Below are 72,089 nucleotides of genomic sequence, written 5' to 3'. Positions count from 1 at the left end.
TTCCTATGTTCTGCTTTATAAGTATTTAAGTGTCTGACAATTTGATTTTCCCCATACCACTCCATTGGTACTTATTGGTGGATACCAACCCACATAACTGTCAACTGAAAATCTTAACTGTACCTTTGTTCCTATGCTTCTAAGATTAATTGCTTTCATATTACCTTCAAGGTCCTTCAAACAACCGTGTTTGTTTAGGAACTTCTGTGTGCAGAGCACTAGATGCTACTAAAATCTACATTTACTGAAACTAATCTACAAGGTGATTCATTCTAGTTCACAAATATGACAAAATGCCACTCATCAATGGAGTTTCCTAGCTAATGTTAATAGGTTTTACAGCTAAATTAGACTTAGCAAAAATTATGTATCTTTTTCTTTCAATTTTCCTTTCACTTACTTTTCAAAAGTTCTTTAGGATGTGATTTTTTTTTTAAATGAGAGAGTTGACAGATACCATTATATTAGTTACAGGTGTAAAGCATGATTCAATAGTTACATATATTGCAAAATGATCACTACAAGTTTAATTAACATCCACCACCATACATATTTTTTTCTTTTTTCTTGTGATGAGAACTTCTAAGATATACTATCTTAGCAACTTTGAAAATATGGTATTGTTAACTATAGTCAACATTCTGTACATTAGATCCTCAGAACTTATTTTATGACTGGAAATTTTGTACCTTTTGACCTCCTTTACCCATTTTGCCTAGTCCCTCACCTCCGCTTCTGGCAATCACCAATATATTCAGTTTCTATGAGTGTTTTCGTTTTGTTTTGTTCTTTTAATATTCCACACATAAACGAGATCATATGACGTTTGCCTTTTCTGACTTATTCTACTTAGTATTAATGCCTTTTAAGTCCATCCATGTTGCCGTAAATGGAAAGATTTCCTTCCTTTTATGGGTGAATAATATTCCACTGTATGTATGTACCACATTTTCTTTATCCATCTCTCCACTGATAGACACTTAGGTTACTTCCATGTCTTGGTTATTGTAAATAATGGCACAATGAACACAGGTCGAGAGCAGATATCTTTAACATACAGGACACATTCTTAGGTCTGTCCTTAGCTTTACCTACCATCCTATTTCTTCTGCTTTTTATATGGTCTTTTATTTATAGAATAATTTTTAATAACTAAAAGTATTTTTAAAGAAATAAAAATATGTTTTTAGGTTCATAAAGAACATCTTACACATTATGCTTCCTTCAATAATCTTGCATGTTTACTAAAATGAAAAACCACTCGCCATAAAATGTTTTTCATTTTTCCTTAACAGTGTCAAAATAATGTTTATGAAAAATATTCTTTTATTTTTTCTCTATATTTTCCACCTGATTTCTCTGACTTTTTAGATTTTACAATTCTGTTTTGTTGTGGCTGAAAAAAATTAGAGGGCTCTAAAATTCTCTTAAATTGTAAAAAAAAAATTGATATTATGCATATGCATGTGATATTTTCATCTTAACATATGTATATGAAATTTATTTAAAAATAAGTTTAAATAAATAGATTATTCACATAAATGAATAACCTACCATATATTTTGATACTTAATATCCTTTATAATTTAATTTCATCTAAAAAGTTAGTCTAATATTTACATCTTTAAAATGAATTAAAGTTTTCAATGTTTAATTTGCTTCTTACTTACCTTGCTGCTCTGGCATCTGCTACATATCCCTAGACAATTACGGCATTCTATTGTTTAAATTATAAACATTTATTTACCTGTCATTCTGGACCTCTCCTCTCTGAGCCTTTCGAGAGCAGGAAATGAATGTTAGTAGTGTTTTCAGGATTCACACAACCTTGCATGTAATGTCTTCTGCTAAGTTTTGATTAATGAGTGAATGAACGCATGAGTAGGAATCAATTTCTGTCCTCTGCCTATGGGATTTGTGTAACATGTTTTATGCATTTTAAATTAAATTAGAATTTTCATAGGGGAATTAAGGAATTATTTCTTTGGAGTAGAGTCTATATGAACGTATACTAGTTATAATTTCATATCAAATTCTAGGAATGCTAAATTAATTTTGTATCTTTATTAGTGTATATTAGTTTCAATGACTCTACATGTGTATACCTTGCAATGTCTTTTTTCTTTTTAATACACAAAACGAATTCAGGCTTTTAGCACTTAAAACAGTGGTTTTGGGGAGTTGTAGTGGGAGACTAACAATGATGGGATGGGCTATAAAGGTATGTTCTGGATGCTACAAAGATTCTAGGTGCTGGTTATATGCATATGTTCATTTTTTAAAAAAAAAGTTATTCTGGGTATACTTATAATTCGGAAACTTTTCTTTAAATACATTTTAATACAATTTATAATGAAAAAGATTTCCTTTATGTCTTTAAAAACTACAACATACATTTAGATGTTGAGTTTTTTTTTTTTCTTTTGTCATAGTTCCACTGCTGCTTAGATACAGAAACAGAATTCAGGGGACAATTATTAGTAAATTAACTAATTAAAAGTAATTGTTATAATTCAAATTTCTAGCATAATAATTTGTTTCTTTAAACTGATGGCTACTGAGCTTATGGTCTATACCCTTTCAAAGGTAATGCAATTTCATTTAAGTTGCTCATTTATACTTTTGCTTTTCAATCTGTAATCAATAATTTCAAATAATTTATTTCATTGAAACAGTTTTTGTTTTTCAATTATATTTCATTTTATTAAGAATACTTACCTTTTACCAAAGATCTACTCTCCTAATAGATTTTTAAATATACAATACATTATTGTTGTACGTGGCTATAGTACAAATATGTATAGCAGATCTCTAGAGCTTATTCATCTTAAGCAAAATGTTGTAGCCATAATGGAAAACTGTATTGAGATTTCTCAAAAAATTAAAAATAGAACTACCATATGATTCAGCAGTCCCACTTTTAGTTATTTATCCAAAAGAAATGAAATCAAAATTCCAAAATGGCATAAGCACTGCCATGTTCACTGCAGCACAGTTCACAGTAGCCGAGATGTGAAAGAAGCCTAAATGTTTGTCAACAGATAAACAGAGAAAGGAAATATAGTACACCCATACAGTGGAATTCTTTTCAACCAAAAAAAGAAATTCTAAAATATGTCACTACGTGGAGGAACCTTGAGGACATTATGTTAAGTGAAATATGATGGTCACAGAAATATAAGTACTTCATGATTCCATTTGCATGAGGTATCTAAAATAATCATATTAATAGAACAAAGAATGGAATGGTAGTTTCCAGATTCTGGGAGAAGGCAGAAATGAAGAAGTTCTAAGAAATCTTAGTTTTCTAAAAATTCTAAATTTTTCTTTATTTATAATTAATACTAGAATGAATCAATTTGTTCCTAGTTACTCTTTTTTTTAGAAACAATCTAATATCAATTTTCACTGTCTGTTTAATTTTATCAGTAAATAAAAAAATATAAATAAAATTCTAGTTCCAGTCGTATTGTGTTATTTTAAGGATAAATGCATCAGTGTTCCTAATTTGAACATGTTCACTTTGGCACTAAAAAAAAGATAATACAAACCTAAGAACTATTACTTGTGAAATGAATGTTATTCAGAAAAGATTCTTTGCATAACCACTAACATATACTTGAGAGTATAATTTTACCTATAAAAACTCCTTTCTACAACCTGTCATAATTTTATACATATACAGGATAATTACATCATTTCTTTCCAGTGAAAAAGAAATTGTAAAAATGCAGAAATGAGTTCACTTTGTAAGTTATAATCAAATAAGATATAGCTCATTAGAAGAAAATCTGTTCAGTTTTATTTCCTTAAGTTTTAATGTAAGTACTATGAATCACTCTAACAGCAAAAAGCACAAGAAATAACTAAAATGCATTAAATATATGAAAATAGGACATATTGTAGCACTGTGTGCTATACATGTTAATGTTTTGTTTTGGATTTGTTTGTTTGCTTTTTATTTTATTACTATTTTAGTGCTGCTTCTTATATTTTAAAAACTATTTCCAATAGCAGGAAATTATAATAACAGAATATTTAGTTGAAATTTCCCCAGTATATAATGATATGAAAAGTACTCTCATTTTGTGATTTCTTGTTAGATTAAGTTTGTTCAAATCTTAAACCCACATCTGGCAAATGCTAAAAATAGTGAGCAAAAGATTTTTGAGTGACTGTTGTGACCTACACTATGGGTCCCTAACCCCTGAGCTACAGACTGGAATAGTTAGTGGCCTGTTAGGAGTTGGGTTGCATAGCAGGAGATGAGGGGTGGGGGAAGGAGTGAAGCTTCATTTGCATTTGTAGCAGTCCCCCAGCACTTGCATCACCGCCTCAGCTCCACCTCAGATCATCCATCAGGCACTAGATTCTCATAGGAGTACCAATCCCTGCTGAATAAATAAACAGAATGATAGTTATATAGTTCAAGTATATCTATGCTAATTGAAAAACATCTTATAACACAGACCAGCTATTACTGGGTTTCAACAGGTATTTTTCCTAAGAGATCATAGAAGAGAATTTATCTCAGAGCCTCGTCTTTCAATACTACACATTCAGTACATCTATTCCTTTATAGATATAGAAAATGTAAATAATGGAGTGCTGAATAACTAAGCACATTGTGTGAAAACATAAGTATATCAAAATGCATTGTTCTTCCAGCTTTAAAATTACTTCTGGTGTTAAATTATTGAGAAACAAGGCATATAATATAGATCCGTTTGTACAGTTCCTTGACATCATGGAAAACAAGTATTAAAATTAGATACAAGCTGAACAAGGACAGGTCACTGGAGTGGAGTGAGCATTTTGATGCAAATGGAAAGAGAAAGATTCTTGTAATAATGAAAGAAGCAATGAGCCTGAGCTAAGAATGACTGTGAGAATCCTGGGCCCACATATATAGAATATGGCTCCTATCTCCTCTTAGGCTCTGTCCAAATTCATTAGAAAAGTAATTGCAACTGTCTGTTCAAATACTGAAGAACAGCAATTGCTTTTTTCCCCCTTTCCTTCCTATTCCATTCACAGATAATCTCTCCACTGTCTGCTTATGATTAGGAAAGAACATGCAAACCTTGAATCCCTTGTAACCACTGGGCTATTCACTGTTTGAATGAAATGGAATCTATTGTATTTAGAATAGATTTAATTTTTTAAGGCACTCTAATTCTTGGTGGGTGTTAGGGTATATAATTGTTAAAACTCTGTTAGGAGAGGATTACTTTTCTATATGAGGAGTCAAATCAATGCAAGTCATTTTTAAATCATATTGGCAGTCACATACTTAATCTTTTAAAATGTTCTATTGCAAAAATTTATTTCTACCTTAGAAGTAAGAGTGTATTCCACACAGATATTATGACTGTATCTTAACTATCCATATTTTGAAAACTGTAGTTTTATTCTTAACTTTATGATATAATTATCATCATTTACTAGTTTTCAAAGAAGTAAAATAGGTGATCTACTAACATAAAGTTGTGTTCCTTAATACCAATTACAAATGATGTGATGGGATAAGCAGGGGCTTTGGAGTTAAAGAGTCTTAGCTCAACACTTTCTGTATAACAGTTCTTCACCTTTAAAATGGAAATAAAACACCAGCAGCACAGTATTCAAGTTAAATAAGTTAAATCCACATAGTGCTTTCCTATTAAATCATATGTATTTTGGAAGATGGCGGAGTAGGTAAAAGCAGGATTCGTCTCCTCCCAGGTCCACATTGAAATTACAACCAAATTATAAAATAATCAATATGGAGAATCACCTGAAGTCCAGTTGATGGTGACACCTATGGCTGATAATATAAAGGAGCCACACTGAAGCAAGTAGAAGGGGCAAAGTCATGAATAGGGCTAATCCTGTACCTGCAGGTAGTGGAGGAACACTAGGAGGGAGAGCGAGGCTACAGAGGCTCTCCTGAAGGAGAAGGAGGTCCTGGTCTCACCTGGGGGCTTCCAGCCCAGGGAAGAGGAGATTCCATTAATTCTGACTGTAAAACCAGAGGAGATTCTGGCTGTCTGGGTGAGACAGAATGAGACTGAAAACCTAGACACCGCTTTGAAGGACCCACACACAGGCTTTCTTACCTGTGGACACTGGCCCAGGACATTGGTGGTGGGTCAGAGGCTCACATGGGATTCATTCTGAGAAAGTCTGCATTACTTGGTGCCTGAATGAAGGCTAAAAGGGTAGCCACCATTGTGCCTTAGTCCAGCTCCCCTACCAGGCAATCTACAGACCATGCCAGCTTGACTGTGCAGACCTCTCCCACAGAGCCGTTAGGAACTACTGGCCTGAAGGGATCAGCATGCCCCACCCAACCCGTAGATTGCCCAGGGATTTTGTTGCTGAATGGCTGCCAAGCTCTTCTCTGATTCAAGGCCAAGCATTCTCAGTGGGCGGCCAGTACTGTGAGCCTCATTTCAAAGATAGGGTCAAGCAGATCATTGCTGCCAGCAGGAACCTGGGTGAATATTGAAGATCTGTGGGCCAGTCCCAGGCAGCAGCTGGTCTTGCTGTAATCTGGGACTTCTGTGAGAATGAGCGAATGGTTACCAAAGTTGAAGCAAAACAGGCTGTATTGGCCTGATGGCCTTTGTCTCCCTGAGATCCCACTTCACCCAAGCCGCAAAATGCCTACAGTTCATTGACGGTAGCCTCCCGTGCCCTGCTTGACTCTGGGGTTGTGCAGCCTGTGCAGGCAACAGACCTTGGCTAGCACAGTGAGTGCATTTCGGAGAAAACAGTTGTGGGCAGACCACTGCTGCCTGTATGAACTGCAATATCTCTTGAGGGGATTGCAGAGGTTTGTATTGACCTGACGGTCCTTGACTCCCTCAGCTCCTGCCCCATTCAATACACAAAATGCCCATTGAATGTTGATAGGCAGCTGCCCCTGCCCTGAGGTGGTGCATTCAGGCCCAAAGTGGGCAGCAGCTGACCTCGCTATGATTGGAAACTTGTACAAGGAGCCACAGAGACAGCACTGACATATAAACTGACACTGCAGTGGCAGGGGAAAATTTACTAATAGACCCAGGAGACTCCCAGGGTCCTGCGCCACCCAACATGCATGTCATCCAGAGGCAGTGTCAGGACTTGAGGACCACTGGTCCCTCTGCTAAACTGACATAGATCAGGATTTGGGGATCACTAACCGCTGCCTACAGTGTTGTCTCTTCCACTTACCTGTAGATCCAGCATAGACAACAACCACCAGTGGATCGCTTTGTAGTTCTCACTGGGTAGCACTGAGCAATCAAAAGCAGTGGCTGACCTTGGCATACTGGGGAGCCCCTCCCAAAGGGTCACAAAACCAGTGCATCTGGAGGCTGGCACCAGACTATAATGGAGCAACTCCTGACTAGTCCCATTAATGGTATACATGAAGGGTGGTTGCAACAAGTACACAAGCCTGCTAGGGTAAATCCCATTCATAGGGTCAGCCCCCACAAAGCAACTCTTATCCTGTGGGTGCAGCCATTTTCCACAATTAGTCAGCCTAAGTGTTAATCCTATCTACTGATGTACTAACAACAATAAAGGCTTGGTGACAACAGAAGATCACATGCAACCCACACAAAGATCACATCCAGAGCACTCGGCATAGGGGATCAGGGAGAGTGTGCCACTGGGCCACACGGGACACCTTCCACATTAGGCAATCTGGCCAAGACTGAGAGACAAAACAAATATTCCTGACACATGGAAATGAACACAGAGAGGTTAATAAAATGAGAGAACAAAAAAACATGCACAATTGAAACAACAGGAGAAATCTCCAGAAAATAAGCTAAATGAAATGGACGTAAGCAACCTACCAGAGACAGAGTTCAAAATAACAGTTATAAGGATGCTCAACGAACTTAGGAGGAGAATGTATGAACACAATGAGAACCTCAACAGAGAGATAGTAAGCATAAAAAAAGGATATAGAAATCATGACAAAAAAAGACAGAAATGAAGAATACAATAACTGAAATAAAGAATACACTAGAAAAATTCAACAGTAGATTGGATGAAGCAGAAGATCGAATCAGAGAATTGGAAAACAAGGTAGCAGAATACACCCAATCAGAACGACAAAAAGAAAAAAGAATTTTTTAAAAATGAGGATAGTTTAAGAGACCTCTGGGACAACATGAAGCATAACAATATCCGGATCATAGGACTACCTGACGGGGATGAGAGAGAGCAAGGGATTGAGAATCTATTTGAAAAAATAATGACAGAAAAACCTCCCTAATCTGGCAAAGAAATTAGATATACAAGTTCAGGAAGCACAAAGAGTCTCAAACAAGAGGAATTTAAACAGACCTACACCAAGACACACCATAATTAAAATGCCGAAGGTCAAAGACAAAGAATCTTAAAAGCAGCAAGAGAAAAGCAGCGGGTTACTTACAAGGGTACCCCCATAATAATGTCTGCTGATTTTTCAATGGAAACTTTGCAAGCCAGAAGGGACTGGCAAGAAATATTCAAAATTATGAAAAACAAGAATCTACAACCACGTATACTCTACCCAGCAAGACCTTCAATTAAAATGGAAGATGACATAAAGAGCTTCCCAGACAGGAAAAAGCTTAAGAAATTCATTGCCAAGAATCCAGCATTAAAGAAATGTTAAAGGGTCTTCTGTAAAAAGAGAAGAGGTCAAAAAATAAATAAAAATGACAAAAATGAATAAAATGGCAGTAACTATGTACCTATCGGTAATCACTTTAAATGTAAATAGGTTAAATGCTCCAGTCAAAAGATGTAGGGTAGCCTAATGGATGCAAGCAACCTACCACAAACACATAGAGGCTAGATAACATACTACTAAATAATGAATGGGTTATCAATGGGATCGAGGAAGAAATCAAAAGATACCTAGAGACAAATAAAAATGAAAATACAACAACTCAAAATCTATGGGACACAGCAAAAGCAGTTCTAATAGGGAAATTCATAGCAGGACTACCTCAAGAAACAAGAAAAAGCTCATATAAACAATCTAAACTTACGCTTAAAAGAACTAGAAAAAGAACAATAAACAAAGCCCTAAGTGAATAGAAGGAAGGAAATAATAAAGATTAGAGTGGAAATAAATGAAATAGAGTCTATAAAAACAATACAAAAGATTAATGAAACCAAGAGCTGGTTCTTTGAAAGGATAAACAAAATTAACAAATCCTTAAACAGACTCATCAAGGAAAAAAGTGAGAGGACTCGAATAAATAAAATCAAAAATGAAAAAGGAGAAATAACTAAGGACTCCACAGAAATACAAAGGATTATAAGAAAATACTACAAGCAATTACGTGCTAACAAATTGGACATTCTGGAAGAAATGTGTACATCCCTAGAAACATACAATCTCCCCAGACTGAGTCAAGAAGAAATAGAAAATCTGAACCAACAAATTACCACCAATGAAATAGAATCAGTAATCACAATCTCCCATAAAACAAAAGTCCTGGACCAGATGGCTTCATAGGTGAATTTTACCAAACATTCAAAAAAGAATTATCACCTATTCTTCTCAAACTATTCCAAAAAATTTAAGGAGAGGAAAGGCTCCCTAACTCCTTTTATGAGGCCACCTTGATTCCAAAAGCAGACAAAGACATTATAAAAAAAGAAAACTATAGGCTGAAATCTTTTCTGAACATTAATGCAAAAATCCTCAATAAAATATTAGCAAACCGAATTCAACAATACATTAAAAATATCATACAGCATGATCAAGTTGGATTTATTCCTGGGATGCAAGTTTGGTATGATATCCACAAATCAATTAATGTGATACACCACATTAACAAATAGAGAGATAAAAACCATGTGATCATATCAATAGATGCAGAAAAAGCATTCGACAAAATCTAGCATCCATTTATGATAAAAACTCTCAGCAGAGCGGGAATAGAGGAAACTTACCTCAAATAATAAAATCCATCTATGACAAATCTACAGCTAACATCATACTCAATGGAGAAAGGCTAAAAACATTTTCTTAAGATCAGGAACAAAACAATAAAGCCCACTTTCTCCACTTCTTGTCAACATTGTATTGGTAGTCCTGGCTACAGCAATGAGACAAGAAAGAAACAAAACAGATCTTAATGGAAAGAAAGAATTAAAACTATCATTATTTGCTGATGACATGATATTATATACAGAGAACTCTAAAGATTCCACACACACACACATACACAAACTAAAAAAAAACTTGTTAGAACTGATCAATGAGTACAGTGAAGTACCAGGATACAAAATTAACATTTGGAAATTGGTTGCATTTTTCTACATCAATGATGAACTTGCAGAAAGAGAAATTAAGAAACAATCTCACTTATAATTGCATCAAAACAATAAAATACCTGAGAATAAAATTAATCAAGGAAGTAAAAGACTTGTTCTCAGAAAATCATGTCATTAAAAAAAGAAATTGAAGAGAATTTGGAAGCATATGGAAGCATATATTGTGATCATAGGTAGGAAGAATCAACACCATTAAAATGGCCATACTCCCCAAAGCGATCTATAGATTTAATGCAATCCCTATCAAAATACCAAGGACATTTTTCAGAGAGCTAGACCAAATAATTGAAAAATTTATATGGAACCATAAAAGATCTTGATAGACACAATAGACAAGATATGAAAAATATCTAAGTGTTCATCTACAAATGAATGGGTAAAGAATATGTAATATAATACATACAATGGTATTTATTCAGCTATGAAAAAAGCAAATTCTGACATTTGCAACAAAAAGGATGGACCTTGAGTACATTATGCTAAGTGAAATAAGTCAGACAGAAAAACAAGTACTGTATGTTCTCTCTTACATGTAGAATTTGAAAAAGGCTGAACTCGTAGAATCAGAAAGTAGAGTAGTGGTTCTTAAGCATTGGTGGGTGGGGAAAAGGGAAGATGTTGGTCAAAGGGTACAAACATTGAGTTATAAGACAAATAAGTTCTGGGAATCTAATATACAGCATGATGATTATATTTTACAATACTGTATTATATACTTAAAAATTACTAAGAGAGGAATCTTAAAAGTTTTCACAAAAAAAGGTAATTAGAGATATGGAAATATTAACTAATGCTACTCTGGTAATCATTTCATAATATAAAATTAACATGCAGTACATTTTGACTTTACAGAGTTAGGAGGGGCAAAGACACAAATTGGGCTGGACCCCACCTGTGGGTGAATTATATCTCAAGAATCTGAAAAAAGAATAATGCTACATTGATATATGATACAATGATGTGAACAATAGCTTATGACTAAACAATTTTATTATAGAACCATTCCTCCAAACATGATACTGTGATATTATGGTATTCATAACATTTACACATTCACAAGGAATTTTGCACCAAAGTTGTCATGTGTACATCTAATTATCTCAAGTTGATATTCATAACAAATTCTAAAAAAAAGAACGACAAAGTATCAACATATCAGGACCAAAAAATGCCCTAGGCTGTGGTTCAAACAGAAAGATAAAAATAGTAATGGGTCTGATGCCTGCTGAAAGATTTGTTATTTCTTCTGCTGAAACATAAATAATCTGTCCATAAAATACTTACACAGGCAAGCTGGAAACAGTTCCTCCAGTCTTTTTTAAAAAGGGATTTGTAGAATTGTTTTATACCTACATTGTATCTATTACTATATCAAAACAGTTTACTGGGAATCTCTATTACTAACTTGTTATTTTAATATGAAACAATAATCTAAGTATTTCATATATGCATTATAAAAGTGCCTATTCAAGAATTAAAGCCTCTACTATTGTTTACTATTTTACTGTTGAGATTTTATTACTTAAAATAACATATGTCATTATTTTATTTGAAGATATTTATAACTGCTCTATTGGAAGATGAATCTATTTTGGTGTAGGGTTTATTTGCCTTGTGTTATTCAACTAAAACAATGCCTACTGAATCTGCTATAATATAGAGTTGCAAAGGTATTTTTAATAGCCTATTGTACACATCTGCTGTCCCTGATCTTTTGACATTTCTATGTAGTGCATTTATTCATTTTGCTTTGTCTCTCAAAACATTACTTTTATGCTTTGTAGTTCTGCATCGTGACTCCTTGGTGGTCTTGGACAAGCATGGATGAATCATTGTATTGGCACCATAATAAAGATAATTGTTTTCTATACTCAGGGTGGACAATTCTATCAAAACAATGACCTACTGGTGTTTTGAAATTGAGAAAGAGACATGATGATGAAATCTGAGAAGTAGCTGCCATGTTAATCCATGTCAGTTTCCTTATGGGAGAAATAGTGGTGATGAATTCATATAGTTTTTCCTTTGTCAAACTGTCTCTGCATTCACATTTCAGCTTTATTGTTTATCAGTTAATCAATATCCTAGAGTCTTTATAATTCCTTTCATCTCATCTTCCTGACAATAAATAAGTAAATAAATAAACAAACAAATAAATAAAAATTTTAAGCTAGGAAAATAAATTTTGGAAAAACCAAAATACCTGATTTCTCTGCTCTCTTATTAAGGTGGTTTTGTACTGATGAATAAAATCCCACAACAGAATAGATGAGTGAAATTAAATATTCATAATCAATAATCTAGCTGGCTATACATTTTACTATGCATTTAGAGTTCATGAATTACAAAATGTTACATTCTTATTCAGTCTCTTTAAATATCCATGCATCACCTCAATCCCCACCCCATATGTCTCTCCCACTGGCATTACATTATCCAACAATATATTTATACAGATATCTGGAGTTGTCAGATATAAACTCCCTCAACCACCAAACATAAGTACATCTTTACTCAATTTATCCTAGTTGTTTAAACAAAGAAAACTTTATTGGTTCTCCAGGTATATTCTCTCTGAGTAGTGGTACCTCTGTGAATAAGTGAGAAACCAAGGATGAGAGCAAAGCCTCATATCTGACATTTTCATATTATCTCCCTAGACATCCACCCATCAGTGTAATTTATCAATAATTTCTATATAATTTTGAATTGTTAAAAATTATAGTAAAGATTCAGAAAAGTACATATCAAAAGTGTATGGCTGGGCTGATTTTCTCAAATTGACAAAAGTGCTGTCGGATTTTTTTTCAACTGTTTCTGTCTATATCTATTTAGTCATAAATTGTCTTCATCTATTCATATAATGAAAAATAGCTGTTTGTTGAATGTTAAATGCATCTTCAATTCTCTGAGTAAATCCTACTGATTATAATATATGATCTTTTTTAGAAATGTCTAAATTTGATTTACTAACACTTTTTAAAAGATATTTACATTTATGTTCATGAGGGATACTGATCTTCAGTTTTTTGCTTGTAATATTTTGTCTAATTTTCATATCAATACGAAGCCAAAATAAAATGATTCAAGGACGTGTTCTTTCATTTTCTATTTTTCTGGAAGATTTTGTGTAGAATTGTATGTGTGTGTGTGTGTGTGTTTCTCAAATGTTTGATAGAATTCTACAATCCAGGGAGTTTTTTGTGTGTGTGGGAAGGTTTTTAATTGTTAATTTAATTTTTAAAATGTATATAGGGATATTCAAATTAACAATTTTTTTCTTAAGTGAGATCGATAATGTCTTTCTAGAAATTTAAGTTATCAAATTTATTGGCATAAAGTCATTCATAAATTGTTTTGTTATTTTTTATCTCTAGGATCAATAGTTGTAGGTCATCTTTCCTTCCTGATACTGGAAACTTTTTTTTTAATAACCTGACTCTTTTAATTAACAAATTATAATGTCCTCCAAAATTGTAAACATAATTTTCAGTCATTGTATATTTTCATCATTTGTTATTTAATTTTTGTTATTGTTCTGAAATTTAATTGATTTGAAATTTATGTCTGTGAATAGAATGAGGTGGAAATGTGAATTATTCCTTAACCTTCCCCAATAAAATAGCTAATTGCTATAATGTACTTTTTTATAATTTATCTTTTCTTCATTGATTTGAATTGCTACATTCATTATATACTAAATTTGTATATACCTGTATGTCTGTTTCAGAATATATGATGCTAGTTCATCGGTCTAATGATTCATTTTTATTTTATTAACATACGATTTTAATCACTATAACATACTTCTCTTGTGGATCATTCTTTCTTTCTTCTTCATCCAAATTGTCTTTGCATTTCTTTGTCTTTGCTATTGCCTCCTTAATTAACTTTAAAAATAGATTGTCAATTTCACTCATAGGAAAAATCCTAGTTATAAATCTAAATAGGTTTGAATTGAAATAAAGATTAATTGGGAATTATTGACATAATTTTAATGATTATTTTTTATTTAAAACTCAAATATTTTTAAGAAATAATTATATTTTCTATATTATGGACATTCTTTCTCTTTTACATAATATTAAACTTTATTTTTCTTTATATTGACTTGTCCTAATGCACTTACTAGGAATACATCAAGGCAACAGTTATATTGGCAGTAATTTTACCTAATAGTTGGAGTTTGGCTTTGGTCCTAGAAAGTTTGATTTCAGATTCTATGGTTTTAACAATATTAGCATTGTATACAAAGTTGGGAGGGCAAATTGAAAAAGTTGTTAAATAACCAAATGTTATAAGAAGCAAATTTTATTCTCCAGGTCTGGGTTGTCCAATACAGTAGCCATATATGTCTACTGAGCAAATTAAAGCATGACTACTGTGATGGAGAAACAGAATTGTTAATTTTAGTTTACCCAAATATATATTTAAAAATGAGGAATGTAATTTTGTATTAAATAAGCAAGTTTATTGTTTTGTTAGACATACATTCCCCTTTAACTATTGAATTATGTAAGATGTTTTTATTGTATTATTGCACTGTTTCTATTGTTACATATAAACATATCACGAAACTAGACAACGTGAATAAATTGATTCAGTTCAAGCGATGTTTCTCTATGCAATGATATACCATTGTAATATTTTATGCACACAGCACAAATTACAGTGATACCTATGTAAATTAAGATTGACAATTAAATTCAAATACTTATTGTTTTAGTTAAAGTATCTTTAAGTTATTTTCTAGTTTAACAAAATAGACCAATTTCAGGATGTAAGATCAAGTAGTTCTGCAGAAGTTACTCTAAAACCGTAAAATAAAGACAAAAGGAGAATAAAAGAAGGTAGGTACAAATTTTGGTAAGGATGGTAATTGCTGCAACAGAGCAAAAAAAAAGAGATTTATAAATATTGCATAAAATTTTTATATGTATAACAGAGTCAAAGTATTTAGACATTTTTAGCAAATGTATAGGAATTTGATAAAAGAGTCTTCTCAATAGACAGAAAATATAGACAAACTTGGTTGTCTAAAACCAAAATTAAATATCCAACAAAAAAATTTAAAATAATTGTAAACAGGATCCGAGCCTATAACTATGGACAGCTACGAAATGGTTTTAATTTTTGCATAAAAATGAAAACATCTATATGGTGTATCAATTGGGGTTCAACTGGAGAGATACAATAGGAAATATGTGTGGGTATACACACACGTACATATTGAGAGAGAAGCATGATTCTCAACATTTTCTATCTGACTTATGAATGAATATTCTTAAATAAAAATACTAGCAAATATGATCCAACTGAACATAGAAAAGTAAATCATATTATTGTAGAGCTTAGTCTGAGTATAATATTAGAAAATTAATAAAATCTAGTATAATAATAGAGTCAAAGGGAAAATGTTCTACCTCTGTAGACGTATAAAAGGTATTTGAAAACATCAACACCTATTCACTTTTAAAAACAACAAACTCATTAAAATAGGAGTATAATGAAAAGAGAGAGGAAGTTGGCTAAACAAGTCCAAATCCAAAGAGGAAACTAATAAAGGAAGATTATCAGCAGACTGAAAGTTACAGACAACTAACTACAAGTGAAGGTGGAAGCTGTTGTCCATAAGTCAACTTTCTGTCTGTCTCTTTATCTCATCCTACCTCTCTTGGGGAATCCTCAGCCATGTTTTAAGGACTTTTATCTGATTTATTCAGGCCCAGCAATATTTGCCAGTATAATTCCCCTTAAAGTCAACTGATTAGTTATTTAAATTACATTTGCAAATCTTTACAGCAACAATTCAATTCATATTTGACTGAATAACTGGGAACTTAGCTTATCCAAATGTTACCACTGGGTTGATGTGAAATCCGGCGTTGCCCTAGCAACATGTAGGTGGTGGTGTGGTGTGCCTCCGTTCTTTCCCTCTGATGTAGCAAAGAATTACAGCTTAGGGAGATGTTGAAGAAGTAAGATTTATTGAAAGTACATTTTAGAAGGAGATGGGCTGTGCTAAGGAAGGCTGCAGTCCTGGAGTTTGGGAGGTGAAAAGATAAGACAGAGTAGGCTCCAAGAGAGAAGCAGGTTTTCAGAGAAGAGTGCTGTAACAACACAGAAGTGGGAAGATCTGTTTATATTTGGTCTGTGATGGGATGTCCTTCCTAGATGATCCCTATGTGAGGTTACCTTGACTGACAGTTGGCTGCTATATAACACTTTGCCTACTGTGTGTGTACTTACCCAGAATTTGGTCTATTATAATTAGATTCATGAATTTCTAGGCATAGTCATGATCTTATAATGATGGTATAGTGAGGCCGAGTTTGTGGGTAGGTTACTGTAGTACTTTCTGCACATTTGTGGCTGGTTTAGCCAGCAGCTTTTATGATCTTCTCGCTCTAGGATTTAGGGTAATTTATAATCTTAAAAGTAAGGTGTTTCTGGGACGTCCTCAAAGAAGGTCTTTAAAGGAGCTTTCTATGATTACAGAGCTGGGCCTTCACTCTTGTCACTCATTCTTGACTAACTACCTAATCCAACCTGACATGCGGAAAAGACCATCACAGATGAAGAGATGGTAAAAAATATATATTATTTCAGTTATTTTCAACAAGCCACAAAACTATTTCTCAGAGAATATTAGAGTTTTCTAACAGTTTCAAAAATCTAACAAAAATTACAAGATTTTTTGCTTTAGAATTAAATGAGTTATGACAGATATCACCTTATTAATTCTTTGGCTACATTTGTCTTAAAGAACTTCCAAATTTATAAAAATGTTATAAATTTACAACCTAATAATTGAACTGGTGTTAGAAATATGTTTTTTTTTCTTTCTGTGAAAAATAATTCTAACCTTACGCAAAATAAATAAATAAATAAATAAATAAATAAATAAATAAACCCTATCACAATGGCCAATGTTCCAGCTATGTTAAGTAAAATCTGGATATATTGGAATTTGTAAACAAAAGACTAATGTTTCCCTTATTACTATGTTCTACTGTGTGATATATGTTGAAAACTAAAAATATTCATATTTTCTTTTTGAATCAGACTATAAAAATCGGCATAGCTACTGTTGTTTAAATTATTCATTATGTACATGCAAATGCAAGAAATAATTCCCAGTTAATCAAACTGCAGAAATAAGTTTTTAAAAATTTACATTGAGTTGTGGAAGAGTTTTGTAAGATTTACTGACTGTTAACTCCAACTTAAGATTGTTTTAAAATCAAAATAACGTTTGTGAAATATTTAATGATCGAAGAAAATAAGTTAATGTTAGTATGGTTTATATTTCTTACTGTTACACTGTTATGAATAAGCCAAATTTCTATCTTAAAGAAAGAAAACAGATTGTCTGTGACCAAGATAGAAAAGTAGAGAAATTTATGTTGACATTAAAACATTTTATAATATAAATCAACAATAAAGCTCTTATGCATTATCCAAAAGTTCAAACTGTAGAAAATGTCATTGTAATAAATAAATTATGTAAATTTCCTATAAGTCTAAATGAAAAAAAATGAAGAAATGCTTTGTAGATATTAATAAATTTAGATTTATTTTTTCAATTCATACACTATTCACTTTCATTCAATATTGAGTTGAAACAAAAATAAATGCATTAACTTATGCAATATAATATACATGATATATTATTGAACTGTACTCTTGAATACTATATAATTTTATTAACCAATGTCACCCCAAAACGTTTAATAAAAAAACTGACAAAATAAAATTTTTATTGTAAAAAATAAAAAATTTAAAAAGTAGATCCAAAAATAACCCAGATATAATTTTGAAACTGGTATGCTTTTGCTTTAAAATTCAATCTATCTTGTAAAAAAATCAACTACTTTCATGAAAGTGTATGTAAATATCAAAGAAAGAACGATTTTATGTATTTAATTCAGTTATTGGAAAATATGTGTCTGTTTGAAATAACTTGGGTATGTGAATGTATTTTCAAATGTAAATTTTATGAAATCTAAATACAGAAGCAATATTTCTGTTGAATGTTTATAGTATTCAAATTAAGATCTTTGAAACACACTAATTTCAGAGATTTAGTGTGAACTATAATGTAAAATGACTCATTAATAGCTTTTCTATTGATTATATGTTGAAATGATAATATTTCAATATATGATTGATCCTTGAACAACACAGGTTTGAACTGCATGGGTCCACTTATATGTGGATTTTTTTCAACAAATATAATTTATCCCAAAATCCCTGGGTTTTGAATCAACGGATTTAACCAACCAAAATGTTGTTTTTAATTCACAGTTGAGAATCTACAGCTGCAGAGAGCCAACTGTATGCATTGTTCTACGACATTTTATATAAAGGACTTAAGCATCCAATGATTTTGGTATCTGCAGCGGTCCAAGAACAAGTCCCCAGGGATACCAAGGAACACTTGAAGTTTGGAGGGAGTCAAAAGTTATATATGGATTTTCAACTGCGTGTGGGTCGGTGATCCTAACCCTTATGTCATTCAAGAGTGAAGTATATAGGGCTAAATAAAATCTATTATTAAAATTCATTGAACTTGTTTATTTTTAAAATTTTTAATATGACTAGGACTTTTAAAACTATGGAAGTAGCTTATATTTGTACTGGCCAGCACTGCTCTAGGCAATTGTAGTCTACAAAGAAATTTCACATCTCTGTGTTGGAATGATAAAGAATTACTGAGAGAGTAAGACTAAGAGAGCTTCATGAATATCTTCTGCATTTTTGTTCAGTTTTATTCCTAAAGATATGTAACTTCATTTTAAATGCAAATAGCACTTCTTAGGCCACTGAAATTATCAAGACATTGTGTTATAAATGTGATAAAAATACAAATTAAAAAAAATCCCCACATCGAAGAATTTTGTAATTCTATAAAAAGAGGCAAAGAATGAAACACACACACATGTGAGCACACACACACTTAAAGAGAACTAAATGTCCTGTCTCCTAACTTAATAAAATACTCTGAAAATTAATTACTTAAAAGAAGTCATGACATCTTACAGTTATGTCTTAGGTTTTGAAGAGGCTGGTCTATTCTCTTAAGAATACTTTGGGAGCATAGTTACAAAATAAACAGTCTGATTAAGTCCTCACTGTACATATGCTTTACTATTTCATAAAATCTGATGTCTTTCTGAGGAAACAAAACACAATTAAGGATAAACCTACTCAAAAGCATAAAACTATGCAGATAATATTGTATCTACAAAAACACTGTACTTGAGGACTTAACAGTGGGGATCAAGTAGGAGCACAGTATAAATTGTTACTCTTCTTTGCTTCCCAGAATGTCTTTTGCTGTGTCAAAATGTCATTAGCCATTAAGTTTCACAGGGTTGTTCTTGCAAATGACTGCGAAGTTTAAATATAACAACTCCTTTTAAAATGTTTTACATATTTTAAGAAAAAAAGAACTATATTATGTATACAAAAAAGCGCCAATGAACACTATATAGAAAAGTGAAAATTTAGTAATAAAACATTCTCTTTAATACTCTGTAGACACATTCCATACTCCCTACATGGGACTACTATTCCAGGCCATCTGATAACCTTCTCCTTAGTTTTCTTTTCACTTAATTTATGAATGTTTCTCTATATCATATAGTTTAATCTTGTTTTGAACATTTTATGAATCGAATCATGCTGTATGAATTCTTTTTTACTTTTGACTCATTGCTCAAACTTATATTTATGAGATTCATCCAATGTTATTGCGTGTAGCTGTTATTTTAGTCATTCTATTTAATTATAGTATTCCATTGTACAACTATACCACAATTTATTAACTTTTTCATTGTTGAACATTTAGGTTCGTTGATGAATTTCATTCACATTTCTTGCCACTGAAGTTTAAGATGGTGTTTTAAAGAGTTTATTCTAACTTACTTTTGTTTTCTCTATATTTCCAGCTATTATGAGTAATGCTATTTTCAGACTCATATTTTCTGTAAACTAATAAATAATTTTATCATGTGGTAGTTATAAAAACTAAGATTTTGGTTCAAAATAGAATATACCCTGTAGCTCACAAGCAGGAACTCATAATATCTCTCTAGAAAAAAGCTTACAATAATGCTAAATATCTAGATCAATGAATTAAGAAACTTAGGAGAAATAGAAATTATTTTAAAGAGAGATGGAGAAAATTCTACCAATGTTCAATTTTTAGAATCCTAGCTTTGAATGAAACTAGGGCACTCTAAAACAGAAAGAAAATTCGTGTTTCCTTAAGTATATTTCCTATTATTTAGAGAATGTGTGACTGTATTCAAGATATAATGGAGTTTATGTCATTAAGCATAAATTGTAATACGGTATTAATAAGCAAAGAAATAAGCAAATTGCTTATTTCAAAATTGCTTTTCTCCACAGATATTTATTACAAAGCTTTTTATGAAAGATTTCTTATCATTCTTGGGAGTATCACTGGCTCTTTTCTCACAGAATTCATGCTTTGTTAAGGAAATAAAAATCTTATAAGAAAATCAGCAATTGAAATATCAGGAGGTGGAGGATCGACTACCAGAATGAGGAGGTCCATAGACCCGAATCCCAGTGAATCAGATATAAATGGTGAAAACTATATTTAAAAAAACTAAAATCCCTAGAAATTGCCCTAAATACATATAGCAAATGAATAAACGTTTACTCAAGATAATCTAATAAATAAAGAACTGTGAGAGTCTGTGGCACTTAAGCTATGAGCTTCTCACACTGCCCCTCCCCCCTCCAGCCCTCACCAACAAGTGAAACAGATACTTCATTCCAAGCAAATGTTGTCAAGAATTTATAATCTTAGCTCCAATCCAGGAATACGGAATTTGCCTGGGAGAGACAAACTTCCACCATTTCTCATCACTTCTCACTCAGAAATTATCTCTTCTATCTATCACTCATTCATAGGGTGAAGATCTACTTCAGGAACAGCAAACCAAGAACCAGGGCTTTGTTTACCCTCAGCCTGGTTCACTTATAGAGCAGAAGTTCCACTCTTGGAGAAACAATTTAAGAAAACCAGAGGCTACTACCCTCATAGGCATCCTGCTTAACAAGTAGTGGTGTCAGTCTAAGAGTAGCGAAGTACTCTTGCCACAGGCAACTCTGCAGCAGGGAGTAACTCAGGGATTTAGCCCAGGAGGAGAGGAATGAAAACCAAAGCAAACCAAATAAAAATAGAGAGATCCAGTGCTGTCTACAAAGAAGCTGACTTTACATAGATCACAGTGGGAGGAAGGTGAAGCCTAAGGGTGTTTTCAAAAACAATGAAGATGTTGGGGGTAATTAAGAGGATATTTTCAGCTCAATGAGAGCAAGGAGCTAAATTAGGCCAGTTATAGTTTATCAGAGAGACTAACCAAAGAGACAGCCAAGAAGAGCCACCCAGATAATATTTTATATATATACATATACTGTGTATACATACATATATATATACACACACACAATAGAATATAATTCTGTTAGGTAGCTAGTCAGGAATGAGACACAAGAGCCAATGCCCAGCTCTGTAACCATAGAAATTTCCCTTGAAGACCTTCCTTAAGGACCTCCCAGAAACACCTCACTTTTAGGGTTATAAAGTAACCCAAATCCTAGAGTACAAAGATCATAAAAAGCTGCTGGCTAAACCAGCTATAAACGCATGTGCAAAAATATTGCTCCTAACTTCAGCCTTATTATACCATCATTTTAATATCATGACTATGCTTAGAAGTTCATGAGTCTAATTATAACATTGAATTCTGGGTAAGCACACACGCAGTAGGCAAAGTGTTATATAGCAAGCAGCCAACTGTCAGTCAAGGTGACTTCACATACATATCATCTAGGCCCTCCCATCAAGGCCCAAATATAAACAAACCTTCCCATTTCTGCATTGTTACAATTCTCTCAGCTGGAAACCTGCTCCTTCCTTTGGAGTGTACAATCCTATCTCTTTATCTCCTAAATTCCACAGGGCTGGAGCCTTCCTTAGCTTGGCCTTCTCCTTCTAAAATGTACTTTCATCAAATCTTACTTTTTCTCAATCTCGCAGACCTGTAATTCTTTACTGAATCAGTGGGGAAGAACTGAAGAACAACACACAAGGCCACCATCCACCATACTCCACTATCCACCTCCTCCTCCTCCTCAATGCTGCTGGGGTGATGTCGGATTTCACACCACTTCAGCAGTAACAATTCAGTCATAAAAAAGAAAGAAATCCTGCATTTTAGACAAAATGGATGGACCTTGAGAATATTATAAGAGAAATAAATCAGACAGAGAAAAACAAATACTGTACATTCTCATTTATATTGGAATCTGAAAAAGCTGAATTCATAGAAATCGAGTCCAGAATGGTGGTTACCAGAGGCTGGAAGGCAGGGGAAATGGGGAGATGTTTGTTAAAAGGTATGAACTTCAAGCTATAAAATAAATATTTTCTGAGTATCACAATGTATGGCATTGTGACTATATTTAATAGTACTGTATTACATATTTGAAAGTTGTTAAAAATATATCCGATAGGTTATCACCAGAAAAAAAAAATGGTATGTGAGGTGAAAGATATATTAACTAATCTAATTGCGGTAATCATTTCACAATATATGTGTATAAAATCATCATGTTGTACACCTTAAGCTTATATATGTTATATGTCTATAATCTCAATCAAGCTGGGGGAAAATAAAATCAATCAGTAAACAGTTTAATGGTTACCAGAGGAAAAGGGGGAAGAGAGATAAGGGTAAAGGGGGTCAAATACATAGCGATGGAAGATTTGACTTTGGGTGGTGAACACAGTGCAATATACAGATGATATATTACTGAATTGTACACTTGAAACTTACATAATTTTATTAACCAGTATCATCCCAATAAATTTAATAAAAATAAATAAATAAAACAAAAATAGTACAACCAGTTGAAAATTGATGGAGACAGATAGCTGAGTACAATGCCAACAAAAGTAAAGTGTTTAACAAAGAGATCAAGGAAAAAGACAGTTAAAGTGATCCCTGATAAAAACCACTGTAATCCCAGGGTGACTGTATGTAGGCCAAGGCTATATTCTCTAAAGACAGACATCAAAAGATTCAAAAGCAGGGAAAATAGACTTCACTTAAAAATATCCATCCAAGTCACCAGACAAATAAATAAGCAAACAACAAAACAACAACAACAACAACAATAACAACAACAACATTGGGGTATATATTATAATATTCAGAGTCGTTATCTTAAATGTTCAATTTTTTAGCAAAAAAAAAAAAAATATGAGGCATACAAAAGAACAGGAAAGTATTATCCATATACAGCAGAAAAAAATCCAAATGCAGGAACAGAGACTGACTGTGAAAAGTCCCTAATGCTATATTTAATAAATAAACACTTTAAATCAGCTATTATAAACATGTTCTAAGAACTATAGGAAACCATGCTTAAAGAAATAAAGAAAGGTATGATGACAATGTCTCATAAAATGGAGAATCTGAATATAGGGACAGACATTATTTTAGAAATGGAAATTAGAATTTGGAAAGTACATTAAATGAAATGGAAAAAATTCTGCTAGAGATCAATAGATTTAAATTGGCATAAGAAAGAATCAGTAAACTTGATGATGGGTCAATAGAGGTTATCCAATCAAAGGATAGAGAGGAAAAATGAACAATACCCCAGAAAAATCTGTGACACCATTAAACCAACCACCACATATGTGTATTCAAGATAACTTGAATCAACAGGAACAATGAAGAGATCTATTTATTTAGTAAGTAATGTAGTTGCTCGCCTTTGTTCTCTCGGCTTTTTTAAAAGATATAATATTATACAAAATAATATAAAATTGCATTTATAGCATATATAGGTATAATATGTATTACATTAACAGCACAAAAAGGGGGAAGGGGAAAAACAAAAGAGCTGTATAAGAATAACATTTCTACTTCTCACCAGAATTTAGTATAAATCTGAAGTGGATTATAAAATAAGATGTATATGGTAAACCACAGAGCAACCACAAAGGAAATAGCTTTAAAATATAATGAGACAATCCTTAACAAAGTTAAATGCTACACTAAAAAATATTCACTTAATGGAAAAGAAAGGAGTAAAGAAGAAGCAGAGATGGGAAAAACATAAAGTATGTGGAAAGCAAATCTAAAATGGCAGACATAATCCACCACCAATAGGATAATTAAATGTGAAAGGGTTAAACAATGCAATCAAAATGTAGTTTAGCAGAGAGGATTAAAAACATGACTAAGCTCTATGTTGTTTATAGTAGACACACTTTAAATGAAATGCTAAAAACATATTGAAAATAAAATGGGAAAAGATACACCGTGCAAAAAAGCAAAAATAAGAAAGCTCAAGTGCTCTACTGATATCAGACAAAACAGACTTTAAAACAAAATATGTATTAGAGATAAAGTCATTTTGAAATAATAAAATAATCAATCTATAAGAAAGATATAACATTATAAACATATATTTTCCCAATAACAGAGACTCAAAATGCACAATGCAAAAACTGATAGTACCGAAGGAAGAAATATGCAATTCAATTATAATATTTAGAGACTTCAATAGCCTTCTTTAAGTAATAAATAGAACAACCAGTCAGAAGATCGAAAAGGAAATTGAAGACTTAAAAACATCATCAAACAACTAGACCTAACAAAGCACTCCACCTGAAAACAGCAGAATACACATTCTTCTCAAGTATGTAAGAAAAATCCTATGGAATAGACCTTATTCTAGGCTACAAAATAATCTTCAATAATTTAAAATATTAAAATCATGCAAGTATGTTCTCTGACATTATTAAATGAATTAGAAATCAATACAAAAAATTGGGAGACACAATATTTGGAAATTAACATGCTTTTCTAAATAATCAATGGATTAAAAAAGAAATTATGAAGAAAAGTAAAAGTACTTTGAGATATATGAAAGCGAAAGCATGATATACCCAAACTCACTAGATATAAGACAATGCTTCACAGCTATAATTGCTTATATCAAGAAAGACGACTTATTTAATCAATAATCTAACTTTTTAAATTAAGTAACTGGAAAAAGAAGAACAAATTAAATCTAAAGCAAGAGGATGGTAATCATAAACATTAAATTGAAATTAAGAAAATTGAGAATAGGAAAACAATAGAAAAAGTCAAGAAAACCAAAAGTTGATTATTTGTAATTACAACAAAATGAGCAAAACTTTAAGTTGATTTATCAAAAAAGATTCCAATTACTAAAATCAAGAGTAAAAAAGCAGTCGTTATTTTGACCTTATAGAAATAAAAACTATTATGTGAGCCTTCTTTGAACAACTGTACGCAAATTAAATAACTTGGATAAAATAGGTAAGTTCCCAGAAAGACAGAAACTGCCAAAATTGATTCAAGAAGAAATAGAAAAATCTTGAATAAAACTATACAAAATATAGAGTTTAAATTAGTAATAAAAGTATTTTCTGCACAAAAAGCCAAGGACCTGATGGATTCAATACCATACACTACTAAACATAAGAATAATCAATAATTCTTCATACACATTTCCAAAACAATTAGAAGAGAAAATGACATTTCCCAGCTTATTCTGTCCAGTATTCTTGTGATACCAAAACCAGAAAAATATATCACAAGAAAAGAAAAGTAGATACTAAATTCTCCTATTATTATACACAAAAATCCTCAACAAAATTCCAGCAAACCAAATCCAGTGACATACAAAAAGCAATATACAACACCATCAAGTGGCATTTGCCGAAGAGACGAAAAACTTATTTAACATCCAAATATCAATTAATGTAACATACAACATGACTAGAATAAAGGATAAAAACCACATGAGCATTTCAATAAATTGTGGCTCTTATTTTCATGTTTTAAGATAGCTTCATCATACCAAGTTTCAGAGAGCAAGAGATAGAAATCATAGGCACGTGTCCATTCTTTTAAGGATACTTCTAGAAATCCACATGTTTCTCTTCTGCTTATTCAATTTGTCAAACTAATTGAAGGACATGAAAATATTGTAATAACTTTGAAGAATTGAGTCTTTTATCTAGGCAGCAAATTTGGGAGGCAATTAACAACAGTGTAAGCTTCAGAAAATAATAATTGAAGTTCTTTTAGAAAAGACTATGATTATTCACAAAGAGTGAATAGAATGACAAGAGAAAAGAGACTACAAGGAAGAGGAAAGCTAATATTAAAGATACAAGCAGATTTGCAAGAAAGAAAATCTCAGAGACATAATCAGGAAGCTGCAGTCAGACTAATTAAACTATTGAATACGAACACCAATAATCAATCAAAGTTCTAATATTAAAACAACATTAAAATTTAACTTAAAAATTTCAAATTAAGGCCAGATGAATTTCAATCACCTGACTCTGCATAATGGCTTCTTTGGTCCCAGAAAATTGATTTAAATATTAAGCAAATATGATTATAAATATGTAGGCATTTGCAGCCACATTATAAAGAACTTCTTAGAATTAAAAGACAAGAGGGAAAGAACGTGGCATTTCTCTGTCTCTCTCTTCTCCTCTCTCTCTCTCTCTCTCTCTTCCCCCCCCCCCTCTCTCTATATATATATATACACACACACACACACTCACGCATATATGTAAAATTATACATATATGTAATATTAATGACATTTAATGTAATATTAAAGAAGAAAGAAAAGAAAGAAAGAATCCAAACATTGATAATTTTAAGTTACTCTATCCTGTCTTCTCTATATTTAACATTCAGCAAGCAAAATAGTGCCTATTTTAACTTACACTACTAAGAGACTCTATAGACCATGGACACAGAGGAATGGAGCACTAAACATTTATTTAGTGAAATGATCAAATAGCTTTGCATGTATTAACTTATTGAAACTTCATTTATCAGATTTGAACAAATATTATCTCTATTATGTAGCTGAGGCAAGTGAAGAAGAAAGAAATTAAGTAAAGTCCCTAAAATCAAACAGCTGCATCTTGTAAATGACGGAGCCAGGACCTAACCTTGTTCATCTGGCCCCTGAGCCTTTTCTCTCAAATACTTTACTACACACTCCAGCCATGTAAGTTGAACATTGAGAAAAATTAGGACATCTTTTCTTGTTATGGAAGCTAAGAAGAAGAACCATTTGAAGAAAGGAGTGGTCAAGTGTTTCAAATAGTGTATTAAAGAAAGATAAAAAACAAGTATTTCTCTGTAAGTGGCAACAGGGGAGTAAGTGACATAATGAAGCTGGGTAATTTCAAATCACATTTAGATAGCAATTAATTATGTGAAGAAAGGCATTTTGATTTCAATGAATTCCCTTGAAAATGAGACACACAAATAGAGAAAGCTTAAGGGCATGAGTTGGGCACTGATATAGGATTAAGGAGACTTTTTTGAACATGTATTTTGAATGTATTTTAAAATGTTGATGTTATGAAGCTTTCAATGGATGAGAGAGGGTTGAAATTATTGGGAAAAATTTTGAGGTGGACAATATTACAATCCTAATTTCAATTTAATCTTTAGTATGATTATTGTACCTATTTAAATAGTTTACTGCCAAATGGTATAATACCCATACTATTATATTATATTATATTATATTAGTATGTGTGTATATATGTATATGTAATATATGTATAATATATATAAAAACATTTATCATTGGAGTCTGGAGATCAATAAATTTAGGACCATCTTCACCTTTCTCCTATGTTGAGTCCAGTTTATCACAGCCCTAATGACTGTATACTTTATTTCCTCCTTCACTTTGCTTAATCAAATTTTACATCATCTGCTAAGAAATATTACAGTGGAGGTACATTTTGGACTCATATGTCAGAAACAATTTCTATTTTATCTTGAAATTTGATAAAGTTTTGGGCTTGTAATAGGAATTCTAGAGTAAAAATCATTTCTCTTAGAATATAAAAGACATAATCCATAATCATCAGCCTTCAAGAATCGCTGTTTGGAGTGTTGATGTGACTGTAATTATGTTCCATTGAATGTGATTACTTTTAACTCTGAGAAATTTTAGAATCTTTTTTCTGTATTCCTAAAATTCATGATGAATCTCATGATTCTTTTTTCCTTTTAAAGAAATTCTTGCATTCTAGAAACTGTTTTATCTTAGTATTTATTTTTCTGTCTCCTATAATCTGCTTTATTTTTTCTTGTTGAAATTATCATTAACAAAATGTTAGAACACAGAATTTATTCTCAAATTATTTTATCTCTTTTTACCTAATTGTTGATCTTTTTTTCTTGTGTGCTGCTTTCAGGAAGATTTATTTATTTATTTATTTTCATTTTATTTTGCAGCACTGCAAGTACTACTATACTTAATTTAGCTGATATACATTTATTTTCCAAAAGATCTTTCTTACCTAAGTGTCCCTTTTTATTTTAATTGATGATGTTGCTTCCCTGAAATCTTTGAAGATATTGATTTTATTTGACTAGTTGTGTATTTATAAGTATTCATTTGCATACAGTTTAATAAAAAACCATAGTTCTGAGTGGTGTGTTATGTAACAACAGCAATGTCTAAACTGGATCATTCTACTGTCAACTAAACAAGAGCTATTTTTTTTTAATCAGATTGTTTTCTTATTGTTGAGTTTAAGAGTTCTTTGTATATTTTAGATAAAGTTCCTGTATTGGATGTGTCTTTTATAAATATTTTCTTCAGTCCATGGATTGTCTTTGAATTCTCCTGACATTTTCTTTTGAAGAGAAAAAGGTTTTAATTTTAATGAAGTCCAGCATATCCATTATTTCTTTCATAACCATGTCTTTGATGTTACATCTAAAAAGCCATTGTCATAGCCAAGGTTATCTAGATTTTCTTTTATAGTTTTATAGTTCTGTGTAAACTAGTTCTTGAAATAAAATTCTTCATTGAAATATGGTTTTGGTTGATGGCTGGAAGTTGGACAGAATGTATACAAGAGTTCTAGAGTTGGTAAAATTGCTGTGTTCCTCTATCTTTTCTTTTAAGGTGGCTAGGTATGATAAGGTAAAGAAAAAATAAGTGACTTACTGAATGTCAGTGGCAATACTCTAAAGAACCTATAGAAACTTGGAAGATAAGGGGAATATAATTACTCAGGAGAGACATATACCATAAGTTTAAATAGTTCCTATTTTCAATTAATATTTTGAGATTAAGAGAAGAAAAATTAAGCAAATAATTAAAAACGAGTCATTGAAATTAAAGTAAAACACAAATAAGGCTGATTTATTACTTAACTTTACTGGATATATGATGCATAACATAGACAATATTATCTCTGATCTCAATGAAATTATAGATTCACTATTAGACAACTTCTAGTTACAAATAAATTATAAAATAGTCAAGAAATTATGAAATACAGTAAAATGTAATCCTCCATGTCCATCGCAATTTAGGAAATAGAGCGCAGAAGTATAAAGGCACATGTTATGGTTATAAAATCCAGAGGGATAAGCCTGATATTTTATTGATCTGATATGGATAAGATAATTTATATTACATTTAAAGAACTATTGGGAAATTTTTATTCTGTTGAAACCGAATGCTGTAAAAAGAGGGTGAAGTGTCTCAATATGACCCTTTTTTATCAGAATTGGTAATGCAAATGTATATTATTTGAGTTTAAGTGGACACATTGAAATACCAAGTAACAATTATATATCAGAATATATTGTTTTGTTCACAAATATGAACATGTGTGATTATATTAATTTTAGCAAAGATTAAGAGGGAAAATATTTTGTAATGAAAGACTGAATATTATAATATTCAATATAACTTGAAAGTGCTATTAGCTATGAATTTAGCATATTTTATGTGATTATATTAAGGTTCACTACAATAGTTTTAAATAGCTTCACTATAATAATTATATGTATAATACATTGAACATAACTCATTTAATATTTAAACAAAAAATAATGATAAATGTTGATTTAAAATTACTTTGAATTTCTTATATTTCTTACATATATATTTTTGAATTTTTTTCTACTTTTCAAATATAGTTGGTATATAATATTATATTAGTTTCAGGTATATAACTTGGTGATAGACATTTACATAACTTGTGAAGTGATCACATTGATGAATCTAGTACTTATCTGATACCCTATATAGTTATTACAATATTATCGGCTATATTTCTTATGCTATATTTACTTCAAAATAACTATTTTGTAACTATCAATTTGGACTTCTTAATTCCTTCCCCCTTTACACCCAACCCCTAATGCCCCTCCCATCTGGCAATTCTCAAAATGTCCTCTATATCTATAAATTTGTTTCTGTTTTGCTTATTTTGTTCGTTAAATTCCACATGTAATTGAAGTCATATAGTATTTGTCTTACTCTGTCTGACTTACTCCACTCACTACAATACTCTCTAGGTCAATCCATATTGCTGCAGATGAGAAGATTTCATTCTTTTTTATAACTGAATAATATTCCAGTGAATATATATACCAGCTTTTCTTTAACCATTTCTCTACTGATGGATACCCTGGTTGCCTCCGTATCTTGACTATTGTAACTAATGCTGCAATGAACATATGGATTCACATGTCCCTTCAAAGAAGTGTTTTGGGCTTGTTTCAATAAATACCTAGAAGTGGAATTATTGGGTCATTCTTTATCTCTTGTTATTGCCTTTGTTTTTTATTTTTTCTTGATCGGATTTTACTCCAATATTCTTTTCTTTATTTATTTTTTAATTAAATTTACTGGGTGACAGTTAATAAAAATACATAGATTTCAAATGTACAATTCAACAATATACCATCTGTATATTGTATTTTTTGTTCACCACTCTGACTTCTGCAGAGAGTATATGGAAAAATCATTGGTGTAATTAATGTGATTTTGCAAAAAGATTACTGAAAGTGTTTTTCTGTAACACTTTATTGTAAAGATTCGGAATTTAGAATTTACAATTACATTTAAAACTTTTTGTTTGTCTTGTTTGTTTGTTGCTTTCAGTTTTATATTTCACATATGAGTGAAATCATATGGCTCTCAACTTTTTCTGTCTGACTTATTTTGGTTAGTATAATTATCTCAAGATCCATTCATGTTTTAAAGTCTATTTTTTCTGGTATAAGTATTGTTTTTGTTTGTTTCCATTTTCATGAAATATCTTTTTCCACCCCTTTACTTTCAATCTGAGTGTATCGTTCAATCTACAGTGAGTCTCTTACACTATAGGTAGCATATGTAAGGGTCTTGTTTTCTTATCCATTTAGCTACCCTTTCTTTTGATTGCAGCATTTAATCCATTTATATTTAAAGTAATCGTTAATAGATATGTAGTTTTTGTCATTTTATCATTCATATTTTAAATCTTTTTTCCTTTTTTTTCTTCTTAAGGAAGTACTCTAACATACTGATTTGGTGTTGATGAACTCCATTAACTTTTTCTTGTCTAGGAAGTGCTTTATCTTTCCTTCAATTCTAAATGATATCTTTGCTGGGTAGACTAACCTTAGTTGTAGATCCTTACTTTTCATACTTTAAATATTTCCTGCCAGTCCCTTCTGGCCTGCAAATTTTCTGTTGAGCAATTAGCTGACAGTCTTATGAGAGCTCCCTTGTAGATAACAAATTGCTTTTTTCTTACTGCTTTTAAAATTCTTTGTATTTAAACTTTGGTATTGTAATTATGATGTGTCTTGGTGTGGGCCTTTTTGAGTTTACCTTGTTTAGGATACTTTACGCTTTTTAGGTTTGTATATCTATTTCCTTTGCCAGGTTTAGAAAGTTCTCCATCATTATTTCTTCAAGTAGACTTTCAATTTCTTGCTCTCTTCTTCTCTGGTCTTCCTATGATGCAAGTGTTGTTAAGTTTGATGTTGTCCCAGAGGCCCCTTAAACTATCCTAATTTTTATAATTTGTTTTTCTTGTTGCAGTTCCAATTGGTTGTTTTTTACTACCTTATTGTCTAAATCACTGATTTGATCCTCTGTTTCATCAAATCTACTGTTGATTCCCTTTAATTCTTCATTTCAGTTACTGTATTATTCGTTTTTTAAAATATTTTTCTATCTTCTATTTATGTTTTGTATCTCTTTGTTGTTAAGGTTCTCACTGAGTTCATCAACTCTTCGTCTCAGTTCATTGAGCACTCTTATAACCAGTGTTTTGAATTCTGCATCAGGTACATTGCTTGTCTCTATTATTTTAAGTTCTTTTTCTGGAACTTTCTTTGTTCTTTCATTTGGAACACGTTTTCTTGTCTCCCACTTTGACTGCCTCCTTGTGTTTGTTTCTAAATATTAGATAAGGCTACTATGTCTCCTAGTTTTAGTACAGTGGCCTTATATGGTAGATGTCCTGTGGGGACCAGAGGCACAGTCTGCCCTGATCACCTGAGCCAGGTGTTCTAGGTGTGTCCATTGCATAAGTTGTGTGTATCTTCCTGTTGTAGTTGAGTCTTAGTTTCTGTTTGCATGTCAATGAGAAGATTCACCCTCAAGCTGATTTGTTGTGAGGTCTGGCTAGTGACTACATTGGAGGAACTGTGTACAGGGGCTGACCCTATGAAGCAGTATTCACTTTAGCAGGGCTTGGTGTCTGCTCGGTCTGCCTTTTACGTGTGTTGTTCTTGGATGTGGCCCTGGGTGGTGCTATAGTTCTGTCTGAAGTTGGCTACTGGACATGATGGCCCCCAGGGCCTCCTGGGAGGAGTCTTGCCACAGGTCAAGTTCAGCCACAGTTGTGCCCTGCCCAGAGCCACCTGGAAAGACAGCAAGCAATTTATTGATGGCTGCTACCCATGCTGGGCTTGGATATGCCTCGAGAGGCCAAGCTGGCAACCAAGGCCAGCTGATGCTAGTGTCAGGCTTAGGGCTACTCAGCAAGAGGGATGGGCCATTCTGAGGCCAGATACTACCTTTAAGAGATTTTAGGAAAATCTGCAGCATAAGCTAAGCAGACTGTTTGTATGGAAACATCACTGGAAGTGGCTTGGATGAGCCTGCAAGTCAGATGGGGAGAAGTCTCAAGGAATCACCAGGGCAGGGTGACCAGTGTCAGCAAATTTGATAGAGAGTCAGATATAGAGGCTCCTGTGTCTGCATACTTGGAGAAGAGAGGGCTAAGAAAAAAAAAACATTGAATTCTGCCAGCACTTCTGTCTGAGAGAAAGCTACTCCTCCAGACTTCACCCTGAAGCCAGAAAAATTAGTTCCTCCACATATGTCCCTGTTGTCTTTCAATCTGCTGCCTCAAGTGATGCTCAGAATAAGTGAATTTGTCATTGAGTACGTCCATGTGCAGGCCCCTTAAAGGGAATGTCTGTGACTCCAGCGGCCCTCCCTCTCATTCAGCCACAATTTTTGCTGGTTTTCACAACCAGCAGTTGAAGGGACTTCTTTTCCCAGCACTGGAACTCTGGGCTGGGGAGCCTAGTATAGGGTCAGGACCCCTTACTCCTCCAGGGAGCATCTACAACTGGGCTATTCCTCCTGATTCTCAACTACCACATGTGGATGTGGGACCAGCACATTTCATGTTTCCATCCGTCCTACCAATGTTGAGGTAGCCTCTTCTGTCCCCAGTTGTAGGACTTCTGTTTAACTACATTTCATGTGACATTCAATGATGGCTGTTCTGTAGTTTTTTTATTTATTTTTATTTTTTATTTTATTGGGGTAACACTGGTTAATACAATTATATAATTTTCAGGTGTACATTATAATTTGACATCTATATATTCTGTTGTGTGATTATCTCCCTATTCTGTAGTTTAGATGTAATTTCAGTATGGTTATGAGAAGAGGCAAGCACAGCCTTTATCTACTTCATGATCTTGACTGGAAGCCTGTTATTATATTTTATTTATTGCAACATTAATGTTGTAAGACATAAATTGTTTGCAAATAGTTCAATCAATAGTTTTTAGATAACATATCTGAATAAAGTAAAACATACCACTGTAGCCAACTGACTTTTATATACTTACACAGAGAATGGAACTATAATTAAATATAACAGTTCAATGTCAGAATATTTCTAGTTTTAATTTTTTCTCACTATAATTTTCCCTAAAATTATACTATATGTAAAAAAAATCCTTCCAAATATAACACGGAAACACAATTCTAAAGTGTAGTATATCAATTTTAAAAGAGTGAAAAATATTCTTTTCTTTCTCCTTTGAGACATGAAGTATTAAAACAATTGCCAGATCATATGCTGCAAGTATTCTGGAGAAGACTGGGACATAATACAAATGAAGCAAACAATATGGGAGAGTAAACAAGTGAGTTTCTCTCAGCCATGTACTAACTAATTCTTGCTTATTGATTGGCTCTTCTTCAAATGGTGATTCATGGAACTATGCTACCTTATGCTTAGGACCTCATGCCCATCCATACCTATATCAAGCAATTAGAAAGGAAAATGAGAGAATAGAAAAGACACACTATATTAAAAGTCCTGTCCCATATTGAAAAGCCCTCCATATAGCCATGGTACCCTCTGCATATGCACTGAGGGGAAACCAAAATATCCACATAAGTCTAATTAACTGAGAATTTGAAGATTACCTTAAATCATTGTGATCTCTCCAATTAACACATAGATTCCCTTAGCAAAGGCTGAAACACTAATAGGCTCAAAATGTTTAACCTCAAACTGTGATCAATTGTTGATTGACCACTAAGCAATATAGACTAAGAGGCCACCCCTAGGATTCCAAAGTTAAAAAAATATATAAAGAAAGATTAACAATAATAGTAACAACAAACTGAACAGTACATCAGTAGCCACACACTCTTCAGGGGAAATGTTGGGTAAATTTAGATGAATAAAGTTACTAAAAGAGCAAACGAATCAAAAATAATAAAAACAATGAAACATAGAGAAATTATAATCCAGAGAAGCCTAAAAATATTATCTAAAATGCATAGTTTCCAACACCTAAAAGAAATAGAAAATATCCAGAGAAACAGAAAAGTGTAACCAGTAATATAAAAATACAGCAGTCAAAAACAGAATAGAAAAATGTTTAAAGCTATGAAAGTATATTTAACCTCACTCATATGAGACCTTTTTTAACTCATCAGTTTAGAAAAAAGTAATCCATAAAATGATAGAGGGGAAGCTGTGAGGCTATTATATTTATCGTGCAAAATAAAATTGATCTAATCCTTAAATAGGAGAATTAGGCAATATTTATTGAAATATAAAATGCATATACCCTTTGCTTACCAGTAAATGAACTGATAAAATTCATGTCCTCATGAATCTTACTTAAAACTAGAGCAGGGCTGAGGATGGTGATGAAAAGAAGGAGGGAAATAAATGAGGGGTGTGTGTGTGTGTGTGTGTGTGTGTGTATGTGTGTGTGTGTGTGTGTGTAATATGTTATTCATGTAACTACAACATATATAGTTATGTGAAGAAATGAAAAGCAAGATATGAGAATTAAGAATCCTGGAGGGTGCCACTAGAGATAAAATTGTGAGAGAAGTCTTTTCTGAGGAGGAAATTTTTGAGAAGTGATACAAATAAAGTCAGGAATGAATTAATTCCTAGGCTGATGGGAATAGAATATTATGGTAATAGAATGAACTTGAATTCTTCAAAAAAAAAAAATAAGGAGTTCAGTGTATTAGATACCATAAAGCAAGTTATAAAAAGAAAAGATAATGAAATTAGATGTTACCTATGGATCAGACCATGTTGAGACTAATAAGACATGGTAAGGACTACATTTTCAGCATAACAAAAACATTTGGGAGGACTTTAAGTTAGATAGTGAATTTAAGTGGATCCAGCTTGTGGAGAAAAGATTTTTAATAAGCCAGGAGTGGAGACAAGAAAATAGGTTAGAAGGTTATTGCATTATTCTTGGAAAACAAACATTTTGGTTTAGGATGAGATGTTACCAATAGAAGAGGTGAAATGTGGTAGAATTTAGAACACATTATAAATGTATTGCAGATCTGATATGATGATAGGTTTATGAGATTTAGAGAGGAGTTTGAAATATTACCAGTAATTTTTTAGAAAAACTTGTAGTTCTACTTACTGAGTAGGCTTTGAAAAAAGAAATAATAGTTCAATTTTATGCAAGCAATCATGTACAATAAACGGCTTAATATATGAGTGGGTAATGCAGGAGAGTGATGTTTAAAGTGTAGAGCTAAATGAGATCATCCAGGGAAGATGTGTACCTAAGAGGAGAAAAATTTCATTGGTAAAAGCTAGGGACACTCCAACATTTAGAAGAAAAAGAAGAATAAAATAGAATCCAGTAAAAGAGACTGAGAAGACATGTCCAAAAGTTGAGAAAAAAAAACATGAGAGTATGATATCCTGGTACCTGAGTTGAGAAAAATTTTAAAATTTATTTGTCTCTTTGTTTTAATATAGGGAGTGACCAACTATCTCTAGACACTACTAAGGAGTTGAATAAGGTTAGATCATTGTTATTTCACAATGTGAAGTTTACTGTTGACTTGTCATGAGTGGTTTCAGTCCAATCATAGAGATAAAATTCTGATTAGATGGATTGAAGAGAAAACTAGTGGTAAAAATTTAGAATTAACAAATATTTGCTAGTCCTTCAGTAAGTTTTGCTTTCAATAATAGCAGTGAAATGAGACAGAGGCCAAAGAGTTATTCAATATCAATAAATGCTTTTCTAAGTGTATATTCTAATTAGAATGATCTAGTAAAGAGGAAAAATTAGTGCTGCAAAAAGAGAGAAAAATAGTCCCATTATAGAATGTTTAAATCAGCAAAAGTTGTTGGACATCACAGAGCAAGTAGTGGAGGTAGTCATTTGTCTTAGCTTGAGCTGCCATAACAAAATATTGACTGGGTGGCTTAAAAAACAGCAATTTATTTTCTCACAGCTCCGGTGGCTGAAGTCTGTGATCACAATGCAACATGGTTGGTTTCCTGTGAGAATTCACTTCCTGGCTTACACTCAGCCACCTTCTCACTGTGCCCTTACATGACAGAGGGTTTGGGGAAGGAGGAGGACAGGAGAGAGAGGGGAGGGAGGGAGAAGAGTTGAAAGGTTGATTGGTCTCTGGTATCGTTTCTTTTAAGAGAACTAATTCCATCGTGAGGGCCCCACCCTCGAGACCTGTTCTAAAACACCATAAAGTTGAGGGTTAGGATTTTTGCATACAAATTTGGAAGGAGGCACAATTCAGTCCTTAGCATAATTGATGGAAGTATAGGCAGATTGTTTGGGGACATATGTCCTTAGAGTGACAGATTTAGCAAAATGTTTTTTTCTTTTTTTATAAATGTGATTATGTATTTTTATTTAGATACTTTTTTTTTTTAATGAAAGAATGTTTATGAACTGGCTCCTATATAAAGTTCCAGTCTTGGGAGCCACAGATACATTTCAAAGCCATTTTTATCTCCTTCCCTTTGCCCATGTCGAATAACTTCTTTCCTCATTCCCTGCAGCGAGGTAATCAGTGAAGAGTATAGAGCAAAAAAAATGCATTGAAAGTTTAAGAAAATTGTAAGTATAAAATTATCCTTTTTAATATATATGAGACGAAATTACACTAGTATAATGTGACGCATTTCAGGGATATTAATTCTAATATTAAGAGCCAAAGATTGGAAACATTTGAAATGTCCGTTGACAAAAGACTGATTAAATAAACAGTAGTATATATATAAGCCGTATACTATAAAGAAGGTAAAACACATTGAGGCTGCTATCTGTAATTTCTGTAAGATTCATTTGATGAAAAAAACTCAGGATATTTTATATATATAAAAATAGTTATACTTTAATCAATACAGAATATGTTAAAATAATAGCAAAAATTAATTAACAGAGATCACCTCCATTGCATTTATTTGCTTACTACCTATCTTATTCATAAATCTATGAATTCTGAAAGTTCATTCATATATATATTCTTACATGTACATATATACATACTACTTTAAATATATTTTAGAGAACACGAAATAGAAAAATGTGGAAGAGAAAAAGAAACAGATTAAAGTAGTTGCCATGGTTCCTAACACAGTAATCCTTGTTATATCATATGCATTCAATAATTTTTTTAATTAAAAATAATGAATGAATAAAAGAATAAAAGATAAGAATTAGTATGCTATCTTGTAAAGCACTTTTCAGAGCATCTATGGAATAATAAGCATTATCTATTATATACTTCTTTAAAATTAGCCCAGACCTCGAATCAAGGTTAATGTATTTATAGTTTATATACTTATAAAATAGAACTTAGTTGAAGTGCAAATTGTCGACATAAGAAACATCCAAACCTGAAGATCCATCCATGTTGTCACCTGTGCTGGCTGAAAAATTACTGCTTTGCTATCGCCCATGGGAACATAACGCTCTAACAATAAGCTTTCTGCTTCCGTACCCCCACTTGTACAACCGATCTGTGGGTTGACAGTTAGCAAAAAGAAGAAAAATAGACTTGTGTGTTCAAACAGGATGAAGAATAGAGGGTTAGGGCTTAAAAACCCTGTACCTCTACATTTCGGGGATGCTTAATTTGGGGTCCGCGTACTCCTGGCAGACACAGTTGGCTGAATAAAGAGTGTGTTTCTTATAACTCACTGATTTCTGGTGGTCTGTGTGTCTATCAGGGGCTGGTGGCTACAACATTTGGAGGCCTCTGAGAGATCTCAGTGAGTGCCCCTGAGATCTAAGACCAGACCAGCCTCTGAAGCGGTTGCTGTCCCTGTTACTGACTCAAAAGGGTGGCCACCCTGAGACATTCCAGGGCCCTTGAATGCCATGACGGGGTCAATGCAATCATCAAGGATCCAACCTCTAGAATGCACTCTTTGTTTCTGATCCCGCCAGGAATCTCCGAGGCCTTGGTGTCTGGATAAAAAAGTACCTTTCTGTTGACTGGTTGTTGGGGGTTCGTGGAGAAACTGGATGCAGTCATATCTCCCAGACCATGGCCAGGCCATGGGACGCTGCCTCCTGTGCCCTGTCATCGGATTCTATTATCTTTGGTCTTGTCAAGGTTGTTAGTGGCGGACCTCTCCACGTCCACCTACACCCCAATAATTGTTTTCATCTGAGTGTCTGTCTTGTATTTTCCGCAAAAGCTATGGGAGGAGGCCTGAGTTCACAGAAAACACTCGTGGGGTGTCTCCTGCAACATTTCAAAGAAGAGTTTGTAGAGGGAGCTGATTATGGCATAAAGTTTTCTCCAGGCAGTCTAAGAATATTGTGTGAAGTCGAGTGGCCAACCTACACCCCAATAATTGTTTTCATCTGAGTGTCTGTCTTGTATTTTCCGCAAAAGCTATGGGAGGAGGCCTGAGTTCACAGAAAACACTCGTGGGGTGTCTCCTGCAACATTTCAAAGAAGAGTTTGTAGAGGGAGCTGATTATGGCATAAAGTTTTCTCCAGGCAGTCTAAGAATATTGTGTGAAGTCGAGTGGCCATCTTTTGGTGTAAACTGGCCTCCGGAGGGTTCACAGGGGTTTGGCCATATTTTAGTGTAAACTGGCCTCCGGAGAGTTCTTTTGACAGGGGTTTAGTGAGGAATGTTTGGAAGATTGTCACGGGAGACCTGAGACATCCCAATCAGTTTCCGTACATTGATCAATGGTTAAACCTTGTTCAGAACCCCCCTCCTTGGCTCCATCGGAGTACCCTTTATTGAGTCTTAGTTGTGGGCACCCCGAAACATACGGCTACTGAATCTCCAAGAAAGCACAGTCCCTCAGTCCTCCAATCTCCACCAGAGGACAGTGACCTTCCCCCACCCTATAATCTAGGACAACAGAGGCCAAATAGCACCGCCTCACCCCCTCGGACGTGGGCAGGTAACCCTTATGGGCCTCCTGCTCCTGCTCTGGGCGGGGCACCAGCTGATACCACTACCCCGGCCATCCTCCTCTTGCGAGAAGCACCATCCCAGGGACATCACACAGACAGGCCCTTTATGGTTTACTTGCCTTTCTCGACTAATGACCTGTACAACTGGAAGGCACAAAATCCGCCTTTCTCTGAGAAACCCCAGGCATTAATGAGACTCTTAGAAAGTGTCTTTCAGACTCACCGCCCCACCTGGGATGATTGCCAACAGCTTTTAATTACCCTCTTCACCGTGGAATAACGTGGACGCATTAGGGCCCAAGTACAAAAGATAGCTGCAGGAGGGAGGAAAGTTGAGGAAGTACAGGAACAGATTGAGGAAAAATTTCCCTCCACCAGTCCAGACTGGAGACACAATTCTCAGGCAGGGAGAATGACATTAGATCGGTACTACTAGATTCTAATTAGTGGATGGCCGCTCATCAGCCAACTAACCTTTCTAAGATAACTGAAGTTAAATAGAAACCTCAGGAATCCCCTAGAGTGTTTCTTGCATGACTACAGGAGGCGTACCGAGTATACACCCCCATTGATCCTGAGGCCCCTGCGAAACAGCGGGCAATTAATGCAACCATTGCTACTCAGGCAGCCCCAATATCCGGTGTAAATTACAAAAAATTAGAAGGTTTTGTAGGGGTGAACCTGTCCCAACTTGTCGAGATAGCCCAGAAGGTGTTCAACAACAGGGAGGCACTAGATGACCCCAAATGTATGGCTAAAATCCAAAACTACTATCATCAACCCAGCCAATCTGTTGCCAGACCTAGATCCCAAGACCCCCATTCATTATTGCACAGATTTCACTGATGCTGTGTGTTCCTAGAGGCCAGACCTCAAAGACTCTCCTCTGCCAGAAGCTGATGAAGTTCTGTTTATGGACAGGAACAGCTTCATGCAGGAAGGAAGAAGGTATGCTGGGACAGCTGTCGTAACTCTAACTGGCACCATCTGGTCACAAGTTCTTCCCTATAGGACTTCTGCTCAAAAGGCAGAACTCATCGCCCTCACTGAGGCACTAAGATGGGGAAAGGATAAGGCAGTCACAGCCAATACGCCTTTGCCACTGCACAGGTACACGGGGCCATCTACAAGGAAAGAGGGCTTCTGATTTCGGCTGAGAAGGACATCAAGAACAAGGGGGAGATCTTAGCCTTACTTGAAGCCATATAGATGCCTAAGGCTCTTGCTATTGTTCTTTGTAAAGGGCATCAAAAAGGGAATAGTCCCGAGGTTGAGGGAAACCGACAAGCCAATGCAGAGACAAGAACAGTGGCCACAAGGCCAGTGGGGCCCCCACCACATCTACTGACTGTTGTCCTTTACCCAGAACTGCCTCCATCTCTGACCTATACAGTGGAAGAGAATATATATTTTCAAGATAAGGGAGCCACTAGGAACCAACAGGGGTGGTAGATGACTCCAGATGGAAAAATCAGGCTCCCACGGGCCCTTGGAAGGACTCTCCTCCACCAGCTACACCAGATCACACACCTAGGGTGAACTAAGATGCTCCAAGCTTTGACCCCTACTTTCACTCGTTAAAAGGGAGAAGAACTGCAGAGGAGATTGCCTCATGATGCCTGGCTTATGTCCAAATTAATCCAAAGAAGGGGAAGATAGAAGAACCTAGGCATAAGGAAAGAGAAACTTATCCACTGGGATAACCCCGACCGTGGGGGTGGGGCGGCTACAAATATTTACTTGTTTTTATAGACAGCTTTTCAGGATGAGTAGAGGCCTTCCCTACCAGGAAAGAGACTACCTTAGTACTTACTAAGAAACTACTACAAGAAATTCTCCCTCGATTTGGTCTCCCTGGAACTTTAGGGTCAGATGACAGGCCAGCCTTCGTAGCAAAGGTATCACAGCAATTGGCTAGCTACCTAAATTGGCGATGGAAACTTCACTGCGCCTACCGACTCCTAAGTTCGGGCCAAGTAGAGTGAATAAATTGGACCCTAAAAGAGACATTAGTCAAGTTAGGATTAGAAACTAGCGGGACCTGAGTAGAAATTCTCCCTTTGCTCTTCTTCGAGCCAGGTGTACTCCGTATATTAATGGATTCACCCCATTTGAAATTTCCTTTGGAAATCTCCCTCCTTTAGTACCTAGAATAGAAGATGAGAAAAAGGCAGAACTATGTAACCTTCTCTTACTTAAGTCTTTACAGACCTTTCAAAGTGTACAGAAGGAGATTTGGTCTCGGGTTCATGCTGCCCACTTAGCCCCAGGGGACGGAATTCCCCATCAGTTTCAGCCTGAGAACTCTGTGTGGATCCAAAAGTTCACTTCCAAGGGACTAGAACCCAAATAGAAAGGACCCTTCACTGTCTATCTGATGACACCCACTGCAGTTAAAGTAAACGGCATCCCATCTTGGATTCATCACTCCCACGTGAAGGCAGCACGAGAATGGACAGCTCAGGAAGATAGGCCCTTAAGACTAAGACTCAAGCGTACATAAGTCTAATCCTCTGTTTCTTCCTTTTTTCCCTCTTTAGCCCAGGCATACAGAAACATACACCAGCCTAGAGTATGGGAACTTATAGTAACTGAGACCGGTGAAATCATTGCCCAGAACATCACCAGCCATGATACTCCAGAGATCCAAGAAAACTTGTGTCAGCTTGCCAGAGATCCCCTCGCCATTGCAACGGCCAGACACCACCTTGGATCGGGATCTTTCCAAGGCAGAGGAGCATACTTAGGCTACAAGGGGGGACGCAGCTGTGGCATATTATTGGCTGAGAAAAGCCTATTAGAGATCGAACGCTATATTTGTCCTCAAGGACATTACCCAGGTATATCTGGCCGCATGGGTAATATGAGACTTGGATGTAAGAGCCAAGGCCAATTTTCTTGCGCTAACTGGGGTTGTGAGACTATCTCCACTATAGATAATTATAAAAAACAGAATGATGATCATATTATATTAATAAGAGGACTGAGCCCTTCCACATGTTCTCTTGGGTCTTGTAATTCTATCATAATCACCATCAAAACTGGTAGCCCTGGGGGACAACACTATTGGCTCACAGGACAGACATGGAGTATCAGATTATATAAAACTGGGTATGATTTAGGAGTATATTTCACTATACAGTTTAAGGACCCTTCCAGGAAGGCTAATCTTATAGGACTCAACAAACCACTTCTAGTTCTGGAACTACCCCAAAGTCTTACACCTAAGAAAACTTCTGTTTCCAGAGCAACTTCAACTCCAGCTCTAGCCTCTCCAAGTAGTAGCCTAACAGCTATTAAACCCCAGGCTTTCGATCAGTTCAGTCACAACCAGAACCAGAAGGAGCATTAATAACTATGCTGACGACAATATACAAGGTCTTAAATAAGACTACCCCAGACATAGTACAAGATTGCTGGTTGTGCCTAAACCCAACACCCCCTTACTATGTTAGGGTAGGAACTCCCCTAAACTTAACTGAGCTCAGCAGGCTAGAACTTCAAGTCGATTCACTAGCAGAAGTAGTCCTCCAAAATAGAAGAGGTTTAGATTTATTATTCTTAGAACAAGACAGATTATGTATGGCTCTAGGTGAAACCTGTTGCTTCTATGTCAATAACTCTGGAATAATTAGAGAAAGCTTACTACTAGTACAGAGAAATTTAGAAGCCAGGGAAAAACAAAGGCTAGAATCGGGTAACTGGTTTCATAGGATGTTCAATTAGTCGCCATGGCTAACAACCCTCCTATCTGCTGTAGCTGAACCTTTAATCCTCCTCCTCCTCTTGTTAACTTTTGGCCCATGTTTCCTCAATTTCTTGTTTAGATATATAAGGAAAAGAATTAATTCTATTAAACTTTTAGTAATACGAAATAGAGGCTATGAGCAAATTCCGCATGAAAAATCAAGGATTTGATTTTCTGCTAACGCCAGTGGGGAATGTGCTGGCTGAAAAATTACTGCTTGGCTATAGCCCATAGGAACATAACGCTCTAACAATAAGCTTTCTGCTTCTGTACCCCTGCTTGCACAACCGATCTGTGGGTTGACAGTTAGTAAAAAGAAGAAAAATAGACTTGTGTGTTCAAACAGGATGAAGAATAGGGGTTTAGGGCTTAAAAATCCTGTACCTCTACATTTTGGGGATGCTTAATTTGGGATCTGCGTACCCTTGGCAGACCCAACTGTCTGAATAAAGAGTGTGTTTCCTATAACTCACTGATTTCTGGTGATCCATGTGTCTATTGAGGGCTGGAGGCTACAACAACTAATGATAGTATTTCATCTTTTCTTATGGCTGAGTAATATTCCATTGTGTGTATGTACCATTTCTTTATCCAATCATCTATCAAAAGAACACTTCAATTGTTTCCGTATTGTGGCCACTTTGAATAATGCTGCTATGAACATCAGGGTACATATATCTTTTAAGATAATGTTTTCAAGTTTTTTCAGTAAATACCCAGAAGAAGGATTGCTAGGTCATATGGTAGAGAATTTTTATCAGTTTATTTGAGCCAAAATGACAACATGCCAGGAAGCTAGATCTCAAAGGCTCCAGAGAATGACAATTGTGCAACATCTCTCATACATTTGGAATTGAGGGGACATATGGGAGGTTACATGAAGGTGGGAGAAAGAAAGGTACAGGATAATTAAGAAGGCTAATTATGATTAATCCTCTGAGGGATCTGAAAGAGAGTGGTTATTACTTGAAGGTAGTTATTCCTCCTAGGGGTCTGAAAGAGAGGATTATTCCGATGTTTCAAAGGTGTGTTAACCTAGATGCACAAGAGCAATGGACAGGCTTCGCTTAAGGCAAAGATAAACTTTTTTATAGGCCTCAGGCATGACTATCCACTATGATCTGACCAGTTAAGAATTTATGATCAGATCACCCTGCGAGGTTACATTCAGTCAGATTTATTGCAGAACTCCCTTTCATCCACAAAAAGTTTAATAAAATACCTTTCTTCCAATTTACATATCATAGTTTGCTTCATCCACTAGGTCCGACTTCCTATAACTTTTGACATTGAATTAAAAGGAATAAGAATAAAAAAAGAACTAATTAGAAAAAGTGGGGCAGCAACCACCTTGTTAGTGCCAAATCTTAATTTTCTTATTTGTAAGGAATTTCAACTGCATAAGTAGTTGTGTTCTTCATTGCACATCTCTCTTCTGCTTTGAAATGCTGTACTAAGGGGCTCACAAAATAATCAGCCCCTCTGAAATTGTTTGGCTAGAGCTAAATAATTCCTAGTTCCAATTATACTAATGAAACATTAAAGGGAACTTCTCATTTGTGAGCTGCACTAAAGTGTTCATTTGTTGCTTCTCCAGAAGTCTGAAAGATATACATGTCAATATCTTAGCATTTTACAGATACAACTGAACTAGGTTAGTCTTAATAATATGTCTAAGGTCAATAAATCTGTAAGATTTTATTTATTAGTTTGCCAATGAAATTCAAATTTATATATTCAATGATTTTCCAATAGCCGTCAAAACAGAGAATTTATTAATTATAATGTGTGGACCACTGTAGACTTGTTGAATTTTGAAGATTTATTTGATTCTAGTGACATTCACAGTGGCTGATGTGAATTAACTGTGGATTATATTTCTCTTCCTCCCTTTGTTCTTCTGTATATCATCTATTTTTTTTTTTTTTCAGGCTTGTATTTGTTTTAACTGAAACAGGCATTAATTCTTTTGGTGAAAGATTTTATTACTATACTGAATATAAAAAATAAGATAAACATAGAAATTTTAGTTGTTTTTCAAGAACTACCCCAAAGCTTACCTCTCTATTGCATCTTTAACTAGGCCTAGTGGGCAGAATTAATTTCATCTTTCCCACAGTCATAGTTCACATTTTATCTAGCATGTCATTTTAACATTATGAGGTTTTTTGTTTGTTTTGGTGAGTTATTAGGAAAATATATGTCTTCATTAAACTGAGCTGCCGGAACACTAGAGACTATGTTTCACTTGAATTAACTGTTCACCACAATGTTCTGTATAGGACATCATCACGATGGCTCTATACTGATCACTGTATTACAACAAATTGACCACTGCAGATGTACAACATGACTTCACATGGTGGGTATGTGGGATGCTTTGAAAATCTGAATGAGCACTGGTTTCTTCATTACCACTTTAAGATACAGCATAGTTTGTTAATTACTTTATATATATTCAATTTGAAAAAAAATCAGTTGGTGGAGAAAAAAATGAAATCCACTGAAAAAGTGAAGGAAGATTAGAATTTTTTTTTAAAATATATAATTTTGTCATTTTCAAAAGCCATAACATTATTAACATCAATAAATGATTTGGCTGTATTCATGTTTTATGTATTAAGTTGAATTAAGATATAATTAAGATATAATACTAACCTTTGTGGAAGTGAAATTAAATATGAAGCCATATGACATCAGGTCATTCTCTTTTTAGAAATATATATTAAAAAAATATTTTGCACAGTTATTATTGTTAGGTATCTATGGTTCAAAAAGTGTCTTTAATATAAAGAGATAAGAGAATTTTTTCATAACAGATAAGTTGTACTGCCTACCAAAAGAAACAAAAACAAAATCAAAATTCTTAAACAAAACAGTCTTTTCACAGCTGATACCCTATTAACCACAGGAGATTCACTTCCCATTAACATTTTAGAGCATCACCAGTTCTAGCAACTGTGCTAACCTGCTTACCTTTCAGCCAAGGCACTGCGTTTTCTGTGTTTTCTCATATCTCCAAATTATGCATAAATATTTCTCTGTAACTAGAATATAACCTTTCTTCAACATGCTGCTTATCAAAGGAAGCATCTTTCCAGACTCATCTTATTTTGGCAGCTTCAATTGCTGCCCAGGCTGAGTTGTACCTTTTTTCCTCTGTGTTTTATTAGTATCTCCATAATAGTTGTATAATTATTTAGTAATATTTTACTATAATTACCTAATAATCAGCTATGAAAGACACTATTTTCTACCTGAGAGGACACCTGACACTCTGTAACCTTAATGTTTTTGTGTGACTCTTGATATTAGCAGCTTTACAATTTTATTATTTCTTAGAGACTTAAAGTTACATATATATCTTTTTCTATATAATATAGTTTTTTCATCTGCTAGGTTGGGCTCAGGAGAGGAACCTAGGAGGTATACCTAGGGTGATTTGGGATTCTATGTTACTGCACTATGTTTCAAGACTGAATTTCAAAGCAATCACAGTACTCTGTGATCCCAAAGGTAACTGAATACATTCTGAAATTATTAATGTAATACTCCATAGGCCCTAAATTGTTGTTCCCAGGCCATAGCTTTTATGACAGAAAGGAGTTTACAAAGTATGATTGTTAGTTTTATGTGTCAACAAGGCTAGACTATTGTATCTAGCTATTTAATCAAACACTAATTTGGGTGTTGCTGTGAAAATATCTTGTAGCTGTGGTTAACATCTGTGATCAGTTGATTTTAAGTATGCTACACTCAATAAAGTGGGTGGGCCTCATCCAATCAGTTGAAAGTCCTTTAGAGCCCAAACTGAGCTTTACCAAAGAAGAAATTCTGCCTCAACACTGCAGACTCAAATTCTAATTTTCTTTCATATCCTGAGCTTTTAGCCTGTATAAATTTATTGGAGTAACATTAGATAATAAAATTATGTAAATTTCAAGTATACAATTCAATAATATATCATCTGTATTATTCATTCTGTGTTCACCACCCCAAGTCAAATGTTCTATCACCATATATTTGACCCTCCTTACTCTTTTCCACCTCTCACCTCTCCCCTTTCCCTCAGGTAACCACTAAACTGCTGTCTTTGTCTATGATTTTGAACTTGCCTGCTCCCACAATCACATAATTCAATTCCAGAAAACCCTAACTGATTCACACAGCATAAGAAGTTACAAAGAATACAACAGAAACAAACAAACAAACAAAAAAGGTAAACAGTAAACATAAGAAATATCAACGAAATAATCTTGTCAGTTTTTTTTCAGGACAAATATAAAAGTTAATGTTGTGATCATAGCATTAATATACTCTGAAAATATAGAATGATTCATAATATATAATGCTTTGGCTGATTCCGTGTGATACTTTCATTTAAAAAAATGTGAATGTGACATCAGAAAAAAAGTGATAACCATATTCTCATTAAGCATGAAAAAGTCAGAAAACATAAAGCAAATATAACAATCCTCAATGTTAAAACTTGCAGTAGAGTATTAGATATAATATTTGAAAATAATTTAAAGCATAGTACTATGCTTATATTTTGATGTCATTAAGTAAAACTTCCAAATGAAATCCAGAAGAAAAAACACATTATTTTATACTCTTAAATCACGTTCATTAACAATGGAGCATTTGGTATATTTAAAGCATTTATGAGGCCATGCTTTTATCCATATACATCCTTTTTTTTTTCAAATCGAGAGAGAAAGTAGAAGAAGGTGAGGAAGTGGGGGATGGGAGAAGGAAGAGGAGGAGGAAAGAAGAAAAAGAGTTTTTGCTTTGATAAAGAGATTATTTTCAACATCTATGTGTCTTTGGGAATCACATCATGTATTTATCAAAAAGTCTACATTTTTCCCCATGCGTTTTTGATAATGATTGTGTATTTCTATTTTTTAATTCACACTGCATTTCCAAAACTGTAAGGTATTTCTGTGACTACTTCTGACAGACTCTGGCCCATTATACAATTATTTGCACATAACTGATGACTTCCGCACATATACGAAGACTCATAGATTCTAGAACAAATCATGGCCAAGGAAAGAAGTGCATCAGAATTCTTAGCCTCACTGTAGATTTGGAATGAGGAATACTTGTGTAGAGCCCTGAGCATCCCCATGTCACTCAGTTATTAGCCTGCCCTATTCTTTACCCTATTTTTCCAAACCAGAAAACTAGGCTTCTACTGTTTTCCCGTATACAATTACAGTTTTTTGCTAGGTGGGAATTCTTGTGTGAATCTCAGTTCCTTGGAATAGTGTCCAAGCTAAACTCTTTCTCTAGGAAAGTATATTTTCTCCTCATTTTCCAAATTATCTAACCTTGCCCATGCTTTGAATGAATTAATTTTCTAGAATTATTCGGTGGCTAACTGCATTCTTCTAGGTCTGAGAAACTAACAATCGAGCCCAACAAATTCTATTCAGTACCATCTTTCTTATTCTTCACCAAACCTTGTTATTGAGGCCCTAGCATGCCTAGAGCCTAAACCAAACTGAGTAAAAAAATAAAAATATGCATTAAATTAATACTGAAGGCACAGGGAAGTTAATCTTTACTTATTATAGACTTAAATAACTGAATCTTTTATATTAAGTTAATAAAAGTAAAAGTCAACCACAAATGTAAAAGATGCTTTAAAAATAGATTTGATCTTAAAATACAAAAACAAATTCCATTGTTCTAGAGAAATTTACAAGTGAGAAAACAGTATATTCACTATGTAAGAATATGTAGCCAGCTTCAAAAGAATTTTGTGGTTTTGTATATAAAACTGGTAGTCATACAGAGCAGAAATTCCTATACATCTACTTCTTAAATAGTTTTTCTCATTTTCCAAATTTCTGTCAAAATATGTGGAAGGTAAATGCGATACTAATGATTTGCTAAACCAACCACATTATTTTATACTAACAAAGTTCAATTGATAAGAAATTATACTTTCTTGTAGAGAGCCTGGTTAGGGCCTTTGTGCCATTTATTCTGGATAAATTTTCTACCTTGGCATGAAAAATCAACATTTATGGCCTCATGAAAATTTGTCAGACACTCTGTATAATTTAGATGTTTACTAATATGTATGATAGATATAAATAAATAATCTCTGCTAGGCAAAAAATTTTATACATCTATCTCTGTGGTGAACAGTAATGAATAATTTGCAATCTTTTTCATATACTTCACTGTCACTTTATCTTTTTATTATTCAATTAGATTTGTCATTGTAAGACAGTATACTGTGTTAAGACTGCAGCTTTTATATTATTGGAAAATTATCAATGTGTTAATATTTATGTAGTTTTGGTGACATAAATTTATTTTCATTTTAAGAACTTTTCACAATGTTTTATCTAAGTGTATTCTCAACCATCCATGAATAAGGATAGATTCGGGAGAGTTTCAGACTCAAAAGATGTACTATTTAAGTTACATTCCAGAGCCTGTGTCCACAGTCTGATTAATCTGGGTTCTCAAACTTTAAAGAGCTCCATGGAGGATAAGAGAAGGTTAGAGAAGGTTATTGAAGACCTAACAGGCAACAATATAGTACTTGAGCTTCATTGTTGATTTCTACAGCATTGAGAACATTTTGCCAGTAACACTTTACAATAATTTCATCCAGAAGTAGTTTCCCTTGCTACATTGTTGAAAATAGGTCACCACTACCACATATGCATCACACCATTGGGAAAGGGGAAAAGGAAAACACTAACATGGTCCTGTTATCACATTAATCATAAGTTGGTAAAATATACAAATCATGAACACATTAACAAATTATAAATTATGGATTGAGATATGTGTCCCAGACTCTCCACAGTGGGCAATCTCTTTTTCCTCATGGAATTCTATAAAAGGATAAGGCACATTTAGAATGTAGGGTCCTATTTAAGTCTCTTATATTAATTAGGATATTACTTTGCTTACTTAAGTAGAATTTTAAGCTGGTAAGGCAGTCCAAAAAGATAAGACAACATGGTAGTGCGAGGTTCCTCTAAGACCTGGATCCTTCTTTCTTGACTATCAAGTGACTAGCACATAGAAGATACGCAATAAAAATTTTGAGTGAATGAATAAATGAATGAATGATATAATTTGTTTTGCTTTTCCCTTCCCCCAAATGCTCTCTCCTACACTCACACACACACACACACGCTAGTAGAATAGGATAGATCTTAATTTAAACAATGACTACCAAGATCTGCAAGTGATAAAATATATAACCTTATATCAGCATTTTTAATTTTACTCAGTTCTTAGTTTCATCAGGTGAACAGCTGCATGTTCTGAGACTTCTAATGACTGAGAGTCTCTATTTTTCAAGACTACATTGTGGATTGGAATTCTCATTATAGATACACATTCCATATGTATCTATTTGTTAAGGCATATGTTTCACCACCACCCCCCAAAAAAGTGTTTTAGAAAATGCCTTTTATCAAGATCAAGGATTTATAATCTGATTTTCTTCAGATATAAGCAGAGACGTATGCAAATAATAAAAATTAGCCAGTAGGTTTTTGAAAAATATATCATCTCTGAATAATTAGACTAATTATGTTTTAATTTTTATAGTCCTTCTTTAAAAATGGACATGACACCCCATACTATTGTGGACTTCTTGTTATCATACATACAAATTGTGTTTATACTTCTTACATGAAGTGTGATATATATCAACTTAGATTTCACAGGTCATTTTTTAAAAAAGTATTAAAGTAGGATTTCTGCAGACAACTCAAAGGGTGAAAAATAGAAAATATTTTGTGAAACAGAAATATTTTATTAAATCAAAAGGCTTTTATCTCCAACATGCTATAGAAAAAGATTTTATATGGATTTTAAATTTCCAGTTTTCTAAATAATGAGTCAATCAATTTCTCTAGATGAATTCTAGATTTAACTATATTTCTAATGTGACTTTACATAAAGTTTATTAGCAGTAATTTAGTAAATAAAAGTGTATGTATTCAGGACATGTTCAAAAAGGCATCCAGTGACGCTAATGAAATTAAATGAAAATTATGAATATAATAACTACCAAAATAATTCGAGAGTTATGCCAGAAATCTGGTGAAAAATACTCAAGTTTAATTTATACTAAAGTCATCAGGTTATTCAAAAGTATAATTTGAAAAAAATATTTTAGTAATCAATTATTATTTGCAGAGATCCTCTACATTCTGAACTGGCAAATTATGGTAAAATTATAATTTTTAAATCTTTTATTTATATATCAATACTTTAAATCAGTGGTTCTCAGTGAGGGGCAATTTTGTCTTTCTTTGCCTCCCCCCAACCCCCCAAAAACCTCCCACCTCCACTGGAGACACTTGTCAATGTCTTAGATCTATTTTGTTGTGACTGGAGACTTGTTACTGACATCTAGTCAATAGAGGCCAAGGATGCTACCAAACATCCTTTAAAACAGGGGTCCTCACCTCTATGGCTGCTGACCAGTAATGGCCCCTGGCCTGTTAGGAACTGGGCCATAGAGCAGGAGGTGAGCGGCAGGTGAGGGAGCAAAGCTTCCTCTGTATTAGTGGCCACTTCTCAGCGCTAACATCGCTGCCTCAACTCCTCAGATCTCCAGGCATTAGATTCTCATAGAAGCACCAGTTTCCAGTGCAAAAAACAGTTGGGGACTGTTGCTTTAAGGCAGCCCCCACAACACAAAATTATCTTGTCTGAAATATGAATAATGCAAAGATTGTCATTCAATAAAGTCGTGAAACTTCATGTTAAAATTTTACTACTAGTATTGAATAAATAATCTCACACTCTGATGTGTAGAGTTGAATTTAGAGATTATTCAGGATAAAACAAACAAACCAAAAACCAAGTAAAAAGAAATGTTAGCTGAAAGGAAACAGTATGATTAATAGCAAAATTCTCATCAGAAGACTTACATGCCAAAGAAACTATTTATAATGTATGCAGAAACAAAAATAGAAACCAGTTAACCTAGAATTCTATGCCCAGAAAAAAAAAAAAAAAAACATTTCAGATGTAGAATTGTTAAGAGAGGTCACCACTCACACTTTCTCATTTAAAAAGTTAATGTTCTTAAGCAAAGAAAGTAAACTTAGAGGAATGTTAGAAACAATGTCAAGGAAAGGAACTGATCAATAACTAGATAAACTGAATCAATAGTTGATAGTAAAATGAATAAAACAACATTGAAAATAGAAATACAATAGAATATTATTCAGCCATGAGAAAGAAGGAAATCCTGTCATTTGCAACAACATGGATGAACTTTGAGGGTTTTATGCTAAGGAAGATAAGTTAGACAGAGAAAGGCAAATACTGCATGATATCATTTATATGTGGAATCTAAAAAAAGCTGAAATTGAGGACACAGAGTAGAAAGGTGATTACCAGGGGCTGGGGATTGAGACATGAGAAAATAGTGAAAGGGCACAAACTTGCAGTTAAAAAATGAATAAGTTCTAGAGATCTAGTAATTAGCATTGTGATTATAGTTAACATTACAGTATTACATACTTCAAAGTGGGTAAGAGTTTGGGTCTTAAATATTCTCACCAAAATAGAAATAATAATAATAATTATGTGATGTGATGGAGGTGTTAGCTATTGCTACAGTGGTCATCATATTGCAATAGATAAATGCATGAAATCAACACATTGTACACTTTAAACTTATACGATAACATATGTCAATTATATTTCTAAAATAAACCATAAAAATATAATCATAAATTTTAAGAAATAATTTATTAAGCATTAATTGAATGTTTAGCATATGCTATGAAATCATACATTATTTATATATCTATATATATAATTATTTATAGTTATATATACATATAATCTCATTTGAACCTTAAAAATTTTTGTGAATTCACCTGTTAGAATAGCTATCATCAATAGAACAAGTAATAACAAGTGTTAGAGAGGTTTGGGGTTGGGGGAGGAACTCTCATACATTGATGGTGGGAATGTAAATTGATACAACCACGATGGAAAATAGTATAAAAGTTCCTCAAAAAATTAAGAATAGAATTACTGTAGGGCCCAGCAATCCCTCTTCTGGGTATCTACTCTCAAAATTTGAAAACACTTATTCTTAAAGATATATGCACCCCAACATTCATGGCAGCATTATTCACAGTGGTCAAGACATGGAAACAACCAAAGGGCCCTTCAACAGATGATTGGATAAAAAATATGTTGTATATACATACAGTGGAATATTACTGAGCCATAAGAAAAGATGAAATTCTGCTATTTGTGACAATATGGATGGCTCTTGAGATTATCATGCTAAGCAAAATAAATCAGACAGAAAAAGTTGAGAACCATGTGATTTTACTCATATGTGGGTTACAAAACTGAAAGTAATAAACAAACAAGACAAACAAACAGAGACTCACGGACACAAGTTTAGCAGTTATCAGAGGGAAGGGGAGAGGTGGGAGGTAGATAAGGGTAAAGGGGGTCAAATGTATGGTGACAGGAGGAAATTTAACTTTGGGTGGTGAACACACATGCAATATACATATGACATATTATAGAATTGTACACTTGAAACCTATATAATTTTATTAACCAATGTCACTCCAATAAATTTAATAAAATAAAAAAAATATGAAATGAGGAGTCCACAAGTACAAAAGTACCTCAACTGTCAGGTAGATATCAATGGATATTAAGAATTATATAAATCAGTTAAGATATGTTTTTAAAATATTTTTTAATTTTCAAATTATTTTATTATAAATATTTCTTGTTAGTCACAGATATTCATTCCTAAGTAAATGAGGCACACTCAATTTGAGTTCCATCTTTATAGAAAATAAAAATATTTGAATGAGAAAATTAGATTCTAAGAAAAATTAACTCTGAACTTTTAGAAATGATCTTACTTAAGAAGATACACTGGTTATATACCATTGAATTTGATATGATTTTAATCTACAAAGGCAATATATTTGGAAGCTCTGATGCACTGTGTTTCTCTTATATTTTGTTAGCTCTCTACATTCTTTCTCTGAATGTTTGAGCTTCAATAAATATGAACACAAAATTCACAAAAATGTGTGGATTTTAGATTAATTTGAAATCTTTCTTAGGTGACAAAATTAATCTTTTAAAAATTCTAAATATGTACATAAATGTGCAGTTATTAAAGTAACAAAATATCCTCTTTGCAAAAAAAAAAAAGTAATTGTTCGATAGTAATTATTTAAAGTAGCCTAAATTACGGGATAGAGTTTTCTTTAATCTGTTCATGTATAAGATAAATAAATGCAATTAATTTAAAGTATAATTACATTGGAATTTGGGTTATTATGATCCTGTTAAGGATATGTTGGTAACTGAATGAAATACCTATTACATGAAAAGTTGTTATTTCTCTTTGTGTGTTGATACTTTATCAAGGATCGAAAAGAAGGAAAAACATAAAAATTGTTATCAAAAAGAAGCTCCCTATTACATTCCCGTATAAGTATTTTTTGTAAATCAACAATGATAAAAGTAATAATTGTATCACTCCAACCAAAAATGAATAAAACGATTACCAAAATAAAAAGAAAATTTATCCAAAAGAAATTGACTGCATGTCCTTCATATTGTTTTTTAATGTATTAAAGAATATAATATTTTGATTTTTCCAGGAGACTCTCTTCACATTGAAATCTTTATTATTTTGTAAACTTTTACACCAGGAAATAGTTAAGAATTATCATTAGGTGGAAAGAAGAAAAAGATAATAAGGATTCCTGAGGGGTGACAAAAGTTTTTTTAATCAATAATCTCTCCCTATTGAAGGCACCAATGAAAGACAAAACCAGCAAACAACAATGGAGTAAGTGGTCTTTGGGTTATTTTCTTATTAGCAAATCTTAGAAAACGTTTTCTTTTATTTGCATGTCTAAACTATTATGCCTCTATCTAATAGAGGAGAATAATAACTTTCTACAGATTTGCTAAGTCAATGCAAGGATTTCTAAATTATGAAGGAACATGTAATTGTAATAGGATACTTAAGTATTTTTTAGTTCTTTAAACTTATGCAAAGTCCACTACATATCACAAAACTCCACTTTGTAGAATGCTTGTAGCCTGGCATTTCCTTAGAATTTCAATATGTTTAGTCATGCCCTTGGAATGTCCATGTTGTGACAGCTGGAAGGTAATTAATTGGAGTACAAAATAAGCTGCTGCAACAAGAAAATCACAGAAAACATTGGCCAAAAATTAAAGACAAATTTCTTTTTTTTCTCACATAATAGTACAAAATGGAGTGGATTCCAAGTCTAGTAGCATGATTTTGGCATCTTCAACACGTGCTTTTATCCCTGCATCCAAGACATAGTTTCAGTTATTGCATTTTCTAGTCAAATGGAAGAAGAAAAGGGAAATGTAGGGCAGGGAATTGATTCTTTTTAATGTTATGTTTAAAGCAATAGTTCATATCAAAATAATTGTGTATAGCCTAGCATAAATTCAAAATTAATTTTTCTTTTTTCCCTTCCAAAAACTGTGACCCATTTTTCAGACAAGCTTCAGTCGTTGGGCTGATGTTGAAAGAGAAGAAGGGAAAATAATTCTTCTGCTTGCTAACTTGTCTGTCCTGATTGTTTCAAATTCCTCTTCTAATCACTAGAGGAACTCACAAAATAAATACCCACTTTCTCTTCCTCTCTGGGGTGAGGGGATAGATAGATTTCTTCATCCTCAGTACAAGGTCTGGCTTCTGTCTGACCTTTGCCTGTCTCCCACCACCACTCTCTGAGATCTAGGTACTATCTAAATTACCCCACACAGCTAAGTTGGAAAACTGCCAGCAAAGTGCCCCAGGCCCCTATCCTTGCTAGAATTATACTTTAAAACAACTTAAAACTGTCTGAACATCAAGACCAAGTTCACATTTAGAATTATGAAACTCCTCTGCAATCTGAATAGGAATGTGACAGTATGGGTACAGCAGTCTCCAGGTTCCCTTCTTTTCCCATGTCAGGTGAATTCAAAGCCTCCTTCACACCTATCCTAGTAACTATTACTTACCTATCCCTCCAGTACAGATATTGAACATATTAGCTCCACTAGAGTCTACTCACTGATAAGGTGGCACATGGGAAAATGAACTGCGCAAGCTGCAAACACAGGCTGGGGGCCTTTCGGGCATGGATTTTCTAATGGTTTAACGGAGATTGGTCAAAAGGCTGGGGAAGTCCCTTTGACTCCAGACTCCTTTGCTATAGAAGAAAGCCAGAGAAGGGACTTTTCAATACATGGAGCTACAGCAAGACCCCTTCTCCTTGTCTAGGGCCAGTGCTAATCCTACAGGAATATTTAAAAAAAAAAAAAAAATCACTTAACCAGACTGGAAAAGGGATAGATGAAACTCCTCAGAGAGGCATGCATGTGGGTTTGGTTTTGAAAGATGAACACAAATGGAGGAACACATATCTTTTCTGTAAACTCATAACTGCTTAGGATCTATATTCCAGACTCAGTGGCAATCAATCTTTCACTATAACATAACTTCTCTACAAGAATATTATTCTAAATATTTGAATAACTGAGTGTTCAGAAGTTTTCTTTTTCAATCATTCTTATTTCTGCAGTTCTTTTTTTTATCTTAGTTTTACTTTACCTTCTATTCAAATTGACTTACTTTAATTTGATTCTGCTTTCTCCTTAACATCTACGTATTATTTTTTTCTAAGCGTGATTCTCACTCTGTTGTTTCTACCCATGTGCTTTCACAGGGTCAGTTTTCCTTTAAAAATCTCCATTAATCTTCATGAACACATATTAATAAGTGTTAATCATCAAGAATTTGAAATAAAGAACAAAAGAAATATGGAAAGAGGGAACAGTCAGTAGACTGAGTTTTCTCCAATTCCTATGATTATTTCTAACCACTGATAATCATCAATGTGGATACTATATGCCAAGGCAATAGTTTCTCAAATTAATAATAAGTATACTCTTTAAAAATAAACAAAGTAAGAATATTTAGAGAAAAATCATAAATTTCTCTTACCACTCACTGCTTTATATTATTTACATGCTTGAGTGCTTCCATAGAATGTGAGAATCTTAATATAAGATTTACCTTTAAACTTAACGAAGTGACTGGCACATGGTATATTATTTGCTATTAAGCTATGTGTTTTTCAATTAATGTTATCCACCTCTGTCAATGATATTAAAGCAGAAATATATAATCACTAGTTTTAAGAAAGGATAATCAATGTATTTTCTGATATTTATTACAGAACAAAATCTTGAAGGCCACATAGTATTTCAATTGTTAGAACCAGTTGTTTAAGAAGTAGAAGCAAAACTAAAAATTCTAGGCCTTCAAAAAGGAATTATAAGTAGTTGAAAAGTAATTTTTTTTCTGAAAGAAGAAAAAAAAAGACTTTTAAAAATTCACAAGAGGACAATTTAGAATTTTCTAAACTAGAAACAGAGATTAAGAGTATCTAGTACATTAGGGTGAAGAGAAGGCCTGACATACATTTCAAGATGACTTAGATCTGAGTGGAGTCTGGTGAGGAAAGACTACATCATGGACTGTTATGTATGCATGTTATCTTGCAGGCCTCCTGGCAATCCACATATCACCTTGTAGAATGAAAATGAATTGCAGAGATGTGAATGCTAACTCATTTAATAGGGAGAAGAGAGAATACAAACTAAAAGTTTGTACATTTACCATGAATTAGCAAAATTATTCCATGAGCCAACTTAGTTTCAGTTATAGGAAATCAAGATTACATATGTTCACACAAATTATGTCTTAATAATTTCTCAGTAACTATAAAACCAAAAATAATGTTTGAATGATCAAATAATTTCTTACAAACATGTTTGACTCAGGGTCTGATCTCCTGAATCTGATATACTTAATCTCCTGAATGCCTGTCTCATTTTTTAAAAAAATTTTTTCTGTATTTTTGCTTTTTCTCCCTCCCTCTTTAAATTCCCCTCCCATTTCCACCCCTGACCCATGGATGTTACCATTTCCCTCCAAGAACTGGATCTCTGAAGGCGGGGCATTGCCTCTCACACACTGACTGCATGTACCCCAGCGGGCATACTCTGGAGGCCCGGGGCACCTGAGGTACCTGAGGTATGGTCCGTGGCTCCACCTGGGGTGCGAACCCAGGACTTTCTGCATGCAAAGCAGACGTGCTAAACTCTACACTATGGAGCCATACTCTATCTCATTTTGGCTTATCCTTTTATGGGCCCATGCTCCAGCCTTCTTCCCTAACATCTAACTGCTGGGCAGTATGAACACTATCACAGGTTAAAGACCCTTCATCTATTTGTCAACCCACTGTTACAATTTCTTGCCAGTTTTTCTTGCAATTTTACAGCAGTAGGACACATTCAACTGCAAGCAATAAAATCCTAGTGAACAGAAGCATAACTGATATAAATATGTATTATTTACTTAATGAGAGGTCTGAAGGCTGATTATCTCAGGGTTAGTTTATCGGTTGGTAATAATATTACCAAGAAATTATTAGGCTCTTTTCAGATTCCAGTTCGACCATACATAGCTGTTGATATTTTAATCATTAAGGTTTTCAACTCATGATCACAAGATAACTGTTGTAACTCTAGACAACTTATCAAATACAAGGCAGAAATAAAGGAAAAGGAATGTTGCCAGTAAGGAATTCTCCAGCATTTGTCTCTGTTAGAATATGGCAAAAGGTATTCACGAACTTTGCTATTAAATTCTCTTTATGTTCCATTGGCCATAAGTAGGTTGAATAATGATCTGGAACTTTCAAAGATATCAAGAAAAACAAAACAAAACTATCTTTCTGAACGATTACTACATTAGTTTTGAATAATATCAGAGTTCAATTAGCTTGGACAGCAACAAAGATGTATTCTTCTTGTGATGAATTCTAAAGACTATGTCTTTTGTTTTTCCAACAAAATTTATGCACATTTTCTTCATTCTAAAAATCTGCCATTTCAAATAATATTCGAAATGAACTTATACAATATCATTGGTGTTTATGCAGGCTGAGAAATAATTCTTATCTTTTCAGATTTACTATGTGAGCCTATAGAAAATGACTATATGAAGCAAATTGGAATAAGATTTTCTCCTCAAACTACCACCATTTGGTTTGGAAGTAAATTCTATGATATCATACCATTTAACAAAATATTTCTGGTTTCTAGAGGTGAATTAAAACTTAAACATTTACATGCATATGAAAATACATGATTTAGACACCTGCCTATAATTCAATGAATTCTGTCAACTAAAAGATAGAAAAGCTAGTGTGAATGGAAATTGAAGACCTTAAACTAAGGTTCTCGAGAGAGCTCCCAGAAGCATGTAGTGCCATGAGGTAGAGATCTTCCTCAGAACCTTGGACCAAGCAAATGACAGCACAAAGCTGTAATTTTTTCACTCAAGATATCAGAACAAGACACCCTAAGGTCTCCTTGCCTACTTCCTAGCTTCTCCACTTTTATTGTCTTTTGATATATCCTTCTTCCCTACTCTCATTGTAACTGCAATCTTCCATAAGGAACCTTACATTGTATTATCTTCTCCTCTCACTTTCTCCTCCTTCTTCTCATCCAAGGTGTTCCTTCAATAATAGCCCCCAATCCAGCCCCTCTAAGGAACCCAGGAGCTATGACATTTCTTTAGTCAACTCACAGCACAATCCTACAGTGCTATTTCTGATCTCTGGTTATGGACTCCCTTTTCCTTGGAAACCTCAGTTTTCTCCAAATTCCTAAACCTATCTCTGATTTAAGTGTATCCTTTGTATTAACATTTGGGGCCTTTAGCTTTTCTCTGTAGATTTCAAATGGAATATTATTTAATACTTTTCAGAAGAGAGATTTATGCTTATACTTTAACATATGCAAGGTCCTTTCATGGAACAAAGTATTTGTAATTACAACTAATTTACTGCCAATACCTACACTGTTATTATGGGAGGCAAGAATATACATTCCTTGTCTTGTTATATGTATCTAATAGACCTATATGATCCTGAGCATGATTTTATCTTGTACATTTGGAACTGCCTGTACTGCAAAAAAAAAAAAAAAAAAAAAAAACCTCCAGGGATTTTTCTGTTTCTAAAGGATGAGACAATGTTTCAACACAAAAGCTCATATAAAGTCCAAAATACAAATCTATGACCAATTATTCTCATGAATACTATATAGACCTTTTTGTGACATTACTTGTGGCAACTGTGCCTATAAGTTCTTTCTAACTTGCTTGGATCCTGGTATCTAACTAATCTAATCAGCCTTCATCTAATCTTTATAAAGACTGACTTTTTTTCTTATCTTACCTACTTTATTGCCTCTGATTTAAGGTTTTCAGGCACTAGACAATCAAAAAAAAAGTGTTACATGTATAAGTAGGACATAGACTACTTTTTACACTAGGTTTTCAAGAAGCTTTAGAACAAGAGTCTAAGAGATTGAGAGTAAATCTACAAGACTTGACTACCATAGCAGTTCATGTATAGGCAACTTTTGTAATTGCAGCTTTGGGAAATCACCAGGACTATGAACGATCTTACTAAAACCACTAACATTATTACCAATGAACTCCAAGAACTCCAATGACTAGTTCTCAAATGCGATATGACACTGGACATAATGGTGGCTTCCCATGGACACGTGCAGTGGTCAGAAGTGACTATGGTACACATCTTCCCTGAAACTTCTCTGATAACTATGTCATCACCAAAAATACTCAGACTGAAAACCAGAAAATTCATTGGATCTCCACTATTGTCTACAATCTACTAACTAAGAACGCTTTAGGTCCAGTGTCCTAGAATATTCTCAACTAGCTCCTTCAAACCTCAACTTTTAGTTTTATTTCTTTATTCAAAATTCAATAATTATTTGAAGTCAAGAACATGAAGTCAAGCCCAACTCTGAAAACCATTTTATAGTTTATGCAAATTCTTAATTTGGCAATGATTCTGATTTTACCTTTAATAGAGTTTAAGAATAGATTTTGTTTATTTTAAACAACGGGTGGTGTGTGGCTGAGCAACTGTTTATAGTTACCCATAAGTTACTCATGTTTGACTTGACTTAGCCAAACTTTAGTCAGTCTCCTCTCCTTCCTTCAAGCCTCTGAACTTTGATTTGCTCTCAAGATTAAGAAGCATTGAGGTACAGAGCATCTCTCTTTAACAGCTCATTCCAAGAATAAACCGACTTTTGAAACATGACTTGATGCAGCATCCTGTTTTCCACCACTCACTCTTCCACCTATCCTGCTTCCACAAAGTTCCTGCTACCCCTATAACTTTTTCTTTATTAAAAAAAAAAGAAAAAAAAAAGCCTTTCCATGTTTGATTTTGAGATACTTGTAGATCCTGAGATCAAAGCATTCTCCTTATTGCAATACTCTTTTTGAGTCAAGTTTCTTGTTACTAAAGTCTGGATTTTATTTTTAAATGACATTAGAGAGTTTAGAAGAAGACTCACACCTCCAATGTCGATTACAACCTTTTAAGGCACTGATCAGAGAATTTAGCTAAGCCATGTGTGGACTCCTGACATGTGGAAATATAGATAATAAATCCACTAAACATGTATTAATACATTACTCAGTAATAGAAAACCAATAAAAGCAGAAATATACAATGTGAACCTGAGTCCCAACATAAATTACAACATAAGCCCATTCTTTAAATAGAAAAACTACCTTAAGCTCTTAATATAGTCCATGTAATTGCTTTCTTCAATATTTTACTTGATGTTAGCTAGAAAATTCCTTAATCTTATTTACTGTAATTCATATAATAGTCTATACTAATTCAAAAAAAATTATATTAAAAATATTTAGTTATAATATTTAAAATAAATTATTCTGAAAGATGTCTTGACAGTGGTGGTATTTCATGACAAAGACATTTCTCATTTTTTACACATGAGAAATACTGTAATATTTATTTAAGATTGATACGACATATACTATTGCCCTTAGTACATTACATTTACAAATAAAATATGTCCTGTTGGTTGGCCAATAATATTCAATTAAAGTACATGTTAGCAGACACGATTTCCATTTCATTTTCATTATAGAGTCATTTCTGGCAGATTAAAAAATAGAGAACTTGATGGAAAGGATAATGTTTATTTTAAGATGTGAAGACTTAGTACGAAGATGGTTCTAACATTAGTAAATATTTCTGTGACATAATAAAGTTAAATTTGAGAGATTTAGTTTTGACCTGGTAATAAGCAAATGCTTATTTTTACCAATTACACAGTGGTCTTTACTATGGCAATTTATGGAGTTTTGTTTAATCTATTCAGATGTACCTGAAGATATTTTTTAAATTATAATTTTAGAAAAAGATATGTTTAATAATCTACTATGCTGGATAATATCTGAATCAGAAGTAATTTTATAAGTATTTGTGATTTATTCAACTGATATAGAATCCTGGATTCCCTCAGTCCATTCTAGGAGGTATTTAGGACATTTAAGGAAATAGCCAGACATATAATGGGACATAGCCAAGTCCCATTCTTTGAGCTAGCAGACTATGCCTCAGAGGAAGCATAATAAACTGAAATTATAACAATAATAATGATTTTTTAAAATTGCATTCCAAGAAAGAGAGGACTGGAAATGTGAATATTTCATCATATTCTTCTATGTTTACCTAAGAAAATTTAAGGATAGTAGGGGATGTGTTATTTTATAAAGGCAACAAGCACCCAACACTTTATTCCAGTGTTATAGATTAAATTTGTCGATTGAGAAATTATTTTTGTGCCACGAGATATAAAAAGTAAAGTTGACACAAAAATGATTATAAACTTATGTAACTCTATAGTTTTTAAAACATGCCCAGCTTAAATTTTTAAAAGGAGATATATATTTATAATTTTTTAGTAACCAATATGTTCAATAAGTTGTAAATGGTGCATGAATTTAACTAAATATCTGGGAACTTGGCCTTATAGAAAGCAAAACAAAGAGCTAAAACCTTGTAATTAATTCATATTTTAAAATTTTTTAATATAATACAAAAGAAAACCCCTTTTTCAGAAACATCATAAGCAAACATTAAAAGAATTGTTGTTCAAAACAATATTTTTCCCCACAAATCATCATAAATAAGAAAAAAATAAATTTAGGCAAATTAATGGGTGCAGTCTCTGTCACTGATAGCTTAAAAGAAATAGAATTTATAACATAAAATCTTATTTTGAGAATTTTCTAATTCAACATGATATCGAGTGTTAATTTACATGTAGAAATACTAGTGTATCTATACCTTATCATCAAAACTGGATCTCATTTTGAAACAACAGTATAACAAGAACAATAATAACATTTATTTATGTTAATTAGGTAATATTATAGACCCTTTAGATACACTTTCTTTTTTAATCTTTAAAATAACCTTCTGAAGTAGGTACTATTTTCACTCCTATTTTACAAATGGGGCACCTAAGACTCAGAAAGATTTAGATTAATTTACCTGAGACTTAATCAGATGTAGAAGTCTTCAGATACTCTTTCTATCAATATGTACGAAGATCAACTAAGGCTAAGAACAATGATGTAAAATAAAGAAACTTTTCTTCACTGATCCATCCCTTCTTGTTCCTTCATTAACATCTGTTCCATGCTATGTCAGGTTTCACACAACATCAAGTGCCAACCAACATTAAAACAGAAAGGGATGTGAGAGACATTTTTACTTTTCTTAAAAGTCACTCATTCCAGTCTATTTCTCAAAGAATGTATAATTTTAACTTTTTCTCTATAATTATGTTATGAGGGTGTCATGTTTTTAAAGTCATTTGTGACCACCAGCAATATATGGGAAAGTTATTAGAGAGTGGTTATGAGAGCTAGACAACTCTAAAGCTACATATGGTGGCAAGTCTGATAGCACAGCTGCCCTTTGCCTCTTCTTTTTGTTCTGTAGGCATTTGTGTGCCTCCTCTGATCTCAGACTCCCAGCTACTACAGATGACGATCAGGCTGCCGTGGTATAATAAAGGTCCCCAACTTGCTGCTGCCTCAAGCCTTCTAAGAGCCAAGATATAAAAAATGCACAAAATTATCACTTTACTGATGTAGATTTGTAAAAGGAATTGTGAGAAACATTACTGAGGCAATGAAATACCAGAAGATAGTCAAGTTTTAAAGTGGCTTCTTTTTCAGGTGATACTTGCAGGTGGTCCCAATACTACTTTATTCGGTCATCTCATCACTAGATCACTTAAGCATGCTCCCCCTTGATAATCTGTACACATTTATTTATAAATTTGGCAAGTGGAGTAATCTATTATGTTATGTATATCAAATCTTACAAATAAATGGAACTTAAGAAGGATGAAATTTAAAAATAATTTATTTCAGAACCTCAATGCGTCGCTTTATGCTAAAATGTGCATGCAATGTACTTTGAAGACTATCACTCCAGAAATTTCAGGGGTCTCTCTGACTTTTAGTCATAAACTCATTTTAAACTCTCTTGCTTTATTCTGGTATATCCTGCTTATTCCCTTTCTGCTGAATCCTAAATAAATTCTATTTCTTTATAGTAACTTTGAAGTATCCACTTAGCTTTACCTCCAGTTTCATGTTATTTATGTGATTATTTTAGATGCATGTTTTCCTTTATATGGACATACTGAAAAGGGTCCTGGGCTCTGAAGTCATAAACATGATATTGTTAAGACATATATGTGTGAAAATAATTTAGATATAAAGTTGGTAATAGTTCGTTCATTCTCTGATTCTTTCTATAAATATTTGAGGGCCTACTATTGACTAGACAATCCTCCGATTAAAAAGGGTCAATAGTAAGAAGAACAAAAGCAAAATTTGTATGTTTTAGAGCTCGCATCCTGCTGCATCCTGTTGTTGATAGAGAAAATACACACACAACACACACACACACATGCACACACACATACACGCACCCAAACACACACACACATACACACTATGCCAAGTGGAAATAAGTGGTATAAAAGTAGAGTTTTATACAGTTATTTAGGGCACACATTTTGAAACTGGCTACCACTCCCATCACTTATTAGCAATGTGACATTGGACATATTTTGAATTCTCTGTGTGTGTCTTTTTCCTAGTTTGTAAGTCACAGATAATAATATTCTAGTGTTGTGAGTATTAAAATATGTGAAACATTTAGAACAGTGCTTCATGAGCTAGCTATATTGCAATATGTGTTAGCTACAATTCTAAAGAAAGGAAATAGAAAGCATAAAAAAGAGTATGTGAAGCTTTGGGAAATGCTATTTTATATAGGATGGTCACAGAAAATCCTTAGAATAATGAGGGCATACTGTACTTAATCACAAATAACTATATTGATATTTTATATATATAGGATCATGCTTATTCCCAGGTTTCTGAGAGTACTAATTTCTCTCCATTTTAGTCTTAAAATTTGATTTCCAGTTTGAACAATAAATTGTGAATTCATGTTATTTTTACATGAGGGAGAACATATACCATTCAAAAATACAAAGCTACATGACCATTCGGGATGTATGGAAGTTATAATTGTTATTTTTTTTTTGTTAATAGATAAAAAATATTCATGAAATTGCTACTCAAAATCATAATACATATTAATTCTTCATATAAACTTGAATATTTAAAAAACATGAAGCATTTAATAAACTTTTACTATATGTACTGATTAAAGAAATAACCAATTATACAGACCTTCCCTCAGAGAAGTTTATCATCTGACAGATAGCATCTGTTATCACCTAACATCTAATAAGAAAGCAGACATATGTTAATAACTCAAAATGAACAGAGTTAGGAAAAATATAAGTAGAGAAATGAACTGATTTTGAAAATGCATAGAATAAGAACTTTGGTATTTGGCTGTGGACCAGACTTAAATCTGGAACTACAGCATAAAAGTATGTGCTATAAAAATACTTCCCAGATTTAGGTCACAGAAGTGTATCTCATGACAACAAGTTCAGTACTTTTGGAAACAGTTCTCAGAATTTGCTGTTGAGGCTGTATCTTTTTCCGTCTATAACAATCACAAAATCGGAGACAGCATTAATCTCTACCCAATATCTTTTTTCTTTTGCTCTTCTAATACCACTAATAACATTTCACAGACCTTGAACAGGACCATTAAGTGAAGCTTAATTACTTCTGCCCAAAATAATAAACCTTTTCCTCATTTCCTGCAAGAGAAAGGCTAATCAAACTGTCATTCAGCATTATCTTAGTTTTGGATATGTGATGTCTTCAGATTTTTTACTTCAGAATCCAGCTTGCTATCACAAGCCATAAAAATAATCAATTTTTTAAATAACATAGAAACTGCAGTTGGTTGTACTCTACAATATATCAATGTCTTCAGGAACCCATGATTTTGCTCAAGTTATACAAGAAATTTTTAAAACATAAATTCTTGTTTTCAAACTTTTCAACATTTCATGTTGAAAAATATCCAGTCACATGAATCAATAATCAAGGAAAAATTAGATTATAAATCCTCATTGTCATCATGTATTAAACTACTGTTTCATAGTATGCTTTACCCAAGCTAGTGAGCTGGACTCCAGATTTCAGGACTCCCAGTTTGGTCCCCCTTTCTATTATTCCAGTGCAAGCTGATGACTTTTCTTCCCAAATGTGGCAAGGAAAAAAAAAAAAGTGTTTTTGTTGGTTTCTTGGAACCAAACAACTTTTTTGTGATCTCTTTGAACCACAAAATACCCAACAGGACTCTAGAACCTATCTGTGTTATGAGAGGCAGGTAGGGTGGAACTAATAACTTCTAGATGATGCAGGGAAGCCCAGAAACCCATTAGGCAACTCAGAGGGGGGGAGGGGGCTGGGTTCTGCCCAGGTGCAGCTCCCACGAACTTATTTAAGACAGCAACTGAGGTGGCCATTCTAGGAATAACCTACTAAGAAGTTGTGTGAAACTAAGTGAAAGACTTTGAAGAAGCCCACTGTATGACTTTCAGGACTCCAACGAGATCTCTAGCTTGGTATTAAGTGTATAAAGACATAATTCAATTGGAGGATTCTTCTCAATGTATGTACTCAGTTGATCAGGAACAGTTGGTGGAATTTGAGTATTTGGCCAAACAGGTGAAACTTCTAAAGCACAATAAATAACATGAGAAAGTTGATGAGCAATTAGATATCATAACAAGAGAAATGGAGAGAAAAATCAGAACATTTGCTGATAACAAGGCATTGTAACAAAAGGTTCTGTCTTTCTGAAACAAGTGTTGCCTAAAAATCCATGTCGATAATCTCCAGGACTAGCGGGAGGAATTGAAACTTTTTGGTCAAGGAAAAAGGAACTGGGGGAAATGTAACCAGCAGAAATTGGTGCGCACCTTCTCATGTCTGACAAAGCATCGTGATCTATGGTGAAACAAAAACTGAAAACTACCACCTACCACTGGGCAAATAAATCCTCCTCTTCACATAGTACTCCATAGAGAAGATGAAAAAAACATCTACAAGAATGAGGTGCCTTTGAAGATTACTATGAAGTTTTTAAACATTAAACCGAAGATTTGGAAGAAAGTCAACATGTGAAAAAGCAAAAAAAAAAATCCAGGTCAAGATTAGTTGGGTCAATAAGATAGCTGAATTCTGGAAGACTTGTTCATTTTTTTGGAGAAGGTGATAGTATAATAGATATAGCAAAACAAGAAGGCTAAAGACAGTAGCAACAGTCTGAAAATTAGGCAAATTTTATGTTATCAAGTATAGGGTCATAGAAAAGAATTCTGGTAAATTCTACTAGTGATGTAACATGGCTATATTTAATTTACTAGCACTGACTTTTGTATCTAGTGAAAATCCTATAAACAGTATTCACTAGGCTTGCTAACAAATGTAAGTATACCAACAAAAAAGACACAAGGGTACCACAAGGTGAAATACAGTAAACCAAGTCACCATCATGCTAGTGTTTCCAAGAGGACAAAGGAAGCAGAAAAGCTAATGCACATGAACAAACACCATAGAAATCTGCTGACTTCAACAGCATTATGTCTTAAAGTCATTTAAAAAATATCCAAAATCAGGTCAATGAGAGCATTCTAAATCATTGAATTAAAATTATCCAAGGGAAAAAATACAGGATTATCTCAGCCATATATAACTAAAATAATTTCAAATTTTTATTTAAGTAACCAAAGATGATTGATTAAAAAAGTTCACTTTGAGCTAGCAGTAGGCATATATACTGAAAGATTAATTATAGTGTCTAATACCACACAAATATCCAATGCTCACTCACTCATTCACACTGTGTTCAGGCCTTGAACAAATTCTTTATATATACAATCTCATTGATCGTAAATGTGTTGTCTAGGATTGCAAAGGTGTTTGAATAAACTCTGAAAAGTATATATTTCTAAGATTCAGTCAGTTCTGGCTCTTTAGACAAAAAAAATAACAGTTCATCAAATAGGTCAGAAGATGGACTACTGTAGAATATTTCAATATAGATATTCTCAATCTTAAAACAGTTCATCTTAAATCACTTGATTTAACACTCCAACTATAAACTGTAATGTGAGGTAGCTATCATATGGAGAGAAGACTAATTTGAATTGGAGCTGTTTCTCAAATATCTTTAAAGTATTTATTGTACTTATTTATTACGGATATTTATATGCTGACTTAATTTTATAATTTAAACTTGAAGATCCTTGAGGGCCAAAGTCATTTTTTTGTCTGTATATCTCTTTCATTACTCATTACTATGCTTTTACCTAAGGTAGTTGTGATTCCAAAGAAATGTTTTGGAAAAATAGGGAGGGATATTTTTAGTTATCACAATCATTTGAGATATTTAGTGGCTTTAATTAACTGAAGACAATTTTTCTAGATATAGTTCAATGCATGAGTCACTTATATGTAATCAAGAATTGTCCTACATCCTCTTTGATCTTCCAGTGTCTCTCCACAAAGTCATTTAGGTAAAAATTAATTAATTAAATTAAAAAGAAAACACTAAGTTTGGGAGGTGATACATAAATCCCTTTTACATTTTGCCAGTTATAATATAATCTGAACTAGCAGAAATGTACAATTCAAGGTGAAATTGAATTTATTTTACTTTAAACTTACTCAAGATGGTTGTCCTAGCTTAAGGTCTATATCCTTAATTAAATTTTAAAAGTCCCTATTAACATATAACATATTTACAGCTTCCAGGGATGATAGCCTAGATACCTTTAGTGGGCCCACAACTGAGTAGACTCTTGGATTGATAGCCGATCTTAAACTCAGGCCTTTGCCTGCCTACACTCTGCTTTCTTACCTATTCTCTGCCACACAAAGTCCAGGGCTGAATATTTGCAGCTAAGAATTGGGCAAATACGTCCAGATTTCCATTACCAAAATCTTAATATGTCTTTTTCTTCCTTAAATGTACAACTTAATGTTTCCATTATGACCAGTGTTTTTAACATCTTCACAATTATCCTCTGTTCTTTCTAAGATGATTAATAACTAAAGATGAGAAGACACTTGTAGGTTGATATATCATGAATAGCTTTCAAAATTATTTTTGCCCTTTAGAATCCTTTCACATACAGAATTTTTAGAAGCAAATTTATTTTATTTTGTAAAATTAATATGTTTTTCAAAGAAATCCTGATGTTCAAAAGAAAAAAAGTTCTTGGATCTGAAATGTTATTTAAGCAAGGTAATTGTATTTTCAGTTGACAAAGTAAATATAAAAATAACGCAATGCTATAGACATAAAACTTACCCTAATAAGTCATTATTTCAGGGAGTATTGAATATTTTCAATAAGAATGTTCAATTAATACTTATTTATATAGTAAAATTATTATAATGAAGAGGAAAATCAATGAAGCAGTGTAAATAAAGTTATATATATTTTTAATTATTGCTTGATTAAATAAAATGCTCTTTCTAATAGTAATTAAAATGGCATTAATAAAAAATAACATTTGTTGGTCCTCTACAATGCCCAACTGTGGTGAGTTAGATGCTTCACAGGAGCAATTACTTTTAATCATTGCAACAATTCTATGAGGCAGATAATTTATAATTACTATTTTATTAATAGGAAAATTTGGCTGATAAGGATTAATAGAAATGCAAAGTTTGGGAGCCAATAAGTTGAAGACTCAGGTCTGTTTGAAACAAAACACTGTATATTTCATACATAAGCAATAGTATCTCAAAATATAAATCTGCCTATTCATAATGTAGAGAAAACAGTGATGACTAAAAAAATATAACCAACTTAAAATGTAATTAGAAGAGTCAGTTATGATTCCTATAAAGCACCCCGTCACGATTGGCAAAGCTAGGAATTTTTGAAGTCAGTATAGATGTACTGCATGTGTATATTTATTATTATTTCAAATGAAAAAGCTCACAATCACAATCTTGGCTTCAACTTGCTTTCCTTTCTTGCATTGACCATTTTTGATTTGAAGCCAACACAATGCCTTATAAATTTTTGGTCAATAAACCTTCCAAAACACACATGTTTAAATTTTATCATTAATATGCCACATATTAATTAATGTTAAACATTAATGTTATTTCTCTTCTCATTTCCCCAGAACTTCATCCTGAATTTCCATTGAGAGCTTCTGAAATGACCTTAAAATCAGATCATTTTTAATTTACCCTCTTACCAACTCCAAACTATCATCCTTATGTTAATTGGAACACCATTCTCCAATTCTCCTAAGCTAAAATGTGTAATTGTCATTGATTATTCCACAACTTTCTCTCCTGATACCTAACTAGTCAATACATCTTTATGAGTCTTCTTTCAAAATACCACTTGGGTCATCTCTTTCTTTTTATTTCTTCTGCCATGACCAACCTCCATGTCACTTCAACCTCATTCTACATAGCTCCCTAAATTTACTGTTCTTTAAAACACACACACACACACACACACCTATCTATCAATTGATCTACAAAATAATTAGAATTGAAAGTTAATTCTGTTAAGGCTTTAAGTATATAATTTAATTGTTGTAACTTTTGGAAGATTAGTTAAATTCCTGCAACTGGGTTTTCTCACCTAATAAAGGGCAATAACAATACTTAACCCAA

The sequence above is a fragment of the Pteropus alecto genome, unplaced genomic scaffold (genome assembly GCF_000325575.1).
Source record: "Pteropus alecto unplaced genomic scaffold, ASM32557v1 scaffold14, whole genome shotgun sequence".
Classification (NCBI taxonomy): domain Eukaryota; kingdom Metazoa; phylum Chordata; class Mammalia; order Chiroptera; family Pteropodidae; genus Pteropus; species Pteropus alecto.
The sequence above is the reverse complement of the archived record's forward strand: the minus strand, read 5'-3'. Positions refer to the sequence as shown.